The sequence below is a fragment of the Mobula birostris genome, unplaced genomic scaffold, assembly GCF_030028105.1.
Source record: "Mobula birostris isolate sMobBir1 unplaced genomic scaffold, sMobBir1.hap1 scaffold_823, whole genome shotgun sequence".
Taxonomy (NCBI): domain Eukaryota; kingdom Metazoa; phylum Chordata; class Chondrichthyes; order Myliobatiformes; family Myliobatidae; genus Mobula; species Mobula birostris.
The window spans coordinates 108033-176889 of record NW_027278540.1 but is presented as its reverse complement, the minus strand read 5'-3'; the positions used below and the strand labels follow the sequence as shown (position 1 = coordinate 176889).

The following is a 68857-nucleotide window of genomic DNA, read 5'->3' as shown; positions in this document are numbered from 1 at the left end:
CAACACTGGGAGGTCGTTCCTGCCTGTGGCCATCGAACTTGCAGCTCCTCCCGTGGAGAGTCAGACACCCTGAGCCAATAGACTGGTCCTGGACTTGTTTTCCATCTGGCATAGTTTGCATTTTGTTGTTTGATTGTTTGTGGTTTTTGTATTGCTATATTTACGCTCTATTCTTGGTTGGTGCGGCTGTAACGAAAACAAATTTCCCTCGGGATCAGTAAAGTATATCTATCTATCTATCTATCTAAATGCCCGACGCAGTCCTCTCATGGTCTGAGTTGACGTTCCCTTCCCTCTCTGATTCTGATATTAAATCTGATTCTGATATTAAACCTGATTCTGACATTAAACCTGATTCTGATTCTGATATTAAACCTGATTTTGATATTGAACCTGATTCTGATTCTGAGAGGGTCCAGAGAAGGTTCAAGAGAATAATCCCAGGAATGAGGAGCATTTCACAAGGAATTCTGCAGATGCTGGAAATTCAAGCAACACACATCAAAGTCACTTGTGAATGCAGCAGACCAGGCAGCATCTCTAGGAAGAGGTACAGTCGACGTTTTGGGCCGAGACCCTTCGTCAGAACTAACTGAAGGAAGAGATAGTAAGAGATTTGAAAGTGGGAGGGGGAGGGGGAGGGATGGAGCCAAGAGCTGGACAGGTGATTGGCAAAAGGGGTATGAGAGGATCATGGGACAGGGAGAAGGCAAAGGGGGAGGGGGGGGTTTGATGACTGTGCTTGTCCTCACTGGAGTTTACAATGATGAGGGTGAATCTCATTGAAATCTATCGAATATTGAAAGGCCGAGATAAGTGGATGTGGAGAGGATGTTGCCTATAGTGGGTGAGTGTAGGACCAGAGAGCAATGGGAAGAGGCAGGAGAATGGAGTTGAGAGAGATAATAAATCAGCCATGATGAAATGACGGGGCAGCATCGATGGGCTGAATAGCCAAACCCTGCTCCTATGCTTATGTCTCATGGACTCCCAAGTCTCTTTATACTGCTGATTTCTGAATTTTCTCCCCATTTAGAAAATAATCTATGCCTCTATTACTCCCACCAAAGTGTATGACCACACACTTCCCATCTTCCCGACACTGTCTTGCATCTGCCATTTCTTTGCCCATTCTCCCAATCTAAGTCCTTCTGCAGACTCCCTGCTTCCTCAACACTGCCTATCCCTCCGCCTAGCTTCATTTTGTCAACAAACTTGGCCACAAAGCTGTCAATTTTTCATCTAAATCATTGACATACAACGTGACAAGAAGTGGTTCCAATACCGACCCCTGCGACACACCACTAGTCACCGGTAGACAACCAAAAAGGCCTCCTTCAATCTCACTCTTTGTGAGAGTCAGCCAATCCCCTATCCATGCCCATACCTTTCCTGTAATACCATGGGCTCTTAGCTTGTTAAGTAGCCTTGTATGTGGCACTTTGTCAGAGGCTTTCTGAAAATCCAACTAAACAGCATTCACTGACTCTCCTTTGTCTATTCTGTCTATCTTTATTATTTCTTCAAAGAATTCCAACAGATTTGTCAGGCAAGATTTCCCCTAATGGAAACCATGCTGACTTTGGCATGTGCCTCCAAGTACCCTGAAACCTCATCTTTAATCATAGAGACCAATATGGTTCCAACACTGAAATCAGGCTAACTGGCCTAAAATTTCCTTTCTTCTGCCTCCCCCCCCCTTCTTAAAGATTGGAGTGACATTTATAATTTTCCACTTCTCCAGAATCTCCACGTACTTGGAAAATCATTACTAATGCCTCCACAATCTCTTCAGCTAGCTCTTTTGGAACTCTGGGGTATAGACCATCTGTCCAGATGACTTATCTAATTCAGACAATTCAGCCTTCCTAAGCATTTTCTCCTTTGTAATAGCAACTACATTCACTTCTGCCCCATGACATACTCAGATCTCTGACATACTGCTGGTGTCTTCCACAGTGAAGACTAATGCAAAATACTTATTCAGTTCATCCACCATTTCCTCGTCCCTCATTACAGCCTCTTCAATGTCATTTTCCAGTGGTCTGATATCCACTCTCATCTCTTTCACTCTCTATCTAAAAAAAAATTCCCTTGTATATTATTGTTAGCTTATCGTCATATTTAATCTTTTCTCTCTTTATCGTTTTTTGTTACCTTCTGTGGGTTTTCAAAAACTTCCCCATCCGCTACCCTCCCAAAAATTTTTGCTCTATTTTATGCCCTCTCTTTTGCTTTAGCACTAACCTTGACTTCCCCTGTTCAGCCACGGTTGTCCCATCTTCCTTTTAGAATACTTCATCTTTGGGATGTATCTATCCTGCGCCTTCCAAATTGCCCCCAGAAACACTAGTTATTGCTGTTCTGCTGTCATTCCTGATGGCGTCCCCTACCGATCAACATTGGCCAGCTCCTCTCTCATGCCTCTGTAATTTCCATGACTTTGCAATACTGATACATCTGACTTTATCTTCTCCCTCTCAAAATGCAAGGAGAATTGCATCATATTATAATCACTTGCTCCTAAGGTTTCCTTTACCTTAAGCTCCCTAATGAAATTCTGGTCATTACGCAACACCCAATCTGGAATTGCCTTTCCCCTGGTGGGCTCAACCATTAGCTGCTCTAAAAAACCACCTTGTAGGCAATCTACAAATTCCCACCCTTGGGATCCAGCATCAATGGGATTTTCCCAGTTCACACACGTATTGAAATCCCACCAGTGTCCCGGATGACACAGGAAGTCTCAAACCCCAGTGAAGTACAACCGCTGATTTTTTCCCAAACTGCATTAACGTATTTAGCCCAGAAAAGATCCTCTGGGAGCAAGATTGGATCGTTTTGTTCATTGAAAGAAGTCAGGACCCGGGTGAAGAAGTTTTGGTGAACGTTCAACTGGCCCAGGTGCGAGGTTGGATCACTCTGGGTGCTGAGCTGGTTTGAAGAGCTTGAGGGTGGCTGACAGAATCTGGGTCTGGAGTGAGTCTCTGGTCAGTGTGGTCCAGGCCCGGTACAGTACCTGGGTCCTAGTGCGAGGTACAATGTGCTGTTTGAACAATTTAAACACTGGCCCAGATCAGAGGCAAAAAACAATTTCCTCACTCTCCACAACGTCCACACATCTCTCCAGAGCACAGAGCTTTTTGCTGTTCCATCGTTGGGTCAATTTAAACAGGACGAGAATGGATTTCACTTGTTCTCCGCGATGGTTATCTTCATGGCACTGAGGCTATGAAGTCTGCCCTGGCTGCTGTGCTCTGTGCCCATTAATATGACAAACCTACTCTGGGCTGCTCCAGTAGTAAGATCTGAGAACTCAGTTTTGGTTCGGAATGGGCCAATTGCTTCAATTGTTAGCATGATTTTTATTTTTTTCTTTCTGATCTTTTATTTTTATTTTTATTCTTATTTTTCTTTAATTAGGTTCTTTCAGGTTTCTTGCTTTGTGGCTACCTGTGAGCTGACAAATCCCAAGGTTGTATAATTTCTACATTCTTTGATAATAAATGTATTTGAATCTTGAAATGTTTATCCCTGAATGGCACCCGAGATGATAGTCAGCGAGGAGGCGAGGTCACCACTGACTGTGGTCTCCTGACGGTGAAGTCCAGGACCCAGGGCAGAAGGACAAATCTGTTGAACAGCGAACTGTAATTGGTTCATGTTCTATCTAACAGCCTCTTAAAACAGCTCTGCTACCAGCACAGGCACCCACCACTGTGTGTAAAAAAAAAACATGTTCCTCACATCCCCTTTCAACCTACACCCTCCACTTAAATACTCCCTCTTCTACTAGCTATTCCAACCCCAGGGAAAAGATACCACCTGTCTACTCGAGATGTCTGCTGTAGAAACATAGAAAATAGGTGCAGGAGTAGGCCATTTATAATCTTATAAACCTCAGTCAGATCTCCCCTCAGCCTCTGCAGACCCATTTGTCCGGCCTCCTCATAGCACGAATTCTGTAAGGCCACAATATAATTCTGATCTGAGACTGTAAGGGGTCTACATTTTCTTTTTCCCTGACTTATTCTGGAAACAATTTATATTTCCTGAGCAGTCAGAAATATGTACATTACTTAGGGCACCTTGGTGGCCCAGTGGTTAGCATGGCACTGTCAAAGCTCAGTGTGTCAGTCCAGAGTTCAATTCTGGTGCTAAGGCCCCCGTGACCCCGTGATTTCTCCAGGTGCTTCGTTTTCCTCCCACAGTCCAAAGACATACCGGTTAGTAGGTTAATTGGTCATTGTAAGGTGCGGGTTGAATAGGTGGGTTGCTTCGTGGCACAGCTGGTTTGACTGGAAGGGCCTGTTCACCTCTTTGTCAAAGTAAGTAAAATAAAACTGAGATGTATTAAGTTGAAGAGTGCTGTTTGATCGAAGGATGAATTACGAGCTATGCTTTCCGTGTGTATTCTATTCATTTGACGTATAGTGAGTATCCATTTATATTCCAAATATTCAGCAAGTTGCTATCATAATCATACTGATGCTGGTTGAGACAGGTTCATGAAATTATGCAATTCCATGCCTTGTATTAGGCACCTGACAAGCTACATAACCCATGCTAGGCTTATTGAGAAAGGAAGGAGGCATGGGATCCAAGGGGACATTGCTTTGTGGATCAGAACTGGCTTGCCCACAGAAGGTTGTGGACAGGTCATATTCTGCATGGAGGTCGGTGACCAGTGGTGTGCCTCAGGGATCTGTTCTGGGACCCCTACTCTTTGTGATTTTTATAAATGACCTGGATGAGGAAGTGGAGGGATGGGTTAGTAAGTTTGCTGATGACACAAAGGTTGGAGGTGTTGTGGATAGTTTGGAGGGCTGTCAGAGGTTACAGCCGGACATTGATAGGATGCAAAACTGGGCTGAGAAGTGGCAGATAGAGTTCAACCCAGATAAGTGTGAAGTGGTTCATTTTGGTAGGTCAAATATGATGGCAGAATATAGTATTAATGGTAAGACTCTTGGCAGTGTGGAGGATCAGAGGGATCTTGGGGTCTGAGTCCTTAGGACACTCAAAGCTGCTGCGCAGGTTGACTCTGTGGTTAAAAAAAGCATACAGTGCATTGGAAGTAAGTACAGAGGAGATGTCAGGGCCAAGTTTTTTACGCAGAGAATGGTGAGTGCGTGGAATGGGCTGCCGGTGACGGTGGTGTAGGTGGATACGATAGGGTCTTTTAAGAGACTCCTGGACAGGAATATGGAGCTCAGAAAAATAGACGGCTATGGGTAATCCTTGGTAATTTCTCAGGTAAGGACATGTTAGGCCTGAAGGGCCTGTATTGTGCTGTAGGTTTTCTATGTTTCTGTGTATTGGCGGTGTGAACTCTGCCGTGTTCTCCAGCTGACCAGCAGAGAGACACTTGGAGTAGTGTGAGCTCCTTGTCTAAGAAAGAATGTGCTGCCATTGGAAGAATGACTCTGGGAATAACGTGGGAGGTGCGTTTGATGGCTCTGGGTCAGGACTTGCTGGAGTTTAGAAGACTGAGGGCCAATCTCATTAAAAGCTACCAACACTCTACCTGGGCCTTTCAATACTCTGGAGCACCAGGATTAGGTTTGATAAATCCCCAGGTGTGAGAGGTTAGCAGAGACATTACATGGTCCCTAGCAGAGAGTACAACTCACCGGAGTGCAGGTGGGCTACGTCCTCCAGGGCTCTGGCACTGTGGCTCAGGACGGAAGTGGGGAGACGAGGACTGCAATAGTGATAGGGGATTCCATAGTCAGAGGAGCAGACAGGACATTCGGTGGATGCGATAGAGACACCCGGATGGTATGTTGTCTCCCAGGTGCCAGGGTCAGGGACATCTCAGATTGGGTCCACAGCTTTTTAAAGGGGGAGGGAGAGCAACATTCTAAAGAGGGAGGGAGAACAGCCAGAAGTCTTTGGACATATTGTACCGATGTTGCTGTTTAAAGTTAAATTGGATAGATATATGGACAGGAAAGGAATGGACGGTTATGGGCCGAGTGCAGGTCAGTGGGACTAGGTGAGAATAGGAGTTCGGCACGGACTAGAAGGGCCGAGATGGCCTGTTTCCGTGCTGTAATTGTTATATGGTTATATGGTTAAAAGGGATGAGGCTTGAAGACAGAATTTAGGGATTTAGGCAGAAAGCTGAAAAGCAGGACCTCCAGGGTAGTAATCTCCGGATTGCTGCCTGTCCCACGTGCCAGGGAGAGCAAGAATAGGATGATTTAGCAGTTGAATGTGTGGCTGAGGAATCGGTGCAGATGGGCAGGGGTTCTGATTTCTGTATCATGATTATCTCTTCTAGGGAAGGGATGACCTGTACAAAAGGGAGGTGTTACACCTGGCACGGGTGGGAGAGGCAGACACATTTAACAGATTCTCAGGTAGGCACATGGATGAAAAGGAAATGGAGAATATGTGAGAAGGAAAAGGGGGATGGATGGATCCCTTTAAAAAGTTATAAAGTTGGCACCACTTTGTGGCTGAAGGCCCTGTTCTGTCCTGTGTTGTGTGAATATTGAACATTACAGCTGGGACAGGCCCTTGCACCATCTACTAACCTACTCCAAGATCAATCTAAACTTTCCTCCCACTTAGCCCTCCACTTTTCTTTCATCCAAGTGCCTATCTGAGAGTCTCTTAAATGTCTCTAATGTATCTGTCTCTACCAACCCCCACCCTCGGCAGCACGTTCCATGCACCCACCATTCCTCTTCCTCCGACTCTCCCCCTATACTGTCCTCCAATCACCTGCAACTTATGCCTCTTGTATTAGCTGTCGCTGCCCTGGCTCTGCACTCCATCACTGTCTCTTATCACTCTATCAGGACACCTCTCATTCTCCTTCAGCACTCAGTGAAAAGCCTTTCCTCGCAAGACATGCTCTCTAATCCTGGTGAATCTCCTCTGCACTCTCTCTAAAGCCTCCACATCCTTCCTGTAATGAGGCGACCGTCACTGAACACAATTCTCATGTAGTCTAACCAGAGTTTTGGAGAGCTACAACATTGCCTTGTGGCTCTTGAACTCGATTCCCCAACTAATGAAGGCCAACACACCATATGCTGTCTGAACCACCCTGTCAACTTGTATGGCAACTTTGAAGGGTGTATGGACATTGCTCCCAAGATTCCTCTGATCCTCTGCACTGCTACAAATCCTGCCGCTATCCTTGTATTCTGCCTTCAAGATCGACCTTCCAAAGCGAACCACTTCACGCTTTTCCTGGTTGCTCTCCATCTTCATTTCTCAGACCAGATCTGCATCCCATCAACATCCAGATGTAACCTACACAACCTTCGACACTACCCACAACTCCACCAACCTTCGTGTCATCTGCAGACTTACTAACCCACCTTCCGCTTTCTCATTGAAGTCATTTATAAACATCACAAAGAGCAGGCGTCCCAGAACAGGCCTCTGTAGAACACACTGGTCACCTACCTACCTCCAGGCAGAATAGGTTCGACCAACAACTGCCCTCAGCCTTCAAAGTGTACTGCTAACATTTTTAACATGCACACCCTGGGCCAGTCAGTAGTTGGGGTTAATATCTCAGATGTTTAGCTGATTTAAGCTGTTGAGCCATGTTTAAAAGATTAAGGCATCAAGGCCAGGGCAAACAATGAACCATTGTTCACTCACTGCTCTGTGAGGCTTTACTCACTTCAGAGACTCTGTGGCTCTGGCCTGCAGCCTTCACGCTCCTGGACAGGCCCCATGGCTCTGGCATGCAGGTTTCGGGCTCCTGAACAGGCCCCATGGCTCTGGCCTGCAGCCTTCACGCTCCAGAACAGGCCCCATGGCCCTGGTCTGCAGGCATTGTGACTCTGCCATTCATGATCTGTGTGCTATTTGTTTAATTTTGTGTGATTTGTTCTTTTCTCCTACATTGGTTGTTTGTCTGTTTTGGTTTTGCAGAGTTTCTACCTGGATTTTATTATGTTTATTTGTTTTGTGAGTGTCTGGCTGAAGAGGAATGTGGAGGTTGTTAATGATTTATATACTTTGATTATAAATGTACCTTGAAGTTGAGGAGGTGTCAGCTGGTATTGACCATTCTCTGCTCTCCCCATGAACCAATGCAGTAACCAGTTCCCATGTTCCCCCACCAAGGCTGACAGAGGGAGGCAATTAAGAAATGCAGAACAGGCCATTCAGCCCATCAATGCTACTATGTGGGAACAGCAGGAAGTGACATCTCCCATTCAGAGGAGGCTGCCTGCCCAAACTGTGCATCTTCCATGGGAGCCAGACCAACAGAATTTGACTCTCAGAGATCTGGCAGTCAACAAAAAGAGTTTATTTCCATGGTGGTGGTGGTGGTGGGGGGGGTTCAGAAAGGAGTTTGCTGTCACCATGCAGACTTCTGGAGCTTGAGGAACAGTCTGGGGGAGCGGACGGACTGCCTTAGAGGGTCAGGAAGGAGGGAGCTCAGGAGAAGGTTCAAGAAACAGAGAGGTGATAGGGGAAAGGGGAAGGGGGAAGAGGGAAGGGAGAGGCAGCAGAGAAGGTACAGCAGGGGGGATGAGAGGAGGATGGTCATCACTTGTTTGCTGTTCTCTGACGGCAGGGGAGGACTGCCGGCAGGAGGCTCTCAGTAGTATGTCTCACGTTCCACCCAGCCTAGAAGAGAGGTTTTGGGGGCAGGGGGTGGAGAGAGAAAGAAAATCAGTCCAAAAAATTCACACCTCGGTGGCAACACCGAACACCCTACACTGAGTGCGACGTGACGCAGCGCGCTCCCACCCTACACTGAGTGCGACGTGACGCAGCGCGCTCCCACCCTCCACCGAGTGCGCGACGTGACGCAGCGCGCTCCCACCCTCCACCGAGTGCGACGTGACGCAGCGCGCTCCCACCCTCCACCGAGTGCGCGACGTGACGCAGCGCGCTCCCACCCGACACCGAGTGCGCGACGTGACGCAGCGCGCTCCCACCCTCCACCGAGTGCGCGACGTGACGCAGCGCGCTCCCACCCTCCACCGAGTGCGCGACGTGACGCAGCGCGCTCCCACCCTCCACCGAGTGCGACGTGACGCAGCGCGCTCCCACCCGACACCGAGTGCGCGACGTGACGCAGCGCGCTCCCACCCTCCACCGAGTGCGCGACGTGACGCAGCGCGCTCCCACCCTCCACCGAGTGCGACGTGACGCAGCGCGCTCCCACCCGACACCGAGTGCGCGACGTGACGCAGCGCGCTCCCACCCTCCACCGAGTGCGCGACGTGACGCAGCGCGTTCCCACCCTCCACCGAGTGCGACGTGACACAGCGCGGTCCCACCCGACACCGAGTGCGACGTGACACAGCGCGGTCCCACCCTCCACTGAGTGCGACGTGACGCAGCGCGCTCCCACCCTCCACCGAGTGCGCGACGTGACGCAGCGCGCTCCCACCCTCCACCGAGTGCGACGTGACGCAGCGTGCTCCCACCCGACACCGAGTGCGCGACGTGACGCAGCGCGCTCCCACCCTCCACCGAGTGCGCGACGTGACGCAGCGCGCTCCCACCCTCCACCGAGTGCGCGACGTGACGCAGCGCACTCCCACCCTCCACCGAGTGCGACGTGACGCAGCGTGCTCCCACCCGACACCGAGTGCAACGTGACACAACGCTGTCCCATTCATAAGACAATAAGACAGAGGAGAAGAATCAGTCTTTTGGCCCATCGTGTCTGCTCTGCCATTCCATCATGACTGATTTATTATCCCTGTTAATGCCATTTTTCTGCCTTCTCCCTGTAACCTTTGACACCCAGACTAATCAAGAATCTATCAGCCTGCACTTTCATTACACCGAATGACAGCCTCCACAACCGTTTGTGGCAATAAATTCCATGGATTCACCACCTGTTGGCTAAAGCAATTCCTCCTCAACCCCTGATCCCACCCCGTTGGCCTCCAGGTCGATATTTGCCCACCCACCCCTTCCATTGGGGTGAGGGGTGCTGTTGGGGGCAGAGAATTTCTAAAGTAAGTACGTACAGCACAGCATTGTGGGCCAAAGGGTCTGTATTGTGTTGTAGGTTTTCTATGTTTCTAAATTCCCTCACAATTGTGGACAGTTTGACATCCATAACACTGTGTCAGACACCCTCCACCAGGCCGTGCTCTCAGCACAGACTCCCGCACTCCCACCCCCACCCCCAACACTCATTCCCCCGCATCACGGGAGCAGTCGCAGATCGTTCTGGAAGGAGTGACTCACCGCCAGGGTGTCGGCGCAGAATGAACTTCCGGACCTCATCGTAGATGAAGATGAGGAGGCTGTAGGGAAAGGCACAGAACCACCAAGGAAGCCTAGTGGGAGACAGCGAGGGGGTGGGAGGGAGAGAGGTGGGGAGAAAGAGAGGGTGGGGAGAGGGGCAGGCAGCAAGGGAGAGAGAGGGTGGGGAGAGAGGATGGGGGGACAGAGGGAGGGGGCAAGAGAGGGTGAGGGGGAAGAGAGAGTGGGGAGGAGAGGCAGAAGAGAGGGAGAGGGACAGGAAGGGGGAGAGAGATCGGGGAGGGGGACAGAGAGGTCAGACGGTGGAGAGGATGGAGAGGAGGAGGGTGAGGGCAAGGGGGACGGAATCAGAAAAATAAATTTCAAGTTCCTGGACATCAACATCTCGGAGAATTTATTTTGGCCCCAACACACGCTGGTGGCTCTACTTCATTGGAAATTTGATATGTCACCAAGACTCCAGCAACATCTCCAAACATCACCGGTGGCATCACCATGTGATTTGGACACGATAGGAAGAAGTGTCAGAGGTTTATGGACTTAGCCAGCTCTATCATGGGTCCATCCTCTCCACCATCAAGGACATAAGAGTAGAATTAAGCCATTTGGCCCATCAAGTCTGCTCGGCCTTTCCAACATGGCTGATTTATTATCCCTCTCAACTCCATTCCCTGCCTTCCCCCCATAACCTTCAACACACTGACTAACGCCGACAACAACCTGGCCCTTAACACCCAGAAGACCAAGGAGATCATTGTGGACTTCAGGCATGCTAGGAGCCACACTCACCTCCCCATCTACATCAACGGAGCTGTAGTGGAGCGTGTATCAAGCTTCAAATTCCTTGGTGTCCACATTTCTGAGGACCTCACCTGGTCCCTGAACTCCTCCATCCTGATCAGAAAGGCGCAACAACACCTTTATTTCATGTGGAGCATCAAGAAAGCTCACCTCTGTCCCAGGATACTGACAGACTCTTACTGCATCTCAGTGTGGTACGGCAATTGTCCCGTATCGGACCGCAAAGCACTCTGGCGTGTGGTGAAAACTGCCCAGCGGATTATCGGCACCCAATTGCCCACCATTGAGAACATCTACCATAAACGCTGCCTGGGCAGGGTGAAAAGCATTATCAAGGATGCATCTCACCCTAACCATAGACTTTTTACTCTCCTCCCATCCGGTAGGCACTACAGGAGCCTCCGCTCCCGCACCAGCAGGCGCAGGAAGAGCTTCTTCCCTGAGGCTGTGACCCTGCTGAACCTCACATCACAGCGCTAAGCAGTATTGCACCCATATTGTACTGTCTCAGTACTTTTATATTTGTGTGCTGTAGCACTTACTTTTTATTCACAGTTATTTTGTAAATAACACTATTCTTTGCATTTCTGGTCAAATGCTAACTGCATTTCATTGGCTTTGTATCTGTACTCGGCACAATGACAATAAAGTTGAATCTAATCTAATCTAATCTAATCTAATCAAAAACCTATGAATCTCTGCTTTAAATATACCCAATGTCTCGGCCTTCACAGTCATCTGTGACAATCATTTCCACAGATTCAGCACCCTTTGACGAAAGAACTTCCTCCTCATTTCTGTTCTAAATGGGTGTCCCTTTATTCTGAGGCTGTTCTCTCCCACTATAGGAAACACCCTCTCCACATCCATTCTTTCTAGGCCTTTCAGTAGCTGGTAGGTTTCAACGAGATCCCCCCCTTCATTCTTCTAAACTCCAGTGAGAACAGGCCCAGAGCCATCAAACACTCCTCAGAAAGTTAACCCTTTAATTTCTATTCCAATCACTCCCCATCTTTGTATAACCTCCCTGACACCCCTCCCGATGTCATCCTTCAGATAATCTCAGTGCCAACAAAGCCGGTCACACTTGCCCTCCAAACCTTTCCTGTCTATGTCCCCATCCCAGTGTCCTTTCAATGTTATCACTTCTATCTCTGCCAAGCCTTGTAACACCCTGCACTGTCCTGAATCTGTCCCTCCACTCTCCCTAGCTTTGTAGAGCACACAGTACTCCAGGACCCTCAGCTGACCAGTTAACCTACTCCAACATCAATTTAACCCTTCCCTACAATGAACCCTCCATTTTTCTTTCAGTCATGTGCCTATGTTAGAGTCTCTGAAATGTCCCTGCCACCACATCTTCCACTGTGTCAACCACTGCGCCTACCACTGTGTCAATAGTTAATAGTCCACACTATTTTCCTTTTACCAAAATGTATTATCATACATTTCCCAGCACTGTATTCCATCTGCCACTTGTTTCCCCGTTCTTCCAATTTGTCCAAGTCCTGCTGCAATCACACTGCTTCCTCAGCACTACCTACCCCTCCATCTATCTTTATATCATCAGCAAACTTTGCCACAAAGCCATTAATTCCATTATCCAAATCATTGACAAAAAATGTGAAAAGTAGCGGTCCCAATATTGACCCCTGAGGAACACCAGCAGCCAACTGGAAAAGGCCCCTTTATTTCCCACTCACTGCCTCCTGCCTGTCAGCCATTCCTCTATCCATGCCAATATCTTTCCTGTAACACCATAGGATTTTATCTTGTTAAGCAGCCTCATGTTGGCTCCTGCTCAAATTTCTTCTGAAAATCCAAATAAATGACATCCATTTCCTCTCCTTTGTCCACACTGCTTGTTACTTCCTTGAAGAACTCTAACAGATTTGTCAGGCTAGATTTCCCTTGACAGAAACCATGCTGACTTTGATTTATTTTATCATTAGTCTCCAAGTAACCTGAAACCTCATCCTTAATAATAGATTCCAACACTTTCCCAACCACTGAGGTTAGACTAACTGGCCCAAAATTTCCTTTCTTTTGCCTTCCTCCTTTCTTAAAGACTGCAGTGACATTTGCAATCTTCCTGTGCTCCAGGACCATGTCAGGGTCAAGTAATTCTTCAAAGATCATGACCAATGCATCTGTTATCTCTTCAGCATTCTCTCTCAGGATCCTGGGATGTGGTCTATCTGGTCCAGATGACTTATCCACATTAAGACAGTTGAGTTTGCCCAGCACTTCTTCCTTTGTAATAGCAATGGCATTCACTCCTGCTCCCTGACACTCACAGACCTTTGTCACACTGCTAGTGCCTTCCACAGTGAAGACAGGTGCAAAGTACCCATTACGTTCATTTGCCATTTCTATGTCCCTCATTACTACCTCACCAGCATCATTTTCCAGTGATCCAATATGAATTCTCACCTCCCTTTTACTCCTTATATGACTGAGAAAACCTTTGGTATCCTGCTTTATATTATCGGCTCGTCTGCCCTCATATTTCATCTTCTCCTTTCTTATAGGCTTTTTAGTTGCCTTTTGTTGGATTTTAAAATCTTCCAAATCATGCAACATCCCACTCACTTTTGCTACCTTACATGCCTTTCTCTTGGCTTTTATGCAGTTATTAACTTCCCTTGGCACATGGCCAAGTGGTTAAGGAGTTCGTCTAGTGATTTGAAGGTCGCTCGTTCGAACCTTGGCTGAGGCAGCGTGTGTGTCCTTGAGCAAGGCACTTAACCACACATTGCTTTGCGACAACACTGGTGCCAAGCTGTATGGGTCCTAATGCCCTTCCCTTGGACAACATCGGTGGTGTGGAGAGGGGTGACTTGCAGCATGGGCAACTGCTGGTCTTCCATACAACCTTGCCCAGGCCTGCGCCCTGGAAACTTTCCAAGGCACAAATCCATGGTCTCATGAGACTAATGGATGCCTATATATAACTTCCTTTGTCAGCCATGGTTTCCTACCCCTGCCATTTGAGAAAGTCTTCCTCTGTGGGTCATATCTATACTGCGCCTTGTGAACTATTCCCAGAAACTTCAGCCATCTCTGCTCTGCCATCATCCCCACCAGTATCCTCCTCCAATCCACCTGGGCAAGCTCCTCTCTGAGGCCTCTGTAATTCCCTTTATTCCATTGCGATACTGATACATGTGACTCATGCTTATCCCTCTCAAATTACAGTATGAATTCAATCATAATATGATCACAGCCTCCTAAGGGTTCCTTTATCTTAAGCTCCCAAATAAGATCTGGGTTATTACACGACACACAGTCTAAGATAAGCTTTCCCCAAGTAGGCTGAAGCACAAGCTGCTCTAAAAAGCTATTTCATAGGAATTCAACAAAGTCTCTCTCTTACGATCCGACACCAACCTGATTTTCTCAATACCCTTGCATATTGAAGTCCCCCATTACAATTGTGCCACTACCCTTATTACATGCCTGTTCCAGCTCCCTTTGCAACCTTAACCCCACATCTTGGCTACTATTTGGAGGCCTGTATACAATTCCCATAATGTTTTTTCGCCCTTGCAGTTTCTAACTCCACCCACAAAGGTTCAGCATTCTCTGACCCGATGTCTCCTCTTTCTGAAGATGTACTTCCATCTCTTACCAACAGAGCCACACCACTGCCTATGCCTTCCTGCCTGTCCTTTCAATACAAAGTATATCCTTTGGAGTTAAGCTCCAAAATATGGCCTTCTTTCAGTCATGATTCAGTACCTCTTACATCTCCCCCTACCCCCACCCCCATGTTTCTGGCTATCTAAACTCCTTTGTAGCCCCTTCCAAAATCCCTGCACCCTATCCAATTCTGATAGCCCCACCCTCCTTATCTCTACACCCTACACCCTCCTTATCTCTGTAACCCATAAGACCATAACATATAGGAGCAGAATTAGGCCATCTGGCCCTTCGAGTCTGCTTCGCCATTCAATCATGGCTAATCCTTTTTTCTATCTCCTCCTCAACCCCAGTTCCCGACTTTCTCCCTATAGCCTTTGACGCCATGTCCAATCACGAACCTATCAATCTCTGCCTTAAATACACCCGACCTGGCCTCCACAGTTGCACTTTTTGGCTAAAGAAATTTCTCCACATCTCTGTTTTGAAATGGCACCCCTCTATTCTGAAGTTGGCCCTCTCCCTCCATGGGAAACATCTTCTCTGCATCTACTCTGTCTAGGCCTTTCAACATTCAAAAGGTTTCAATGAGATCTTTCCTCATCCTTTTAAATTCCAGCAAGTACAGACCCAGAGCCATCAAACATTCCTTGTAAGATAACCCTTTCATTCCTGGAATCATCCTAGTGAACCTCCTCTGGACCCTCTCCAATGCCAGCACATCTTTTCTAAGATGAGGGGCCCAAAACTATTCACAATACTCAAGGTGAGGCCTCACCAGTGCCTTATAAAACCTCAGCATCACATCCTTGCTCTTGTATTCTAGACCTCTTGAAATGAATGCTAACATAACATTTGCCTTCCTTACCACCAACTCAACCAGCAAGTTAACCTTCAGGGTGTTCTGCACAAGGACTCCCAAGTCCCACTGCATCTTAGATTCCTGGATTTTCTCCTCGTTTAGAAAATAGTCTGCACATTTATTTCTACTACCGAAGTGCATGACCAACTTTCTCCACCCCTTCCGACCCTGTGACCTCTCTCCTCCCTGCACTACCCTCCCACGTGGAGCTGGACAGGTTGCTTACTTCAGAGGGTACATGCGGAGGGCGACATCCATTCCTGGGCAGTAGGAGAGGAAAGCAGCCAGCGCGGTCTCCTCGAAGAGGCCAAAGATCAGGATCTTGTTTCTGAACAAGGGTAGGGTAGGCTGACCGTGAGACATGGAGAAAATACTTTTCCTTCCCCCAACTACTCCCTCGCCCTCCTGCTCCCCTCCCTGCCTTTCTTGGATCACATCCCTCCCCTCATCTCTCTACTCCTCCTCACCTCTACTTGCCACTCCTCAGCCTCAATCCCCTCCCTCCTTCCTTCCTCTGACACACTTACTCCCTCCCCCAGCCACTCTGCTCTTTCACTCTCCTTCCCATTTATGCTCTGCCCCCAACATGGTGATGTAAGGATTAGCCTAACACTGGTACAGCACCTGCGACCCCGGTTCAATTCCTGCCACTGTCAGTACGTTCTCCCCGTCACCACGTGGGTTTCCTCAGGACGCTGTGGTTCCCACCCACTGACAGGTTAGGGTGAGTAAACTGTGGGTGTGTTAGGTTGGTGCCGGAAGTGTGCTGAGAGCTGTGGGCTGCCACCAGTATTTACTTACTTGGAGAGATGCACGGAACAGCCCTTTCTGGCAAACCGAGCCTCACTGCCCAGCAACACAGCTATCGAACCCAACTCTCAGCACAGGACAATTTACCATTAAACTACCAACCCGAAGGGGACGGAGAGACCGGAGGGGAGGGAGAGACCAGAGGGGAGGAGAGACCGGAGGGGAGGGAGAGACCAGAGGAGAGGGAGGGACCGGTGGGGAGGGAGAGACCAGAGGGGAGGGAGAGACCGGAGGGGGGACGGAGAGACAGGAGGGGAGGGAGAGACAGGAGGGGAGGGAGAGACTGGTGGGGAGGGAGAGACCAGAGGGGAGGGAGAGACCGGTGGGGAGGGAGAGACCAGAGGGGAGGGAGAGACTGGTGGGGAGGGAGAGACCGGAGAGGACGGAGAGCCGGAGGGGAGGAGAGACAGAGGGGAGGGAGAGACCGGAGTGGAGGGAGGACCAGGAGGGGAGGGAGAGACCAGAGGGTAGGGAGAGACCGGAGGGTCGGAGAGACCAGAGTGGAGGGAGAACCCGGAGGGGACCGAGTTCCCGGAGGGGAGGGAAAGACCGGAGGGGACGGAGAGACCGGAAGGGAGGGAGGTCCCAGAGGGGAGGGAGGACCTGGAGGGGAAGGAGAGACCGGAGGGGAGGGAGGACCTGGAGGGGAGGGAGAGACCAGAGGGTAGGGAGAGACCGGAGGGGAGGGAGGTCCCAGAGGGGAGGGAGAGACTGGCGGGGAGGGAGGGACTGGAGGGGAGGGAGAACCTGGAGGGGAGGGAGAGACTGGAGGGGACGGTGGGACAGGAGGGGAGGGAGAGACCAGAGAGAATGGAGAGACCGAAGGGGAGGGAGAGACAGGAGGGGATGGAGAAATCGGAGGGGACCGAGTTCCCGGAGGGGAGGGTAAGACCGGAGGGGACGGAGAGACTGGAGGGGAGGGAGGACCTGGAGGGGAAGGAGAGACCGGAGGGTAGGGAGAGATCGGAGGGTAGGGAGAGACCGGAGGGGAGGGAGAGACTGGAAGGGAGGGAGGGACTGGAGGCCACAGAGGGACCAGAGTGGAGGGAGAACCCGGAGGGGAGGGAGAGACAGATGGGGAGGGAGGGACCGGAGGGGAAGGAGAGATCGGAGGGGACAGAGAGACCGGAGGGGACGGAGAGACCGGAGGGTCGGAGAGACTGGAGTGGAGGGAGAACCCGGAGGGGACGGAGAGACCAGAGCGGAGGGAGAACCCAGAGGGGACCGAGTTACCGGAGGAGAGGGAAAGACCGGAGGGGAGGGAGAGACAAGAGGGGATGGAGAGACAGGAGGGGACAGAGAGACAGGAGGGGAGGGAGAGACCGGAGGGGACGGAGGGACCAGAGTGGAGGGAGAACCCGGAGGGGAGGGAGAGACAGGAAGGGAGGGAGGGACTGGAGGGGAGGGAGAGAGCGGAGGGGTGGGAGAGACCGGAGGGGACGGAGGGACCAGAGTGGAGAGAGAACCCAGAGGGGAGGGAGAGACAGGAAGGGAGGGAGGGACTGGAGGGGAGGGAGAGAGCGGAGGGGTGGGAGAGACCGGAGGGGACGGAGGGACCAGAGTGGAGAGAGAACCCGGAGGGGAGGGAGAGACAGGAAGGGAGGGAGGGACTGGAGGGGAGGGAGAGAGCGGAGGGGTGGGAGAGACCGGAGGGGACGGAAGGACAGGAGGGGAGGGAGAGACAGGAGGGGTCGGAGAGACTGGAGGGGAGGGAGAGATCGAAGGGGAGGGAAAGACCGGAGGGGACGGAGAGACCGGAGGGGACGGAGGGACAGGAGGGGAGGGAGAATCTGGAGGAGAGGGAGAGCCTGGAGGGGGGGGAGAGACCAGAGGAGACGGAGAACCCGGAGGGGAGGGAGAACCTGGTGGGAAGGGAGAGACCGGAGGGGAGTGAGAGACCGCAGGGGAGGAGAGACTGGAGGGGAGGGAGGGACCGGAGGGGAGGAGAGACTGGAGGGGAGGGAGAGACCGGAGGGGAGGGTGAGACCGGAGAAGGGGGAGTGGCGGGAGGGGAGGGAGGGACCGGAGGGGATGGAGAAATCGGAGTGGACGGAGAACCCGGAGAGACCGGAAGAAACCCAGATGCACATGGGAAGGAACTTACAAGCTATGTTACAGAGAATGCTGGAATTGAACTCTGAATTTTGACACTCCAAGCTGTAAGAATGTTGCACCACCCCCTACGCTACCATCACATCCTGTCAATGTTTCAATAGACACAGAATAATTCAAGGAAATCATTACCCCTCATGTTACCTCTGTGTCCATTCTGGTCCCGCCACTCAGAGGCTCCCTCCCTCGTGCCCACTGCTACCCACGTTGCCACTCCGTCTCCCTCCCTCGTGCCCACTGCTACCCACGTTGCCACTCGGTCTCCCTCCCTCGTGCTCACTGCTACCCATGTTGCCACTCGGTCTCCCTCCCTCATGCCCACTGCTACCCATGTTGCCACTCGGTCTCCCTCCCTCGTGCTCACACTGGCACTCACTTCATGCCCTGCTGGAAGATGGAATTCCTCCGTGTTTTGCAAATGAGCAGGTCGGCCCACTGCACAACCACGATGCTGGTAAAGAACGCCGTGTGGCAGGTGAACTCCACGATCTTGCGCTGCTCGTACGTCTGCGGAGGAAATGGGGAACAACAGTGAGGTGCGTCAACAGACAAGGGGTCCCGTGGTCCCAGCCTCGCTCCCTCGCTCCCTCTTTCCCTTGCCCCTCCACGCTTAGTGAAGCCTCACCCACTCCTGCCCATAACTATCCTCCAGGTCGTTGCGAGTCCGGTCGTCCCAGTCCAGCCGCAGATTGAGGAGGTGCGAAGGCAGGAAGCCGTTCTCAGCCAGGATCACAAAGTAGGTGAAGAAGCCGCCCAATGCCTGGATCATCCCTGTTGGCGAGGAGAGGGGGGGAGAGGGAGAGGGTGAGAGGCAAGGGTGAGAGACAGAGAGTGGCGGGGGAGAGAGAGAGGCAGGGGTGAGAGAGAGAGAGAGACGGGGTGAGAGAGAGAGACAAGGAGAGAGAGAGAGACGGGGTGAGAGAGAGAGACGGGGAGAGAGAGAGATGGGGAGAGAGATAGACAGGGGTAAGAAAGAGAGATGGGGGTGAGAGAGAGGCAGGGGGAGAGAGAGACAGGGGTGCAAGAGAGGTGGGCAGAGAGAGACAGGAGTGAAAGAGAGACAGGGAGAGAGAGAGGTGGGGGTGAGAGACAGACAGGGGAGAGAGAGAGATGGGGGAGAAAGAGAGGTGGGGAGAGAGAGAGAAAGAGAGAGATGGGAGTGAGAGAGAGGAGTGAGAGAGAGACGGGGTGAGAGAGAGGTGGGGGAGAGAGATAGAAAGAGAGAAAGATGGGGTGAGAGAGAGACAGGTGAGAGAGAGGCGGGGTGAGAGAGAGGCGGGGTGAGAGAGAGAGGTGGGGGGTGACAGAGAGAGAGGTGGGGGTGAGAGAGAGAGAGGTTGGGGTGAGAGAAAGAGGTGAGATAGAGAGAGAGGCGGGGTAAGAGAGAGAGAGACAGGGTGAGAGAGGCGGGGAGAGAGAGAGGCAGGGGTAAGAGAGAGAGAGACATGGTGAGAGAGAGGTGGGGAGAGAGAGAAACAGGGGAAAGAGAGGTGGGGAGAGAGAGATGGGGGTGAGAAAGGTGGGGAAGAGAGATAGAGAGAGAGATGGGGTGAGAGAGACAGACAGGGGTGAGAGAGGTGGGGGAGAGAGATGGGGGTGAGAAAGGTGGGGGAGAGAGATAGAGAGAGAGAGAGACGAGTGTGAGAGAGAGACGGGTGTGAGTGAGAGAGAGAGAATGGGGGTGAGAGAGAAGTGGGGAGGGGTAGGGGAGAGTGATAGAAAGAGAGAAAGATGGCGGTGAGAGAGAGATGGGGTGAGAGAGAGAGGTGGGGGTGAGAGAGAGAGAGGTGGGGTGAGAGCGAGAGTGAGAGAGAGGTGGGTTGAGAGGGAGAGGTGGGGGTGAGAGAGAGAGGTGGGGATGAGAGAGAGAGGGGTGGGGTGAGAGGGAGAGTGAGAGAGAGGTGGGAGTGAGAGAGATGGGGTGAGAGAGATGGGGGTGAGAAAGGCAGGGGTGAGAGAGAGACAGGGAGAAAGAGAAATGGGGGTGAGAGGCAGGAGAAAGAGTTGGGGAGAGAAAGATTGTGGAGAGAGATAGGGAGAGAGAGAGATGGGGAGAGAGAGAGATGGGGAGAGAGAGATGGGTGGAGAGAGATGGGAGAGAGAGATGGGGAGAGAGAGAGATGGAGAGAGAGATGGTGGAGAGAGATGGTGGAGAGAGAGATGGGGAGAGAGAGATAGTGGAGAGAGATGGGGAGAGAGAGATGGTGGAGAGAGATGGAGAGAGAGAGATGGAGAGAGAGAGAGATGGGTGGAGAGAGATGGGGAGAGAGAGATGGGGTGGAGAGAGGTGGAGAGAGCGAGAGATGGGTGGAGAGATGGAGAGAGAGAGATGGGTGGAGAGAGATGGGGAGAGAGAGATGGGTGGAGAGAGATGGGGAGAGAGAGAGATGGGGAGAGAGAGATGGGTGGAGAGAGAGAGATGAGGAGAGAGAGATGGGTGGAGAGAGATGGGGAGAGAGAGAGAGATGGGGAGAGAGACGGGGGTGATTCCTAATTGTAATTTATAGTAATTTTTTTCACATATTTCACTATATTGCTTGTGATTTCATGCCAGATGACAGTGATAATAAACCTGACTCTGATTTGATTTAGAGATACAGCCAGGAGATGGAGGCGGAGTTAAGATGGCCTTTGCTTGCATCTTCGGATACAGCTCTATTTCCATCTTTAATATCTCTATTTTCCCCTTTCAGGGTTCTTTTGACCTGGAGTTACACGCAGGCTTTGGTTCTTTGCGGGAATGGGATCCATTCTCGGGGTTCCACGACTGGCTGCTATTCGACATGCCAAGGGTTTGGCCTGAGAACCTCGATCGTGTTCGGAAGCCTAAGATCTCGGGGCTCTGGAGACGGGCGGATCGAGGGTCAGAGTCATGGCAGAAGACTTGTGTGTCGTCAGGGAGGCCGGAAAATCTTTCACTCAGGGCTCGAAGACCCGAGGTCTTTGCGATCTTCAGACACAGAGCTCGGAAAAAGTGACAAAATGGATTTTTAAGATCGTAAACCAGCTGGTCATTGTTATGTCTCCTACTTGCTGTGAAAATGGGGGACACCTCCTTCTCCCTTGCCAGGGAGAGAGAGAACCTGTGAGTTGTCGAATTCAGATGAAACGCGTAGCCTTTGGGGTAACTTTGGTCTATTGCTTAGCACATGGTTGGGCTCGGTGACTGTGTCGATGCGTGTTTATTTTTGCTGGTGGGGACTTTGGGGTTCTCATGTTTAACTGTCATTCATTCTTTGGGGCACTTCTCTGCTTTTGTAGATGTTTTGCGAAGTAAAAGCATTTCAGGATGAATATTGTATACATTTCTCTAATATTAAACTTGGCCTTTGGACCTTTGAACCTTTGGAACGGCTCTTCCGGCCCAACAAACCCACAACCCACCGACCAGCCACAGGGCAACTTACAATGAGCAATTAACCAAGCAGCTGGTACATCTTTGAGTTGTGGGAGCAGACCAGAACTCCCAGAGGAAGCCTATCTGCACAATGGGAGAAGGTACAAACTTTCCGAGGAAGCCGGAATTTAAATCCGAACTCCGATGCCATGAGCTCTAATGGAGCTGTGTTAATCACATTGCTACTCTGGTGTCCTAACCAAGAGTAAATTTTATGTACAGCTGCTGGAAAACAACAAACCACGCCATATGTCAGTGATATTAACTCTGAATCTGATTCTGCATCCCTTTACGCTGAGCACCCCGTCCCTCAGGTTCTCCAACACACTCACCAATCTGTCCGTACACCAAGTCAACACCCGTCCCTCAGGATCTCCAACACACTCACCAATCTGTCCGTACACCAAGTCAACACCCGTCCCTCAGGATCTCCAACACACTCACCAATCTGTCCGTACACCATGTCAACACCCGTCCCTCGGGATCTCCAACACACTCACTGATCTGTCCGTACGCCGTGTCAACACCCCGTCCCTCGGGATCTCCAACACACTCACCGATCTGTCCATACACCATGTCAACACCCCGTCCCTCGGGATCTCCAACACACTCACCGATCTGTCCATACACCATGTCAACACCCCGTCCCTCGGGATCTCCAACACACTCACCGATCTGTCCATACACCATGTCAACACCCCGTCCCTCGGGATCACCAACACACTCACCGATCTGTCCATACACCATGTCAACACCCCGTCCCTCGGGATCTCCAACACTCTCACCGATCTGTCCATACACCATGTCAACACCCCGTCCCTCGGGATCTCCAACACACTCACTGATCTGTCCGTACTCCATATCAACAACCCGTCCCTCGGGTTCTCCAACACACTCACCGATCTGTCCGTACGCCGTGTCAACACCCCGTCCCTCGGGATCTCCAACACACTCACCGATCTGTCCATACACCATGTCAACACCCATCCCTCGGGATCTCCAACACACTCACCGATCTGTCCATACACCATGTCAACACCCCGTCCCTCGGGATCTCCAACACTCTCACCGATCTGTCCATACACCATGTCAACACCCCGTCCCTCGGGATCTCCAACACACTCACCGATCTGTCCATACACCATGTCAACACCCCGTCCCGCGGGATCTCCAACACACTCACCGATCTGTCCATACACCATGTCAACACCTGCCCCTCGGGATTTCCAACACACTCACCGATCTGTCCATACACCATGTCAACACCCCGTCCCTCGGGATCTCCAACACACTCACTGATCTGTCCGTACTCCATATCAACACCCCGTCCCTCAGGTTCTCCAACACACTCACCGATCTGTCCGTACGCCGTGTCAACACCCCATCCCTCAGGTTCTCCAACACACTCACCGACCTGTCCGTATGCCGTGTCAACACCCCGTCCCTCGGGATCTCCAACACACTCACCGATCTGTCCGTACACTATGTCAACACCCCGTCCCTTGGGTTCTCCAACACACTCACCGATCTGTCCATACGCCGTGTCAACACCTGCCCCTCGGGATCTCCAACACACTCACCGATCTGTCCATACACCATGTCAACACCCCGTCCCTCGGGATCTCCAACACTCTCACCGATCTGTCCATACACCATGTCAACACCTCGTCCCTCGGGATCTCCAACACACTCACCGATCTGTCCGTACGCCGTGTCAACACCCCGTCCCTCGGGATCTCCAACACACTCACCGATCTGTCCATACACCATGTCAACACCCATCCCTCGGGATCTCCAACACACTCACCGATCTGTCCATACACCATGTCAACACCCCGTCCCTCGGGATCTCCAACACTCTCACCGATCTGTCCATACACCATGACAACACCCCGTCCCTCGGGATCTCCAACACTCTCACCGATCTGTCCATACACCATGACAACACCCCGTCCCCTCGGGATCTCCAACACACTCACTGATCTGTCCGTACTCCATATCAACACCCCGTCCCTCAGGTTCTCCAACACACTCACCGATCTGTCCGTACGCCGTGTCAACACCCCATCCCTCAGGTTCTCCAACACACTCACCGACCTGTCCGTATGCCGTGTCAACACCCCGTCCCTCGGGATCTCCAACACACTCACCGATCTGTCCGTACACTATGTCAACACCCCGTCCCTTGGGTTCTCCAACACACTCACCGATCTGTCCATACGCCGTGTCAACACCTGCCCCTCGGGATCTCCAACACACTCACCGATCTGTCCATACACCATGTCAACACCCCGTCCCTCGGGATCTCCAACACACTCACCGATCTGTCCATACACCATGTCAACACCTGCCCCTCGGGATCTCCAACACACTCACCGATCTGTCCATACACCATGTCAACACCCCCGTCCCTCGGGATCTCCAACACACTCACCGATCTGTCCATACACCATGTCAACACCCCCGTCCCGCGGGATCTCCAACACATTCACTGATCTGTCCGTACTCCATATCAACACCCCGTCCCTCGGGATCTCCAACACACTCACCGATCTGTCCGTACACCATGTCAACAGCCCGTCCCTCGGGTTCTCCAACACACTCACCGATCTGTCCGTACGCCGTGTCAACACCCCATTCCTCAGGTTCTCCAACACACTCACCGACCTGTCCGTACGCCGTGTGAACACCCCGTCCCTCGGGATCTCCAACACACTCACCGATCTGTCCGTACACTATGTCAACACCCCGTCCCTCGGGATCTCCAACACATTCACTGATCTGTCCGTACTCCATATCAACACCCCCGTCCCTCGGGATCTCCAACACACTCACCGACCTGTCCGTACGCCGTGTCAACACCCCGTCCCTCGGGATCTCCAACACACTCACCGATCTGTCCGTACACTATGTCAACACCCCGTCCCTCGGGATCTCCAACACATTCACTGATCTGTCCGTACTCCATATCAACACCCCGTCCCTCGGGATCTCCAACACACTCACCGACCTGTCCGTACGCCGTGTCAACACCCCGTCCCTCGGGATCTCCAACACACTCACCGATCTGTCCATACACCATGTCAACACCCATCCCTCGGGATCTCCAACACACTCACCGATCTGTCCATACACCATGTCAACACCCCGTCCCGCGGGATCTCCAACACACTCACCGATCTGTCCATACACCATGTCAACACCTGCCCCTCGGGATTTCCAACACACTCACCGATCTGTCCATACACCATGTCAACACCCCGTCCCTCGGGATCTCCAACACACTCACTGATCTGTCCGTACTCCATATCAACACCCCGTCCCTCAGGTTCTCCAACACACTCACCGATCTGTCCGTACGCCGTGTCAACACCCCATCCCTCAGGTTCTCCAACACACTCACCGACCTGTCCGTATGCCGTGTCAACACCCCGTCCCTCGGGATCTCCAACACACTCACCGATCTGTCCGTACACTATGTCAACACCCCGTCCCTTGGGTTCTCCAACACACTCACCGATCTGTCCATACGCCGTGTCAACACCTGCCCCTCGGGATCTCCAACACACTCACCGATCTGTCCATACACCATGTCAACACCTCGTCCCTCGGGATCTCCAACACACTCACCGATCTGTCCGTACGCCGTGTCAACACCCCGTCCCTCGGATCTCCAACACACTCACCGATCTGTCCATACACCATGTCAACACCCATCCCTCGGGATCTCCAACACACTCACCGATCTGTCCATACACCATGTCAACACCCCGTCCCTCGGGATCTCCAACACTCTCACCGATCTGTCCATACACCATGACAACACCCCGTCCCTCGGGATCTCCAACACACTCACTGATCTGTCCGTACTCCATATCAACACCCCGTCCCTCAGGTTCTCCAACACACTCACCGATCTGTCCGTACGCCGTGTCAACACCCCATCCCTCAGGTTCTCCAACACACTCACCGACCTGTCCGTTATGCCGTGTCAACACCCCGTCCCTCGGGATCTCCAACACACTCACCGATCTGTCCGTACACTATGTCAACACCCCGTCCCTTGGGTTCTCCAACACACTCACCGATCTGTCCATACGCCGTGTCAACACCTGCCCCTCGGGATCTCCAACCACACTCACCGATCTGTCCATACACCATGTCAACACCCCGTCCCTCGGGATCTCCAACACACTCACCGATCTGTCCATACACCATGTCAACACCTGCCCCTCGGGATCTCCAACACACTCACCGATCTGTCCATACACCATGTCAACACCCCGTCCCTCGGGATCTCCAACACACTCACCGATCTGTCCATACACCATGTCAACATCCCGTCCCGCGGGATCTCCAACACATTCACTGATCTGTCCGTACTCCATATCAACACCCCGTCCCTCGGGATCTCCAACACACTCACCGATCTGTCCGTACACCATGTCAACAGCCCGTCCCTCGGGTTCTCCAACACACTCACCGATCTGTCCGTACGCCGTGTCAACACCCCATTCCTCAGGTTCTCCAACACACTCACCGACCTGTCCGTACGCCGTGTGAACACCCCGTCCCTCGGGATCTCCAACACACTCACCGATCTGTCCGTACACTATGTCAACACCCCGTCCCTCGGGATCTCCAACACATTCACTGATCTGTCCGTACTCCATATCAACACCCCGTCCCTCGGGATCTCCAACACACTCACCGACCTGTCCGTACGCCGTGTCAACACCCCGTCCCTCGGGATCTCCAACACACTCACCGATCTGTCCGTACACTATGTCAACACCCCGTCCCTCGGGATCTCCAACACATTCACTGATCTGTCCGTACTCCATATCAACACCCCGTCCCTCGGGATCTCCAACACACTCACCGACCTGTCCGTACGCCGTGTCAACACCCCGTCCCTCGGGATCTCCAACACATTCACCGACCTGTCCGTACGCCGTGTCAACACCCCGTCCCTCGGGATCTCCAACACACTCACCGATCTGTCCATACACCATGTCAACACCCCGTCCCTCGGGATCTCCAACACACTCACCAATCTGTCCATACACCATGTCAACACCCCGTCCCTCGGGATCTCCAACACTCTCACCGATCTGTCCATACACCATGTCAACACCCCGTCCCTCGGGATCTCCAACACTCTCACCGATCTGTCCATACACCATGTCAACACCCCGTCCCTCGGGATCTCCAACACACTCACTGATCTGTCCGTACTCCATATCAACAACCCGTCCCTCGGGTTCTCCAACACACTCACCGATCTGTCCGTACGGCGTGTCAACACCCCGTCCCTCGGGATCTCCAACACACTCACCGATCTGTCCATACACCATGTCAACACCCATCCCTCGGGATCTCCAACACACTCACCGATCTGTCCATACACCATGTCAACACCCCGTCCCTCGGGATCTCCAACACTCTCACCGATCTGTCCATACACCATGTCAACACCCCGTCCCTCGGGATCTCCAACACTCTCACCGATCTGTCCATACACCATGTCAACACCCCGTCCCTCGGGATCTCCAACACACTCACCGATCTGTCCGTACGCCGTGTCAACACCCCGTCCCTCGGGATCTCCAACACTCTCACCGATCTGTCCATACACCATGTCAACACCTGCCCCTCGGGATCTCCAACACACTCACCGATCTGTCCATACACCATGTCAACACCTGCCCATCGGGATCTCCAACACACTCACCGATCTGTCCATACACCATGTCAACACCCATCCCTCGGGATCTCCAACACACTCACCGATCTGTCCATACACCATGTCAACACCCATCCCTCGGGATCTCCAACACACTCACCGATCTGTCCATACACCATGTCAACACCCCGTCCCTCGGGATCTCCAACACTCTCACTGATCTGTCCATACACCATGTCAACACCCCGTCCCTCGGGATCTCCAACACACTCACTGATCTGTCCGTACTCCATATCAACACCCCGTCTCTCGGGTTCTCCAACACACTCACCGATCTGTCCGTACGCCGTGTCAACACCCCATCCCTCAGGTTCTCCAACACACTCACCGATCTGTCCGTACGCCGTGTCAACACCCCATCCCTCAGGTTCTCCAACACACTCACCGACCTGTCCGTACGCCGTGTCAACACCCCGTCCCTCGGGATCTCCAACACACTCACCGATCTGTCCGTACACTATGTCAACACCCCGTCCCTTGGATTCTCCAACACACTCACCGATCTGTCCATACGCCGTGTCAACACCCCATCCCTCGGGATCTCCAACACACTCACCGATCTGTCCGTACGCCGTGTCAACACCCCGTCCCTCGGGATCTCCAACACACTCACCGATCTGTCCGTACGCCGTGTCAACACCCCGTCCCTCGGGATCTCCAACACACTCACCAATCTGTCCATACACCATGTCAACACCCCGTCCCTCGGGATCTCCAACACACTCACTGATCTGTCCGTACTCCATATCAACACCCCGTCCCTCGGGTTCTCCAACACACTCACCGATCTGTCCGTACGCCATGTCAACACCCCGTCCCTCGGGATCTCCAACACACTCACCGATCTGTCCATACACCATGTCAACACCCCGTCCCTCGGGATCTCCAACACACTCACCGATCTGTCCATACACCATGTCAACACCCATCCCTCGGGTTCTCCAACACACTCACCGATCTGTCCGTACGCCGTGTCAACACCCCATTCCTCGGGATCTCCAACACACTCACCGATCTGTCCATACACCATGTCAACACCCCGTCCCTCGGGATCTCCAACACACTCACCAATCTGTCCATACACCATGTCAACACCCCGTCTCTTGGGATCTCCAACACACTCACTGATCTGTCCGTACGCCGTGTCAACACCCCGTCCCTCGGGATCTCCAACACACTCACCGATCTGTCCGTACGCCATGTCAACACCTGCCCCTCGGGATCTCCAACACACTCACCGATCTGTCCATACACCATGTCAACACCCCGTCCCTCGGGATCTCCAACACACTCACCGATCTGTCCATACACCATGTCAACACCCCGTCCCTCGGGATCTCCAACACACTCACCAATCTGTCCATACACCATGTCAACACCCCGTCCCTCGGGATCTCCAACACACTCACTGATCTGTCCGTACGCCGTGTCAACACCCCATCCCTCGGGATCTCCAACACACTCACCGATCTGTCCGTACGCCGTGTCAACACCCCGTCCCTCGGGATCTCCAACACACTCACCGATCTGTCCGTACGCCATGTCAACACCCCGTCCCTCGGGTTCTCCAACACACTCACCGATCTGTCCATACACCATGTCAACACCTGCCCCTCGGGATCTCCAACACACTCACCGATCTGTCCATACACCATGTCAACACCTGCCCCTCGGGATTTCCAACACACTCACCGATCTGTCCATACACCATGTCAACACCCCGTCCCTCGGGATCTCCAACACACTCACTGATCTGTCCGTACTCCATATCAACACCCCGTCCCTCAGGTTCTCCAACACACTCACCGATCTGTCCGTACGCCGTGTCAACACCCCATCCCTCAGGTTCTCCAACACACTCACCGACCTGTCCGTATGCCGTGTCAACACCCCGTCCCTCGGGATCTCCAACACACTCACCGATCTGTCCGTACACTATGTCAACACCCCGTCCCTTGGGTTCTCCAACACACTCACCGATCTGTCCATATGCCGTGTCAACACCTGCCCCTCGGGATCTCCAACACACTCACCGATCTGTCCATACACCATGTCAACACCCCGTCCCTCGGGATCTCCAACACTCTCACCGATCTGTCCATACACCATGTCAACACCTCGTCCCTCGGGATCTCCAACACACTCACCGATCTGTCCGTACGCCGTGTCAACACCCCGTCCCTCGGGATCTCCAACACACTCACCGATCTGTCCATACACCATGTCAACACCCATCCCTCGGGATCTCCAACACTCTCACCGATCTGTCCATACACCATGACAACACCCCGTCCCTCGGGATCTCCAACACACTCACTGATCTGTCCATACTCCATATCAACACCCCGTCCCTCAGGTTCTCCAACACACTCACCGATCTGTCCGTACGCCGTGTCAACACCCCATCCCTCAGGTTCTCCAACACACTCACCGACCTGTCCGTATGCCGTGTCAACACCCCGTCCCTCGGGATCTCCAACACACTCACCGATCTGTCCGTACACTATGTCAACACCCCGTCCCTTGGGTTCTCCAACACACTCACCGATCTGTCCATACGCCGTGTCAACACCTGCCCCTCGGGATCTCCAACACACTCACCGATCTGTCCATACACCATGTCAACACCCCGTCCCTCGGGATCTCCAACACACTCACCGATCTGTCCATACACCATGTCAACACCTGCCCCTCGGGATCTCCAACACACTCACCGATCTGTCCATACACCATGTCAACACCCCGTCCCTCGGGATCTCCAACACACTCACCGATCTGTCCATACACCATGTCAACACCCCGTCCCGCGGGATCTCCAACACATTCACTGATCTGTCCGTACTCCATATCAACACCCCGTCCCTCGGGATCTCCAACACACTCACTGATCTGTCCGTACACCATGTCAACAGCCCGTCCCTCGGGTTCTCCAACACACTCACCGATCTGTCCGTACGCCGTGTCAACACCCCATTCCTCAGGTTCTCCAACACACTCACCGACCTGTCCGTACGCCGTGTGAACACCCCGTCCCTCGGGATCTCCAACACACTCACCGATCTGTCCGTACACTATGTCAACACCCCGTCCCTCGGGATCTCCAACACATTCACTGATCTGTCCGTACTCCATATCAACACCCCGTCCCTCGGGATCTCCAACACACTCACCGACCTGTCCGTACGCCGTGTCAACACCCCGTCCCTCGGGATCTCCAACACACTCACCGACCTGTCCGTACGCCGTGTCAACACCCCGTCCCTCGGGATCTCCAACACACTCACTGACCTGTCCGTACGCCGTGTCAACACCCCGTCCCTCGGGATCTCCAACACACTCACCAATCTGTCCATACACCATGTCAACACCCCGTCCCTCGGGATCTCCAACACACTCACCGATCTGTCCATACACCATGTCAACACCCCGTCCCTCGGGATCTCCAACACTCTCACCGATCTGTCCATACACCATGTCAACACCTCGTCCCTCGGGATCTCCAACACACTCACCGATCTGTCCGTACGCCGTGTCAACACCCCGTCCCTCGGGATCTCCAACACACTCACCGATCTGTCCATACACCATGTCAACACCCATCCCTCGGGATCTCCAACACACTCACCGATCTGTCCATACACCATGTCAACACCCCGTCCCTCGGGATCTCCAACACTCTCACCGATCTGTCCATACACCATGACAACACCCCGTCCCTCGGGATCTCCAACACACTCACTGATCTGTCCGTACTCCATATCAACACCCCGTCCCTCAGGTTCTCCAACACACTCACCGATCTGTCCGTACGCCGTGTCAACACCCCATCCCTCAGGTTCTCCAACACACTCACCGACCTGTCCGTATGCCGTGTCAACACCCCGTCCCTCGGGATCTCCAACACACTCACCGATCTGTCCGTACACTATGTCAACACCCCGTCCCTTGGGTTCTCCAACACACTCACCGATCTGTCCATACGCCGTGTCAACACCTGCCCCTCGGGATCTCCAACACACTCACCGATCTGTCCATACACCATGTCAACACCCCGTCCCTCGGGATCTCCAACACACTCACCGATCTGTCCATGCACCATGTCAACACCTGCCCCTCGGGTTCTCCAACACACTCACCGATCTGTCCGTACGCCGTGTCAACACCCCATCCCTCAGGTTCTCCAACACACTCACCGACCTGTCCGTACGCCGTGTGAACACCCCGTCCCTCGGGATCTCCAACACACTCACCGATCTGTCCGTACACTATGTCAACACCCCGTCCCTCGGGATCTCCAACACATTCACTGATCTGTCCGTACTCCATATCAACACCCCGTCCCTCGGGATCTCCAACACACTCACCGACCTGTCCGTACGCCGTGTCAACACCCCGTCCCTCGGGATCTCCAACACACTCACCGACCTGTCCGTACGCCGTGTCAACACCCCGTCCCTCGGGATCTCCAACACACTCACCGATCTGTCCATACACCATGTCAACACCCCGTCCCTCGGGATCTCCAACACACTCACCAATCTGTCCATACACCATGTCAACACCCCGTCCCTCGGGATCTCCAACACTCTCACCGATCTGTCCATACATCATGTCAACACCCCGTCCCTCGGGATCTCCAACACTCTCACCGATCTGTCCATACACCATGTCAACACCCCGTCCCTCGGGATCTCCAACACACTCACTGATCTGTCCGTACTCCATATCAACAACCCGTCCTTCGGGTTCTCCAACACACTCACCGATCTGTCCGTACGGCGTGTCAACACCCCGTCCCTCGGGATCTCCAACACACTCACCGATCTGTCCATACACCATGTCAACACCCATCCCTCGGGATCTCCAACACTCTCACCGATCTGTCCATACACCATGTCAACACCCCGTCCCTCGGGATCTCCAACACTCTCACCGATCTGTCCATACACCATGTCAACACCCCGTCCCTCGGGATCTCCAACACTCTCACCGATCTGTCCATACACCATGTCAACACCCCGTCCCTCGGGATCTCCAACACACTCACTGATCTGTCCGTACTCCATATCAACACCCCGTCCCTCGGGTTCTCCAACACACTCACCGATCTGTCCGTACGCCGTGTCAACACCCCATCCCTCAGGTTCTCCAACACACTCACCGACCTGTCCGTACGCCGTGTCAACACCCCGTCCCTCGGGATCTGCAACACACTCACCGATCTGTCCGTACACTATGTCAACACCTCATCCCTTGGGTTCTCCAACACACTCACCGATCTGTCCATACGCCGTGTCAACACCTGCCCCTCGGGATCTCCAACACACTCACTGATCTGTCCATACACCATGTCAACACCCCGTCCCTCGGGATCTCCAACACACTCACCGATCTGTCCATACAGCATGTCAACACCTGCCCCTCAGGATCTCCAACACACTCACCGATCTGTCCATACACCATGTCAACACCTGCCCCTCGGGATCTCCAACACACTCACCGATCTGTCCATACACCATGTCAACACCCCGTCCCTCGGGATCTCCAACACACTCACCGATCTGTCCATACACCATGTCAACACCCCGTCCCTCGGGATCTCCAACACATTCACTGATCTGTCCGTACTCCATATCAACACCCCGTCCCTCAGGATCTCCAACACACTCACCGATCTGTCCGTACACCATGTCAACACCCCGTCCCTCGGGTTCTCCAACACACTCACCGATCTGTCCGTACGCCGTGTCAACACCCCGTCCCTCTGGATCTCCAACACACTCACCGACCTGTCCATACACCATGTCAACAACCCGTCCCTCGGGATCTCCAACACACTCACCGATCTGTCCATACACCATGTCAACACCCCGTCCCTCGGGATCTGCAACACTCTCACCGATCTGTCCATACACCATGTCAACACCCCGTCCCTCGGGATCTCCAACACACTCACTGATCTGTCCGTACTCCATATCAACACCCCGTCCCTCGGGTTCTCCAACACACTCACCGACCTGTCCGTACGCCGTGTCAACACCCCGTCCCTCGGGATCTGCAACACACTCACCGATCTGTCCGTACACTATGTCAACACCTCATCCCTTGGGTTCTCCAACACACTCACCGATCTGTCCATACGCCGTGTCAACACCTGCCCCTCGGGATCTCCAACACACTCACTGATCTGTCCATACACCATGTCAACACCCCGTCCCTCGGGATCTCCAACACACTCACCGATCTGTCCATACACCATGTCAACACCTGCCCCTCAGGATCTCCAACACACTCACCGATCTGTCCATACACCATGTCAACACCTGCCCCTCGGGATCTCCAACACACTCACCGATCTGTCCATACACCATGTCAACACCCCGTCCCTCGGGATCTCCAACACACTCACCGATCTGTCCATACACCATGTCAACACCCCGTCCCTCGGGATCTCCAACACATTCACTGATCTGTCCGTACTCCATATCAACACCCCGTCCCTCAGGATCTCCAACACACTCACCGATCTGTCCGTACACCATGTCAACACCCCGTCCCTCGGGTTCTCCAACACACTCACCGATCTGTCCGTACGCCGTGTCAACACCCCGTCCCTCGGGATCTCCAACACACTCACCGACCTGTCCATACACCATGTCAACAACCCGTCCCTCGGGATCTCCAACACACTCACCGATCTGTCCATACACCATGTCAACACCCCGTCCCTCGGGATCTGCAACACACTCACCGATCTGTCCATACACCATGTCAACACCCCGTCCCTCGGGATCTCCAACTCACTCACCGATCTGTCCGTACGCCATGCTGATCAGTTTTTCGTTGACCAACTTGTCGGTTTTTGGGTTTCGGGGTTGCCTCTTCATGATATCGCTCTCTGCTGCCTCATAGGCCAAAGAGATTGCAGGGACCTTCAGAAAGGATAATGGTTTTCAGTGACGCTCCAACTCACAGTCAACGACTCCGTGATCCTGAAAACCAGCCCTCTAATCCCAGCGTGTTCCTCTGGCCAGATCATTTATCTCACCGCCCTCCATCTGATTGTCCAGTCCTGTCACATTCTCCTCTTTCCCACCAACCACAAGACGCATCATAGAAGGAAAATTAGGCTATTCGGTATCCAGTCTGCTCTGCCATTCCATCATGGCTGTTTTTTTATGCCCCTCAACTCCATTCTCCTGCCTTCTCTGTATAAACTCTGGCGCGTTGACTAATCAAGAAGCTATCAACCTCCGCTTCAAATAAACTCAATGTCCAACAGCTGCCTGTGGCAATGAATTCCACAGATTCACCACCCTCTGGCAAAGGAAATTCCTCCTCATCTCTTCCAATTGTATGTCTCTCTATTCTGAGGCTGTGTCCTCTGGTCCTAGACTCCCCACTATAGGAAACATCCTCTCCACATCCACTCTGTCTGTGTCCCTCTGGTCCTAGACTCCCCCACTATAGGAAACATCCTCTCCATATCCACTCTGTCTGTGTCCTCTGGTCCTAGACTTCCCACTATAGGAAACATCCTCTCCACATCCACTCTGTCTTGGAGCAGATCACACCTCCACCTTTCCCCTCCCTTCAACCCCCATTTAACAGTTCTCTTTCATCGCACTGTCCCTTGCCATCTCTCTTCATAGTCTCTGTGCCCTGACAGCCCATGGCCTCCAGGCTCAGCCCTCACCATGTCAGTCCCCAGGTCGATGCAGAGGATGGTTACGGTGCCGAGGGGTAGGGGAATGTTGGCCACGATGAACAGCAGGAAGGGAGTGATCTCAGGGATGTTGCTGGTCAGAGTGTATGCAATAGACTTCTTCAGGTTGTCAAAGATGAGTCGGCCTGCGGGGCGGGAATGAGAGGGTGAAGGTCCTGTCCCTGAACTCTCTCTCACACACGCACCACTCTGGTCCCTCCTCTACTCGCCCAACCACCAACTACCCATTCCTCACCCCCCTCCCACCCTCTTCCCTTCCTCACTCACCACACACCCTCTTCCCCCTTCCTCCCAACTCCCACACTCTTTCCCCTTCCTCCCACCTCACACCCTCTTCTCCTTCCTCCCACCACACACCCTCTTCCCCTTCCTCCTACCTCACACCCTCTTCCATTTCCTCCCACCTCCCACCCTCTTCCCTTCCTCACTCACCACCCACCCTCTTTCCCCTTCCTCCCACCTCACACCCTCTTCTCCTTCCTCCCACCACACACCCTCTACCCCTTCATCCCACCTCACACCCTCTTCCATTTCCTCCCACCTCCCACCCTCTTCCCTTCCTCACTCACCACCCACCCTCTTTCCCCTTCCTCCCAACTCCCACACTCTTTCCCCTTCCTCCCACCTCACACCCTCTTCTCCTTCCTCCCACCACACACCCTCTACCCCTTCATCCCACCTCACACCCTCTTCCCCTTCCTCACACCTCCCACCCACTTCCCCTTCCTCACTCACCTGCCACCCATTTCCCCTTCCACCCACCTCACACCCTCTTCTCCTTCCTCACCCTCCTCCCACCCCCTACCCCTTCCTCCCACCTCCCACCCTCTTCCCCTCCTCACTCACATCCCATCCTCTTCCCCTTCCTCCCTCCTCACACCCTCTTCCCCTTCCTCACCCAGCTCCCACCCTCTTCCACTTCCTCCCACCCTCTTCCCCTTCCTCCCACCTCCTAACCTCTCCCCTTCCTCACACCTCGCACCCTCTTCCCCTTCCTCCCACCTCCTAACCTCTCCCCTTCCTCACACCTCGCACCCTCTTCCCCTTCCTCCCACCAACCACCCTCCTTCCCTTCCTGCCACTTCCCACTCTCTTCCCCTTCCTCACTCACCTCCACTCTCTTCCCCTTCCTCACTCACCTCCACTCTCTTCCCCTTCCTCACTTACCTACCACCCGTTTCCCCTTCCTCACATCTCACACCCTCTTCTCCTTCCTCACTCACCTGCCACCCTCTTCCTCTTCCTCCCACCAACCACCCTCCTCCCCTTTCTCCCACCTCCCACCCTCTTCCCCTTCCTCACCCACCTCCCACCCTTATCCCCTTCCTCACACCTCCTACCCTCTTCCCCTCTTCACTCATCTCCCACCCTCTTCCCCTTCCTCACCCACCTCCCACCCTCTTCCCCTTCCTCACACCTCCCACGCTCATCCCCTTCCTCACACCTCCCACCCTCATCCCCTTCCTCACACCTCACACCCTCTTCCCCTCCTCACTCACATCCCATCCTCTTCCCCTTCCTCCCTCCTCACACCCTCTTCCCCTTCCTTACTCACCTCCCACCCTCTTCCATTTCCTCACACCTCCTACCCTCTTCCCCTCTTCACTCATCTCCCACCCTCTTCCCCTTCCTCACTCACCTCCCACCCTCTTCCCCTTCCTCACACCTCACACCCTGTTCCCCTTCCTCACACCTCACACCCTCTTCCCCTTCCTCACTCACCACCCACCCTCTTCCCCTTCCTCACTCACCTCCCACCCTCTTCCCCTTCCTCACACCTCACACCCTCTTCCCCTTCCTCACTCACCACCCACCCTCTTCCCCTTCCTCACTCACCACCCACCCTCTTCCCCTTCCTCACTCACCACCCACCCTCTTCCCCTTCCTCACCCACCTCCCACCTTCCAACCTCTCCCCTTCCTCACTCACCTCCCACCCTCTTCCCCTTCCTCACCCACCTCCCACCCTCTTCCCCTTCCTCACTCACCTCCCACCCTCTTCCACTTCCTCACCCACTGCCCACCCTCTTCCCCTTCCTCTCACCTCCCACCCTGTTCCCCTTCCTCACACCTCACACCCTCTTCCCCTTCCTCACTCACCACCCACCCTCTTCCCCTTCCTCACCCACCTCCCACCTTCCAACCTCTCCCCTTCCTCACTCACCTCCCACCCTCTTCCCCTTCCTCACTCACCACCCACCCTCTTCCCCTTCCTCACCCACCTCCCACCTTCCAACCTCTCCCCTTCCTCACTCACCTCCCACCCTCTTCCCCTTCCTCCCACCTCCCACCCTCTTCCCCTTCCTCACATCTCACACTCTCTTCCCCTTCCTCACCCACTGCCCACCCTCTTCCGCTTCTTCACACCTCACACTCTCTTCCCCTTCCTCACACCCTCTTCCCCTTTCTCCCACCTCACACCCTCTTCCCCTCCTCACTCACATCCCATCCTCTTCCCCTTCCTCCCTCCTCACACCCTCTTCCCCTTCCTCATTCACCACCCACCCTCTTCCCCTTCCTCACACCACCTACCCTCTTCCCCTTCCTCACTCACCACCCACCTTCCAACCTCTCCCCTTCCTCACTCACCTCCCACCCTCTTCCCCTTCTTCACTCACCTCCCACCCTCTTCCCTTTCCTCCCTCCTCACACCCTCTTCCCCTTCCTCATTCACCACCCACCCTCTTCCCCTTCCTCACACCACCTACCCTCTTCCCCTTCCTCACTCACCACCCACCTTCCAACCTCTCCCCTTCCTCACTCACCTCCCACCCTCTTCCCCTTCTTCACTCACCTCCCACCCTCTTCCCTTTCCTCCCACCTCACACCCTCTTCCCCTTCCTCACTCACCACCCACCCTCTTCCCCTTCCTTACCCACCTCACACCCTCTTCCCCTTCCTCACTCACCACCCACCCTCTTCCCCTTCCTCACACCACCTACCCTCTTCCCCTTCCTGACCCACCTCCCACCTTCCAACCTCTCCCCTTCCTCACCCACCTCCCACCCTCTTCCACTTGCTCACTCACCTCCCACCCTCTTCCCCTTCCTCACTCACCACCCACCCTCTTCCCCTTCCTCACCCACCTCCCACCCTCTTCCCCTTCCTCACTCACATCCCACCCTCTTCCCCTTCTCACTCCTCACACCCTCTTCCCCTTCCTTACCCACCTCCCACTCTCTTCCCCTTCTCACTCCTCCCAACCTCCTCTCTCCATCTCCCCTCCCTCTCCCTCAGATTACACTCGGATCCTCTACCATTCCTTCTGCACTTCCCCTTGTTCCCTTCCCTCCACAACCTTCTCCCTTCCTCTCTTCCCCTCCCACTCCTCGTCTATGCACCTGCTCCTCATCTCCTCTCCTCCCCTACTCTCCTACAGCTCACCTCTCCTTCCCCCTCTCCTCGGTCCTGCTCACACAGCCCTCCCTCCTCACCTCTTACCCTCATACCTCCTCCTCTTCTACCACATCCCTTCACAGCCCTTTCTCTCCCCTCTCCTGCCCCCACAGGGCCCCCCACCCACCTCTTATGTGCCCTCTCCCTCACCCTCTTCCACGCCTGTGACAATGGAAGCGAAGTTGTCGTCCAACAGGATCATGTCGGCCGCCTGCTTGGAGACATCTGAGCCCGAGATCCCCATAGCAACACCGATGTCGGCCTTCTTCAGGGCAGGTGAGTCATTGACACCGTCGCCCGTCACTGCCACAATGGCTCCCTGTAGGTGGATGGTGGGATGTAACTAGCATCCGCAGAGAAAGCACCCCTCCCGTCATGGAGCTGGGGGACTTAATTCTTAGATTAGACTGATTAATTGATATTTTCTTCACAGTTTAACAATTCAGTTAACGGCTTATATTTTATTTAATTACTCTACACAAGTAACTACCAAGTGTTTCGTAGTGGTCACAATGTTCAATGCAGCCCCATGTGGTTATGTTGGTATAACTCTGGAAAGTTCCAGAAGCTTCTCAGTACTGCATTAATTGAATCAGGGCTTTCTCATTACTTAACTCTTTCCTACAAATGTAAATTTAATTTTCCGTATCTATGGATATAAGAATAGCTGACAAGGCAGCACCGTCTTAATCTTAGTCTTTTAGCATCTCAGTCTCTTTGTCTTTAAGCCTTCTGCTATGAGCTTCTGTTCCTGAGCAACACACACAGAATGCTGGAGGAACTCAGCAGGCCAGGCAGCATCGATGGGAAAAAGTACAGTCGATGTTTCAGGCCAAAACCCTTCCGCAGGACTGGAGTTAAAAAAGCTGGGGAGTAGATTTAAAAGGTTGAGGGAGTGTAGAGAGAAGCGGCAGGTGATAGGTGAAAACTGGAGGGGGAGGGATGAAGTAAAGATTGGAAAGTTGATTGATGGAAGAGATAGAAGACGATGGAAGAAAGAAAAAGGGGGAGGAGCACCGGAGGGAGGCGATGGGGACGGACAGGCAAGGGGATCAGTTGAGAGAGGAAAAAGGGGATGGGAAATGGTGAACTTCGGGGGGCGGCATTACAGGGAGTTTGAGGAATCGATCTTCATGCATTGAGGAATTGAGAGATGGGGACAGTGTTTTTACAACTTAATAGGGTGGGAATCTTTTCCTCGATGCTGTCAGACCTGCTGAGTTCCACCAGCATATTGCTCTTGATTTCCAGCTTCAGCAGAATCGATCGTTTGTAATAATCCTAATATCTCCACGCATTTTCATCAGTCCACACAGCCACCCCACTGCTGAGCCAGAGAACCGGGTTCAATCCCAGCCTCTGCTCCTGCCTGTGTGGAGGTTGTATGTTTGCCCTGTGACGGTGTGCGTCTCGACACACAGATCACAGAATTGTACGTTGTGGCTGTATTGCCTGGTGTATTTCACCCGATTGTACATGGTGCTCCCAGTGTGGTCTGACCCAGGGATACGGAGACAGAACTATACACGGTGTTCCTGGTGTGGTCTGACCCAGGGATACGGAGACAGAACTGTACACAGTGCTCTCGGTGTGGTCTGACCCAGGGATATGGAGACAGGACTGTACAGGGTGCTCCCGGTGTGGTCTGACCCAGGGATATGGAGATGGGAACTGTACACAGTGCTCCTGGTGTGGTCTGACCCAGGGATTTGGAGATGGGAACTGTACACGGTGCTCCTGGTGTGGTCTGACCCAGGGATACGGAGACAGAACTGTACACAGTGCTCCCGGTGTGGTCTGACCCAGGGGTACGGAGACAGAACTGTACACAGTGCTCCCGGTGTGGTCTGACCCAGGGATATGGAGACAGAACTGTACAGGGTGCTCCTGGTGTGGGTCTGACCCAGGGGTACGGAGACAGAACTGTACACAGTGCTCCCGGTGTGGTCTGACCCAGGGATACGGAGACAGAACTGTACAGGGTGCTCCCGGTGCGGGTCTAACCCAGGGATATGGAGACTGGAACTGTACACTGTGCTCCCGGTGTGGTCTGACCCAGGGATTTGGAGATGGGAACTGTACACGGTGCTCCTGGTGTGGTCTGACCCAGGGATTTGGAGATGGGAACTGTACACGGTGCTCCTGGTGTGGTCTGACCCAGGGATACGGAGACAGAACTGTACACAGTGCTCCCGGTGTGGTCTGACCCAGGGATACGGAGACAGAACTGTACACGGTGTTCCTGGTGCGGGTCTAACCCAGGGATACGGAGACAGAACTGTACACTGTGCTCCCGGTGTGGTCTGACCCAGGGATGTGGAGACAGAACTGTACAAGGTGCTCCCGGTGTGGGTCTGACCCAGGGATTTGGAGATGGGAACTGTACACGGGGCTCCTGGTGTGGGTCTGACCCAGGGATATGGCGATGGGAACTGTACACGGTGCTCCTGGTGTGGTCTGACCCAGGGACTTGGAGATGGGAACTGTACACGGTGCTCTGGTGTGGTCTGACTCAGGGATTTGGAGATGGGAACTGTACACGGTGCTCCTGGTGTGGTCTGACCCAGGGATATGGAGACAGAACTGTACAGGGTGCTCCTGGTGTGGGTCTGACCCAGGGATACGGAACAGAACTGTACAGGGTGCTCCTGGTGTGGTCTGACCCAGGGATAGGGAGACAGAACTGTACACATTGCTCCCGGTGTGGTCTGACCCAGGGATATGGAGACAGAACTGTACAGGGTGCTCCTGGTGTGTGTCTGACCCAGGGATACGGAGACAGAACTGTACGGGGTGCTCTTGGTGTGGGTCTGACCCAGGGATATGGAGACAGAACTGTACACAGTGCTCCCAGTGTGGTCTGACCCAGGGATATGGAGACAGAACTGTACACGGTGTTCCTGGTGTGAGTCTGACCCAGGGATACGGAGACAGAACTGTACACAGTGTTCCCGGTGTGGGTCTGACCCAGGGATACGGAGACTGGAACTGTACACAGTGTTCCCGGTGTGGGTCTGACCCAGGGATACGGAGACAAAACTGTACACGGTGCTCCTGGTGTGGTCTGACCCAGGGACTTGGAGATGGGAACTGTACACGGTGCTCCTGGTGTGGTCTGACCCAGGGATACGGAGACAGAACTGTACATGGTGCTCCTGGTGTGGTCTGACCCAGGGATAGGGAGACAGAACTGTACACGGTGCTCCCGGTGTGGTCTGACCCAGGGATATGGAGACAGAACTGTACAGGGTGCTCCTGGTGTGGGTCTGACCCAGGGATACGGAACAGAACTGTACAGGGTGCTCCTGGTGTGGTCTGACCCAGGGATAGGGAGACAGAACTGTACACATTGCTCCCGGTGTGGTCTGACCCAGGGATATGGAGACAGAACTGTACAGGGTGCTCCTGGTGTGTGTCTGACCCAGGGATACGGAGACAGAACTGTACGGGGTGCTCTTGGTGTGGGTCTGACCCAGGGATATGGAGACAGAACTGTACACAGTGCTCCCAGTGTGGTCTGACCCAGGGATATGGAGACAGAACTGTACACGGTGTTCCTGGTGTGAGTCTGACCCAGGGATACGGAGACAGAACTGTACACAGTGTTCCCGGTGTGGGTCTGACCCAGGGATACGGAGACTGGAACTGTACACAGTGTTCCCGGTGTGGGTCTGACCCAGGGATACGGAGACAAAACTGTACACGGTGCTCCTGGTGTGGTCTGACCCAGGGACTTGGAGATGGGAACTGTACACGGTGCTCCCGGTGTGGTCTGACCCAGGGATATGGAGACAGAACTGTACAGGGTGCTCCTGGTGTGGGTCTGACCCAGGGATACGGAGATAGAACTGTACACAGTGCTCCCGGTGTGGTCTGACCCAGGGATACGGAGACAGAACTGTACAGGGTGCTCCTGGTGCGGGTCTAACCCAGGGATACGGAGACAGAACTATACACGGTGCTCCTGGTGTGGTCTGACCCAGGGATACGGAGACAGAACTGTACACAGTGCTCTCGGTGTGGTCTGACCCAGGGATACGGAGACAGAACTGTACACGGTGCTCCCGGTGTGGGTCTGACCCAGGGATACGGAGACAGAACTATACACGGTGCTCCTGGTGTGGTCTGACCCAGGGATTTGGAGATGGGAACTGTACACGGTGCTCCTGGTGTGGTCTGACCCAGGGATAGGGAGACAGAACTGTACACATTGCTCCCGGTGTGGTCTGACCCAGGGATATGGAGACAGAACTGTACAGGGTGCTCCTGGTGTGTGTCTGACCCAGGGATACGGAGACAGAACTGTACGGGGTGCTCTTGGTGTGGGTCTGACCCAGGGATATGGAGACAGAACTGTACACAGTGCTCCCAGTGTGGTCTGACCCAGGGATATGGAGACAGAACTGTACAGGGTGCTCCTGGTGTGTGTCTGACCCAGGGATTTGGAGATGGGAACTGTACACGGTGCTCCTGGTGTGGTCTGACCCAGGGATACGGAGACAGAACTGTACATGGTGCTCCTGGTGTGGTCTGACCCAGGGATAGGGAGACAGAACTGTACACGGTGCTCCCGGTGTGGTCTGACCCAGGGATATGGAGACAGAACTGTACAGGGTGCTCCTGGTGTGGTCTGACCCAGGGATAGGGAGACAGAACTGTACACATTGCTCCCGGTGTGGTCTGACCCAGGGATATGGAGACAGAACTGTACAGGGTGCTCCTGGTGTGTGTCTGACCCAGGGATACGGAGACAGAACTGTACGGGGTGCTCTTGGTGTGGGTCTGACCCAGGGATATGGAGACAGAACTGTACACAGTGCTCCCAGTGTGGTCTGACCCAGGGATATGGAGACAGAACTGTACACGGTGTTCCTGGTGTGAGTCTGACCCAGGGATACGGAGACAGAACTGTACACAGTGTTCCCGGTGTGGGTCTGACCCAGGGATACGGAGACTGGAACTGTACACAGTGTTCCCGGTGTGGGTCTGACCCAGGGATACGGAGACAAAACTGTACACGGTGCTCCTGGTGTGGTCTGACCCAGGGACTTGGAGATGGGAACTGTACACGGTGCTCCCGGTGTGGTCTGACCCAGGGATATGGAGACAGAACTGTACAGGGTGCTCCTGGTGTGGGTCTGACCCAGGGATACGGAGATAGAACTGTACACAGTGCTCCCGGTGTGGTCTGACCCAGGGATATGGAGACAGAACTGTACAGGGTGCTCCTGGTGTGTGTCTGACCCAGGGGTACGGAGACAGAACTGTACACAGTGCTCCCGGTGTGGTCTGACCCAGGGATACGGAGACAGAACTGTACAGGGTGCTCCTGGTGCGGGTCTAACCCAGGGATACGGAGACAGAACTGTACACTGTGCTCCCGGTGTGGTCTGACCCAGGGATGTGGAGACAGAACTGTACAAGGTGCTCCCGGTATGAGTCTGACCCAGGGATACGGAGACAGAACTATACACGGTGCTCCTGGTGTGGTCTGACCCAGGGATACGGAGACAGAACTGTACACAGTGCTCTCGGTGTGGTCTGACCCAGGGATACGGAGACAGAACTGTACACGGTGCTCCCGGTGTGGGTCTGACCCAGGGATTTGGAGATGGGAACTGTACACGGGGCTCCTGGTGTGGGTCTGACCCAGGGATATGGCGATGGGAACTGTACACGGTGCTCCTGGTGTGGTCTGACCCAGGGACTTGGAGATGGGAACTGTACACGGTGCTCCTGGTGTGGTCTGACCCAGGGACTTGGAGATGGGAACTGTACAGGGTGCTCCTGGTGTGGGTTTGACCCAGGGATTTGGAGATGGGAACTGTACACGGTGCTCCCGCTGTGGTCTGACCCAGGGATATGGAGACAGAACTGTACAGGGTGCTCCTGGTGTGGGTCTGACCCAGGGATACGGAACAGAACTGTACAGGGTGCTCCTGGTGTGGTCTGACCCAGGGATAGGGAGACAGAACTGTACACATTGCTCCCGGTGTGGTCTGACCCAGGGATATGGAGACAGAACTGTACAGGGTGCTCCTGGTGTGTGTCTGACCCAGGGATACGGAGACAGAACTGTACGGGGTGCTCTTGGTGTGGGTCTGACCCAGGGATATGGAGACAGAACTGTACACAGTGCTCCCAGTGTGGTCTGACCCAGGGATATGGAGACAGAACTGTACAGGGTGCTCCTGGTGTGTGTCTGACCCAGGGATTTGGAGATGGGAACTGTACACGGTGCTCCTGGTGTGGTCTGACCCAGGGATACGGAGACAGAACTGTACATGGTGCTCCTGGTGTGGTCTGACCCAGGGATAGGGAGACAGAACTGTACACGGTGCTCCCGGTGTGGTCTGACCCAGGGATATGGAGACAGAACTGTACAGGGTGCTCCTGGTGTGGGTCTGACCCAGGGATACGGAACAGAACTGTACAGGGTGCTCCTGGTGTGGTCTGACCCAGGGATAGGGAGACAGAACTGTACACATTGCTCCCGGTGTGGTCTGACCCAGGGATATGGAGACAGAACTGTACAGGGTGCTCCTGGTGTGTGTCTGACCCAGGGATACGGAGACAGAACTGTACGGGGTGCTCTTGGTGTGGGTCTGACCCAGGGATATGGAGACAGAACTGTACACAGTGCTCCCAGTGTGGTCTGACCCAGGGATATGGAGACAGAACTGTACACGGTGTTCCTGGTGTGAGTCTGACCCAGGGATACGGAGACAGAACTGTACACAGTGTTCCCGGTGTGGGTCTGACCCAGGGATACGGAGACTGGAACTGTACACAGTGTTCCCGGTGTGGGTCTGACCCAGGGATACGGAGACAAAACTGTACACGGTGCTCCTGGTGTGGTCTGACCCAGGGACTTGGAGATGGGAACTGTACACGGTGCTCCCGGTGTGGTCTGACCCAGGGATATGGAGACAGAACTGTACAGGGTGCTCCTGGTGTGGGTCTGACCCAGGGATACGGAGATAGAACTGTACACAGTGCTCCCGGTGTGGTCTGACCCAGGGATACGAAGACAGAACTGTACACGGTGCTCCCGGTGTGGTCTGACCCAGGGATATGGAGACAGAACTGTACAGGGTGCTCCTGGTGTGTGTCTGACCCAGGGGTACGGAGACAGAACTGTACACAGTGCTCCCGGTGTGGTCTGACCCAGGGATACGGAGACAGAACTGTACAGGGTGCTCCTGGTGCGGGTCTAACCCAGGGATACGGAGACAGAACTATACACGGTGCTCCTGGTGTGGTCTGACCCAGGGATACGGAGACAGAACTATACACGGTGCTCCTGGTGTGGTCTGACCCAGGGATACGGAGACAGAACTGTACACAGTGCTCTCGGTGTGGTCTGACCCAGGGATACGGAGACAGAACTGTACACGGTGCTCCCGGTGTGGGTCTGACCCAGGGATACGGAGACAGAACTATACACGGTGCTCCTGGTGTGGTCTGACCCAGGGATTTGGAGATGGGAACTGTACACGGGGCTCCTGGTGTGGGTCTGACCCAGGGATATGGCGATGGGAACTGTACACGGTGCTCCTGGTGTGGTCTGACCCAGGGACTTGGAGATGGGAACTGTACACGGTGCTCCTGGTGTGGTCTGACCCAGGGACTTGGAGATGGGAACTGTACAGGGTGCTCCTGGTGTGGGTTTGACCCAGGGATTTGGAGATGGGAACTGTACACGGTGCTCCCGCTGTGGTCTGACCCAGGGATATGGAGACAGAACTGTACAGGGTGCTCCTGGTGTGGGTCTGACCCAGGGATACGGAACAGAACTGTACAGGGTGCTCCTGGTGTGGTCTGACCCAGGGATAGGGAGACAGAACTGTACACATTGCTCCCGGTGTGGTCTGACCCAGGGATATGGAGACAGAACTGTACAGGGTGCTCCTGGTGTGTGTCTGACCCAGGGATACGGAGACAGAACTGTACGGGGTGCTCTTGGTGTGGGTCTGACCCAGGGATATGGAGACAGAACTGTACACAGTGCTCCCAGTGTGGTCTGACCCAGGGATATGGAGACAGAACTGTACACGGTGTTCCTGGTGTGGGTCTGACCCAGGGATATGGCGATGGGAACTGTACACGGTGCTCTGGTGTGGTTTGACCCAGGGATTTGGAGATGGGAACTGTACACGGTGCTCCTGGTGTGGTCTGACCCAGGGATATGGCAATGGGAACTGTACACGGTGCTCTGGTGTGGTTTGACCCAGGGATTTGGAGATGGGAACTGTACACGGTGCTCCTGGTGTGGTCTGACCCAGGGATATTGTGACAGAACTGTGCATGGAGCATAATTAGGCCATTCAGCCCATCAAGTCTGTTCCACCATTCCATCAAGTCTGATCCCAGATCCCACTCAATCCCTATATACCTGCCTTCTCGCCATATTCTTTCATGCCCTGACGATCAGGAAACTATCAACTTCTGCCTTAAATATACACACAGACCAGGCCTCCACTGCAATCTGTGGCAGAGCATTCCACAGATTCACCACACTCTGGCTAAAAAATTCGTCCTTAACTCTGCTCTAAAAGGTTCCCCTTGATTTTGAGGCTGTGCCCTCTAGTTCTGGATACCCCCCCACCATAGGAAACATCCTCTCCACATCCACCCTATGTAGTCCTTTGAACATTTTCAATGAGATACCCCCACCTTCTTCTAAGTTCCAGTGAGTATAGGCCCAAAGCTGCAAAACGCTCCTCATATGTTAACCCCTTCATTCTCAGAATCATCTGCATTTGGAGAGCGGAACTGAGGGATGGGGTATGAAGCTGAGGGGAGGGGTGTCTGGGAATGGCCCACCTGCCTCTGGCAGCCCTCCACGATGATGAGCTTCTGCTGTGGTGACGTGCGGGCGAAGACAATTTCTGTGTGGTTGGCCAGGATCTGGTCTAGCTGCTCTTCTTCCATCTCCTTGAGGTCAGAGCCATGGATCACACAGGCCTTGGCGTCTCTGTATGGAGAGGAAGAGTAGTGAACGCTTCTCGAACTGCAGCCGACAGCAACCCTGGTCCCCCCGCCAGCCAGCCTGCAGGGCGCCTCGTCAACTCATGCCCGGGGAGTGTGTAGGGGGTGCTATACGGAACATTGAACAGCTCGGCCCTTCAGCCCATCATTCAGTGCTGACTATGTTGCTGAACAAAGCAGAGGGCAGACTGGTGATCACGATGGTGGTTCAGTCCCTGCTGTTGTCTGTCAGTAGTTTGTACCTTCTCCCTGTGACCTTGTGGCTTCGTCCAGGTGCTGCCGTTCCCCCATCAGGCTAGAGCTAGGGAGTGTGGGCACATTTGCATGCTGACATCATGAATAAGGCAAGGCTAACAGGCTTAGGGAGCCTGGAATTCTGAGAACTATTGAGGCCCTTTTGAAGAAGAGGCACTTAGCAGGTAACATTGTGGTCTTTGGTTTATTCCGTTCCAATTATTAATTCCATGGATTTAGTGCGTATGCCTGTAAAACCTAAATCTTGGGGACATACAGTGGCATGCAAAAGTTTGGGCACCCCTGGTCAAAATTTCTGTTACTGTGAAGAGCTAAGCAAATAAAAGATGACCTGATTTCCAAAAGGCATAAAGTTAAAGACACATTTCTTTAATATTTTAAGCAAGAAAACTTTTTATTTCCATCTTTTACAGTTTCAAAATAACAAAAAAGGAAAAAGGCCCGAAGCAAAAGTTTGGGCACCCTGCATGGTCAGTACTTAGTAACTCCCCCTTTGGCAAGTGTCACAGCTTGTAAATGCTTTCTGTAGCCAGCTAAGAGTCTTTCAGTTCTTGTTTGGGGGATTTTTGCCAATTCTTCCTTGCAAAAGGCTTCTAGTTCTGTGAGATTCTTGGGCTGTCTTGCATGCACTGCTCTTTTGAGGTCTATCCACAAATTCTAGATGATGTTTAGGGACTGTGAGGGCCATGGCAAAACCTTCAGCTTGCACCTTGAGGTAGTCCATTGTGGATTTTGAGGTGTGTTTAGGATCATTATCCTGCTGTAGGAGCCATCCTCTTTTCATCTTTGGCTTTTTTACAGACGGTGTGATGTTTGCTTCCAGAATTTGCTGGTATCTCATGGAATTCAATCTTCCTTCTGTGAGGGGATCCTGGAGTGCCCCTATTAACTGTTTGGAGAGAGACATTTATCATTGATGGTTTGTTTGGAAAGGAGAGAGAGACAGAGTTATTTACCACTGATACGTTGCTTTTGGAAGAGGGAGAGAGACGAAGATTAACAGCTGGACTGTCACTTTAAGGCATTGGAAGTAACTTTGGATTTTTACTGAGTTTGGAGTTGGAGACAGCACCGAGCAGCTCGAAGGTTGCTGTGGTGACCAAAGGCGGTGTTATTTAATGGACACTCGATGTTATGATTTTCAGCAGATTGTTGATATTACTTCCAAGGACAGGTTGTTTGTGCACTCCTTTACAGACAAAGGAAGGAGGGGCTCTTTGAATGACAGGGATACTCAGCCTGGTGAAATAAACGAGAGGTCAGATGATACAGACCTCAGGACACATGATCTGGACACTGAATGAGCATTGCTGTACCCGCAGAGAAAGTGGGTTTGGAGGATCGATCAGGCGGATTGATCCAAATTGCTATTCAATTGGTGAAGAAGGGGTTGACTGGTGGGGAGTTGTCTCTGTGTCCACCCTCGCCTGGGTGATAGCTCCACCATAGAAGACCGGTCCCCCTGGTTTAAGTCACAGTCGGTGACTTGTAAAGGATTTCGGAGACGACGAGAAGATCGACGGCATCAGCTCACCTGAAGACTCAACTCACTCTCTCTCTCTCTCTCTCTCTCTCTCTCTCTCTCTCTCTCTCCATCACTACTCAACTAAGTACCACGAACTGAACTGAACTGAACTTTACTCAACATCATAAGACTGTATCTTTTTACTCCTAGACTTAAAGAAGCTTGGTTTTTCATACATATATATTCCACACTTACATTTATATATAATCATTGCTAACCTGTTTGATTTATCTACATTTATATTACTGTATTGCATAGTTACTAATAAATATTATTAGTTGTTAGCAGTATGAGACTCGAAAGTGTTTTCTATTTTTGCTGGTTTCTTTATCCCCGTCACGGGGTAGGTGACACCTCTACCAGTAAATGTTCCCCGTGCCACTGGCTGCAACACAAGCCCAAAATATGATTGATCCTCCCCCATGCTTAACAGTTGGAGATGGGTTCTTTTCATTAAATTCTGCACCCTTTTTTCTCTAAACATTCCTTTGCTCATTCTGGCCAAAAAGCTCTATTCAAAAGGTTCAAAGGAACATCTAAACAAGCCTGGTCACTGGTCACGGACACCGGACACTGATCCCCGTGGAACGTCACTGGTCATGGACACCCGGCACTGATCCCCGTGGAACGTCACTGGTCACGGACACCAGACACTGATCCCCGTGGAACGTCACTGGTCACGGACACCGGACACTGATCCCCGTGGAACGTCACTGGTCACGGACACCCGGCACTGATCCCCGTGGAACGTCACTGGTCACGGACACCCGGCACTGATCCCCGTGGAACGTCACTGGTCATGGACACCCGGCACTGATCCCCGTGGAACGTCACTGGTCACGGACACCGGACACTGATCCCCGTGGAACGTCACTGGTCATGGACACCTGGCACTGATCTCCGTGGAACGTCACTGGTCACGGACACACGGCACTGATCCCCGTGGAACGTCACTGGTCACGGACACCCGACACTGATCCCCGTGGAATGTCACTGGTCACGGACACATGGCACTGATCCCCGTGGAACGTCACTGGTCACGGACACCCGGCACTGATCCCTGTAGAATACCGCTAGTCACAGGTACTCAGCCAGAAGCACACCCCTCTATCACAATCCTCTAAACTCTATGGCAAAGCCATGTGATAGCGTAGAGGGAGTTCCACTCTATGTCTAACCCTTTTTTTAAACATAATTCTTTATTACAAATATCGGTGCTATACAATATGTACAAAAACAGTGACTAACACAATTACTTCACTACAAACAGACAATACATGTTAAACCAAAATATTACCATCTCCATCAATGATGGCATTTACATCCAATGGAGCCCAACAATCCCGGAATACCTCTACGGTCGCCGTGAACTGCGTGTGTTCCTTTTCAATGTTCACCCGAGCACGAACATACCCCCTAAACATTGCCAGGCAGTCCGCACGGGGGGATCCTCCTGCCACCCTTTTCCAGGAGCCACGGATGGCAGTTTTCGCTAGCCCCAGGAGCAAGTTGACAAGGACATCCTCATCCCTCTGTGCCCCCCTCCTTATAAATAGGGTGGGGCTAAAATGCAACCAGCAGGCGAAACGCAGCCCATGCAAATACGTGAAAAGGGGCTGCAGCCTCACACAGTCGATGTACATGTGGTACACGGTCTCCAGCCCACAGAAGTGACACGTGGCTGGGAGATCCGTGTACAAACTAAAGAACTTATTACAGGGCACCACTCTATGCAGCACCCTCCACCTCAGATCCCCAAGGTGCATGGGGAGAACCCCTTCGTAAAGGGACTTCCATTGGGGACCCCCCTCACCTCCAGGTGGAAAGACCGACCGCCATGGCGTGTCGGGACGGTGGATAAGGGCAAGGAAGTGGAGGGTGTGGAGCAGCAGCCCATAAAGGTACCTCCTGCTTGCATCCCTGAATGGGATTGTGGGTGTCGAGGAGAGACGGCTCAGGTCGTGTGGGCTCGGCTCTTGGATAAGATTGAAGGGCCTGGGCCCGACAATCAGCTCAGCCTGAGTCGTTCCACACACCTGAGCCGCACCGACATCCGTTGAGGCAGGGCAAGGGTCGGCCAGGACCCCGCCCTCTGCCGGAGGCAACCATGTTCCAGACTCTCAGTAGGTCCTGTTAGAAGAAGGACAGACTCCGCAAAGCAGCACGGCTGACGCCTGCCGGTTGTAGCTGCATATCTTCGTGGAGACGGCAGCCCCTCCGGAGGAAGAAAGTCGCCAACATGTGCCACCTGGGAGGGTGCTCGGCGTACAGGAATCTCTGCAGAGTCCTGAGGCGGAGAGCCGCCAGTCGTGTGCGTACACACACCAGTGACTGTCTGCACTCTCCCACTGGGAAACTCAGAACCGCTGCAGAGACCCAGTGTTTCCTGTTACCCCAGAAGAAGTCCACTAGTTTCCTCTGCATTCTCGCGACAAAAGGGGCGGTGGGGGGCCAAGGTGACCATCCGGTACCACAACATAGAGGCCACCAGCTGGTTTATGACCACCACCCTGCCTCCATAGGAAAGCACCCTGAGAAGGCCTGACCAGCACTCCAGCTGGGCCATGACCTTTGTCTCCAGGTCCTGCCAGTTCGCCAGCCAGGTCTCCCCAGAAGGACTCAGGTCGACTCCCAGATAGAGAAGACGTCTGGTGCGCCACTCAAAAGCTCTCATCTCCTCTGGCAGGGAGTCCACCTGCCACTGGCTTACTAATAGTCCGGAACATTTCACCCAGTTGATCCTCGCGGAGGATGCCGCCGAGAAAACATCTTGGCACTCGCGCATCCTCCGCAGGTCACAGGGGTCTGTCAGCATGAGGAGTACGTCGTCGCTGTAGGCTGAGAGAACGTCCTCTATGTCTGGTTCATGCAGAACCAGACCTGTCAGCCTTCGCCGAAGAAGTCTGAGGAATGGCTCGACACAGATCGCATACAGTTGACCAGACATGGGGCACCCTTGACGCACTCCTCTTCGGAAGGGAATAGGTCCTGTCAATGATCCGTTAATCTTAACTAGGCACTCTGCGGCAGAGTACAGGAGCCGAACTCAGGCCACAAAGCGTGGTCCGAGGCCAAAAGCCTGCAGGGTGCCCACCAGGAAACTGTGGTCCACCCGGTCAAACGCTTTCTCGTGGTCAAGGGAAAGAAACGCTGCCGGGGACCCAGTCTCCTGGAGCAGGTGGATCAGGTCCCGTACTAAGTGGACGTTGTCCTGGATGGAGCGGCCCGGGACTGTGTAAGATTGGTCAGGATGGACCACCTGTCCAATTACCGAACCAGACGGTTGGCCATTGCCCAGGCGAAGATCTTGTAGTCCGCGCACAAGAGGGAGACCAGCCGCCAGTTCTTTAGCAGGCAGAGATCTCTCTTCTTGGGCAGTAGGACCACAACAGCTCTCCGCCATGAGAGGGGCATTTCTCCGGTGGCTAGGCTCTCCCCTAGGACAAGGCTGTAATCATCCCCCAGGACATCCCAAAAAGCCTGATAAAACTCAACACTCAGTCCATCCAAGCCAGGGGACTTGCCCCTCCGGAGTTGCCGAAGGGCGGTGGACAGCTCCTCCCGAGTCAGGGGGGCATCCAGACGCACTGCGTCCTCTGGGCTGACCTTAGGCAAATCCTTCCAGACCTCATTACACGCCTCCGCATTTGATGGATCAGGCGAGAATAAGGACCGATAGAATGAACGGACTTCGTTGTTAATTCCATCAGGGTCCGTGATGGAGGAGCCATCGGCAGCCAGCAGCTCCACTAGCTGCTTTTGTACTCCCCACTACCTTTCCAACGAGTAGAAGAAGGGTGAGCCACGGTCCAAATCCTGCAGCATTTGGAGCCGTGACCTCACGTACGCACCTCGGGACTGCTGGAGCTGCAGGTTCCTTAGTGTGTCCTTCTTCTCCTGGTATTCCTGCCACAGCTGTTGGTCTCCAGCGGTCGGACCGAGGCGGGACTCCAGGTCAAGCAACGCTCTCTCAAGCCGCTCAACCTCAGAGCTCCACCTCTTTGTCGACCCCCTAGTGTACTCCCGACATAAAAACCGCATGTGGGCTTTGCCCACATCCCACCATAGCTGTAGGGAGCAGAACTCTCTCCGCCTCTCCTTCCAGGAGACCCAGAAAGCTCGGAACGAATCCCGGAATCGGCTGTCCTCCAGCAGCCGGTTGTTAAAATGCCAATACCCGGATCCCACCCGAGGGTGTAGTGGAATAAATTCCATCCACACAAGGTGATGATCCGAGCACGACACCGGCCGCATGGAGGACGCCGACACGTGGGAGACGTAGGCCCGAGAGATGTAAGTGCGGTCTATCCTGGAACCTCCTTCTCTAGACCTTCTCGAGAAGGCGCTAGAGTTGGGGTGAAAATTCCGCCAGCTGTCCACCAAGTCAAAGGAGCTGACTAGCTCCTTTAACTTTTTTGCCGATGCTGGGTCGCGTTGGAGGCCCGAACGGTCCTCCGCCTCGAGGGTACAATTGAAGTCTCCCCCGAGGATGACGCAGTCCCCAGGATCGATGGAGCTCAGCAGGGTGGACAGCTGGCAGAATAGGCGCGTCTGCATCACACCGCGCCTGGGAGCATACACATTGATAAAATGCAATGGTACGCCATCCAGGCGCACAACCAGGTGGAGCAGACGGCCGGGCACAACGTCCTGGACTCTTTCAATTACTGGCTGGAAGGTCGGGGCCAACAGGATCGCCACCCCGCTAGAAATGGAGCTGAGGTGGCTCATGTGGACCCCGCCCCGCCACTCCAGGAGCCAAGCAGACTCGTCCCCAGGGATGGTATGGGTTTCCTGCAGGAAACTCACCGTATACCGCCCATTCCTGAGGATTGTTATGCCTGCGAAGAGGACCCCTGCTGCCGTTTACGTTGAGACTAGCTATGGTAAGCTTCATGGCGGGAGCACACTAGGGCTCAGCAGCTGTGCCCATTTCGGTGAGAGCGGAGGCGCCCTCCACCACACTGTCCGGAAAGAAAGCAAGGATACCTTTTGCCTTCCGGGCTCGAGCGGTACCAGTGACACCCTGTGACCCACCAACCCCCGTAGGAGCGAGGCTGCTTCTCCCTCTAATGTCCCTTACTAGGTCATCTAGGAAAGATTTTAGTTGCCGTCTGTCGTTCCCCGCCACCGCATTCCTCTTTCCCTTTCCCTTTCGTCCGAGGATGACTTGCAGGGACCTCACCAGCCTCGGCATGCTGGGCCCGCGAAGCGAGGCTAGTTGAGGCTGGTGCTTGGCACCCTCAGAGGTGAGAATAAAATGCTTAATTTCCTCTACAGGTATCAATGGGGACTTCTCAGGAGGGGTGAGGATGTCCATTATTTCACTATCGAAAGAGCCCCCCTCCAACCCGTCACTGCAGGCAGAATCCCCATCGTCCTCCCCACATGTTCCAATAGATGGCTGCGCTTGTGACCCATACCGCGCAGCGGGCACCTCGCTCTTACCTGCCCGCTCCACCGTCGCATCAGCCTCATCCACGTTTGCGACAGTGGAGGGACAATCCCCAGGGACTCCCTGCAAGTCATTAATTGCTGGGGTCGACGTGCACAGAATATCGCCCTCCCCAGGGGGCAGGCATAGAGGGGAACCCGGCACCTTTGGTCCAAGGGATTCACCAGCAGCCTGGTGCTGAGAATGAGAGAGCTTTGTCTCGTCTCCTCTTACATTATTCGGTACACTGGCCTCCAGAGAGGCGCTGACTTGTAGGTCCTGGGTGGAGGCCTCCAGGGCTGCCTCATTTGTGCAAACAGGGCTATCACAAGCTTTTTGCACAACCACACCATCTTCCCCAGGACTGGTGGCTACATCTGGGGACTCAGGTTTAGAACCAACCCCTACCCGGATTCCCACCCCTTCCTGGGACTCCCTCGCATCTACATCCCCTGCCCTCTTGCGGGAACGTTCCCTTCTCCTCTTCACACCGGAGGAGCACACAGGTGCAGGCTTCACCAATGGGGCAGCGCTTTCTGTTTCCATCGCCCCGTCTGCTTGCGCACCTCCCCGAGCCCCACGCTCCACTTCAGGCGAAATGGGCGTGAGCTCTGCAGCCTCAAAGGCCCGCTTCTTACTGTGTTTGGATTTCCCCTTTGCCTTCTTACTCCGCACAGACTCCACCCCGTCCCCCACCTGAACCACAGGGAGAGGAGCAGGGACCGACCCAACCGTAGGAGTAGGGACAGGGACGGGGGTAGGGGCAGGGTAAGGGGCTGGGGCAGGATCACGGGCGGGGGCAGGGTCAGATGCAGGCGCAGACGCACGCGCAGGAGTAGGATCAGGGGCAGAGGTAGCTGGGGCACTGGTGCCCGAAGTGGGCTCCCTCGGGTTCCGGGCGGCAGGACAGTCCCTCCGAAAGTGTCCCACCCCCCTGCACGCATGGCACCGCGGGGGCTCGGAGCTCCAGTACACCTGATAATCCACTCCCTCGTGCTGGACAGTAAACCGGCCCTCAACATCGTCCTCCCTTTCCAGCTGCATGAAAACCTGACGCCGGAAAGAGATTACGGTGCGGAGGGTGCGTCTCTTAAGTTTGTGTCGGATAGCAGTGATCTCCGACCTTACTTGCCCTAAACGGGCCAGTGGGGGAAGCAAGTCCTCATTTGGAATGAAAGGCTTAACATGCCCAGGCACGATACGTTGCGTAGGGGCCGTCACCAGCTCCATAGGTAAAAAGATGTTGTCTACCGTGACTCCCCTGCTTAGGGCCCGGTGCACTAGCTCTTCATTCGCCAGATAAAACACCGCCTTTCCGAACTCCTTCTCGGTGGCCAGAATACCACCTTTCCCCACAAGGTCCTCCATTGCCTCCGTACACTTTTCTAGTGTCATTCCAGGGCGCAAAATACATTGCACCCCACGTTCCACCTTCACCGACCGAAACAGGGCGTTGTCCGAGGCCGGGGAGGCAGCCGCCCTTGCGTAACTCTCCGCAGGCCCGCAACTCCCTGGAGACCGGTCCGGCATGCTGGCGCTCTTTCCAGTCCGAGAATCCTACAGCGGTGCCGGTTAGAAGTCCTGGAACAAGTCGAATAACTGGCCGGGAAAGTTTGCAGTCGACAGTTCCTCGCTGGCTCGGCGCCAGGAAAGGCTCCATCGGACTTGCAGATACCCAGGCCGGGAGACGCCAAAACGTCCTTTCAGATGCTCCGGCTCCGACACCGAACGAAGATCAGGAAAACAATGGAGGATGAACTTTGCCCCAATGTCAATGGGGGGGAACGACAGCGCTTGCCTCCGGTTTTGGAGCGAACCGGCTTCCTCGCGTGTTGCCAGCGGCCGCAGCTGGGAGCTACGCAGTTAGCAGCCGCCAACAAACCCAGCCCAAACCGGCAGTAAAACTGCACACCGAGTTTCCACACCAGCGCCGTCACTCACTCGGTTGTCCAAGAGACTTTTAGAGCCACCTCCAAAGTATTCCACGAACTTTATCCAGTAGTTTTGCCTCGATTTCTCCCAGCTCAGTCAGCACAGCTCCTCTCTGTGTCTGACCCTGGGAGTGTGTGATGGGACAGTGTAGAGGGAGTTTCACGATGAGTCTGACCCTGGGAGAGTGTGATGGGACAGTGTAGAGGGAGTTACACTATGAGTCTGACCCTGGGAGAGTGTGATGGGACAGTGTAGAGGGAGTTACACTATGAGTCTGACCCTGGGAGAGTGTGATGGGACAGTGTAGAGGAAGTTTCACTCTGTCTAACTGCTAGGAGTGTGTGATGGGACAGTGACACGGGGGATTTTCTCTGCCTTACCTTGGGTTAACCTGACTAATTGGGATGTTCAGTCTCTGAGCAATATCTTCCATCGTCTCATTCCCCTCGGAAATTATCCCAACGCCCTTGGCAATAGCCTTGGCGGTGATGGGGTGATCCCCCGTGACCATGATGACCTGTGGAGAGAGGCAGGCAGATGGTGGGTTGGTGGGCTTGCCCTGGGCGCAGGGAAGGATACAGAGGGTGTTTTGGGGTCTCACCTTGATCCCAGCACTCCTGCATTTGCCCACGGCATCAGGGACCGCGGCTCGTGGAGGGTCAATCATTGACATCAGTCCCACAAAGCACAGGTTTTCCGTCGGAAAATTCATCTCATCTGCGTCAAAGGGAAAGCCAATAGGGAATGGTTCGGGGGAGAGGCTGAGGTGACAGAAGCCTGGAAGGAGGGAGAGGCACAGGTAAATCACTGAAGAAACTCCGCAGATGAGCTAGTGTCTATGGAGGGGAATAAATAGTCAATGTTTCTGGGCGAGACCCTTCTCCAGGATTGGAAAAGGCCAATATCGGAAGGTTGGGGAGGGGAAGGAGGACATGTTGGAAGGTGATCAGTGAATCTAGGCAGAGGGGAGGGTGAGTGTTGATCAAATAGGAAGCAGGGAGGGGATAGGTGGGAAAGCTGAAGGTCTGAAGAAGAAGGAATCTCCTAGGAGAGGAGACGGATCATGGGAGAAAGGGAAGGAGGGACACCAGTGGGAGATGATGAGGGGCAGATGAGAAGAAGGAAAGGGGTGAGGGGGAGCCAGAATAGGGAATGGAAGAAGAGAGAGGAGGAGTTAAATGGGGGGGGAACAAGGAGGGTGCAGGTCAGGAAAGAGGAAGGGAGCAGGAGAGTATGCAGGCCAGATTCCCCATCAGAGACATGCACAGCAAGATCCCAGTAATCCAACATACCTCCCCTGATGCAACACATCCCTCTCCCCACTACACACAATGCACAGGAAGATCCCAGGGATCCCTTCACTAATGGGCACAGCAAGATCCCAAACCGTATCATTCCTCCCACCCTCGTTCACAGCAACAACCCAGGTACTTTCCCCAGTTCGCCCTCGAAGTGCAGTGCAAGATCCCAGTGCCTCTTCCCTCCTCTGCCCTCATCCCTCATTTCCCTCCTGACAGTCAGCCTGATCACACACCCACAGGCAAAGCAGTGGTGGTGCAGTGGAAGGTGGTACTCACCCAGGACGCGCTCCCCGAGACCCCCCAGCTCAAGGTAGGCATTTTGGAAGGCTTCACGCATCTCCTGGTCCAGGGGCACCTCCTGGCCGTGCATCAGGATGGTGGAGCAGCGGTCAAGGATCCGTTCTGGGGCTCCCTTCATCACCAGCAGGTGATGGGGATTGGCCGAGCCCTCGCCGGCCTCCATTTTGTGGATGGAGAGCTGAAGGGTGGGTGGGGGGAAGGAGGGATGAGGAGGGAGGTGAGGATGGTAGTGACATGGACTCACAAACAGCTCCCTCCCACCCAATGGTCCGCTCAATTCCCCCGCCCACCCACATTGAATGGGTTAATGGTTGAGGAGCGTTTGACGGCTCTGGGCCTGTGCTTGCTGGAGCTTGGAAGAAATTGGAGAAATCTCATCGAAAAATATCAAATATTGAAAGGCTGAGACATAGTGGATGTGGAGAGGATGTTTCCTGTAGTTGGGGAGTCTAGGACCAGAGCACACAGACAGAGTGGATGTGGAGAGGGTGTTTCCTGTAGTGGGGGAGTCTAGGACCAGAGTACACAGACAGAGTGGATGTGGAGAGGGTGTTTCCTGTAGTGGGGGAGTCTAGGACCAGAGCACACAGACAGAGTGGATATGGAGAGGATGTTTCCTGTAGTGGGGGAGTCTAGGACCAGAAGACACAGACAGAGTGGATGTGGAGAGGATGTTTCCGATAGTGGGGGAGTCTAGGACCAGAGCACACAGACAGAGTGGATGTGGAGAGGATGTTTCCTGTAGTGGGGGAGTCTAGGACCAGAGGACACAGACAGAGTGGATGTGGAGAGGATGTTTCCGATAGTGGGGGAGTCTAGGACCAGAGCACACAGACAGAGTGGATGTGGAGAGGATGTTTCCTGTAGTGGGGGAGTCTAGGACCAGAGGACACAGACAGAGTGGATGTGGAGAGGATGTTTCCGATAGTGGGGGAGTCTAGGACCAGAGGACACAGACAGAGTGGATGTGGAGAGGGTGTTTCCTGTAGTGGGGGAGTCTAGGACCAGAGCACACAGACAGAGTGGATATGGAGAGGGTGTTTCCTGTAGTGGGGGAGTCTAGGACCAGAGGACACAGACAGAGTGGATGTGCAGAGGGTGTTTCCTGTAGTGGGGGAGTCTAGGACCAGAGGACACAGACAGAGTGGATGTGGAGAGGATGTTTCCGATAGTGGGGGAGTCTAGGACCAGAGCACACAGACAGAGTGGATATGGAGAGGGTGTTTCCTGTAGTGGGGGAGTCTAGGACCAGAGGACACAGACAGAGTGGATGTGGAGAGCATGTTTCCGATAGTGAGGGAGTCTAGGACCAGAGGACACAGACAGAGTGGATGTGCAGAGGGTGTTTCCTGTAGTGGGGGAGTCTCGGACCAGAGGACACAGACAGAGTGGATGTGGAGAGGATGTTTCCTATAGTGGGAACAACAGGAATTCTGCAGATGCTGGAAATTCAAGCAGCACACATAAAAGTTGCTGGTGAATGCAGCAGGCCAGGCAGCATCTCTAGGAAGAGGTGCAGTCGATGTTTCAGGCCGAGACCCTTCTTTTATGTGTGTTCCTATAGTGGGGGAGTCTGGGACCAGAGGACACAGACAGAGTGGATGTGGAGAGGATGTTTCCTATAGTGGGGGAGTCTAGGACCAGAGGTCACAGATAGAGTGGATGTGGAGAAGATGTTTCCTGTAGTCGGGGAGTCTAGGACCAGAGGACACAGATAGAGTGGATATGGAGAGGATGTTTCCTATAGTGGGGGAGTCTGGGACCAGAGGACAAAGATAGAGTGGATGTGGAGAGCAACACATATCAAGTTGCTGATGTATTGCTTGAACCAGCAACTTGTGTGTTGCTTGAATTTCCAGCATCTGCAGAATTCCTCGTGTTTGTGTGGATATGGAGATGATGTTTCCTGCTGTGGAGGAGTCTAAGACCAGACGACACAATCTCAGACTGGAGGGATATCCATTTAGAACAGAGATGAAAAGAAATTTCTTTAGCCAGAGGGCAGTGAATCTATGAAATTCATTCACACGCAGTTGTGGAGGCCAAGTCATTGGATACATTTGAAGCAGAGGTTGACAGGTTATTGATTAGACAGGGGTGTTAAGGGTTACGGGGAAAAGGTACCAGGTTAGAGTTGAGAAGGATAGTAAATCAGCCATGATGGAATGGTGGAGCAGACTCGATCGGCTGAGCAGCCTCATGCTGCTCCTGTGCCTTATGGTCACTTTGTCCCCAGCCCAGCTGTCCACTCTACTCCTCCCCCCTCTACCACACTCCCCTCACCCCACGCCAAGAGCCAAGGTTCTGGCTCTCCCTGCAGGAGGGGAGCAGGTCCTATTTCCGCGATGACAGGCAGCGGCTCCTACCTGGTACTTGTTGGTGGAGTTGAAGGGGATCTCGGTCACCTTCGGGCTCCGCTTACGCATCTCCCGCACGGAGCCGCAGGACAGCTCGATGCATTTCAGCAGTGCTGACTCCGATGCATCCCCGGCCGTCTCACGCTGCAGGGAAGAGGGGCAATAGGAGCTTACCAGCCTGCAGAGCCTCTCCTCCATTGTCTACAGTACATCCACAGTAATGATTATCTTCACCAGAGTCAGGGTTAATATCACTGGCTATGTTGTCATATTTGTAGTTGTACAGCAGCAGTACATTGTAATACAGAATAATAAAAATTGTAAATTAGAGAGAGAGAAGGAATGGGGCGAGGGAGAGGGAGAGAGAATGGGGAGAGGGAGAGAAGGGGAGGGAAGGGGAAAGGGGGAGAGAAGGAGAAAGGGGGAGAGAAGAGTGAGTGGGGAACGGGGAGGGGTCTGGGACGTGGGGGAGGTGAGAGAGGACGTGGGAGTGGTGTGAGAGGTAGGTCCGGGTAGGAGGGAGGTGGAGAAAGAGATGTTGAGGGGTGGTGGTGAACCTGACCCAGAGTAACTCACCTTGGAAATGGACAGGTGCTCCTGGCCAGGTTTGAAGACAGCACGGTTACAGAGAGCCGCGATGCGAGAGAGTGCACCCCATGTGGGTGAAGTCTTATCAAAGGCCGAACCTGGGGTGTCAACAAGAGGAAGGTCACACAGGGTACACATGCACTCTGCTACAAGGCTGCACAGGGAGATCCCATCAAATGCCAGCAGCTTGGGCATCGACATTGTGAAAACTTAGATATAATACAGATTGTCCAAATCCTCCCCCGATCCCTGTCCCCCCTCCGATCCCCGTCCCTCCCCCGGTCCCCGTTCCCCCCCGATCCCCGTCCCCCGATCCCCGTCCCCCCGATCCCCGTCCCCCGATCCCCGTCCCCTGGTCCCCGTCCCCCCGATCCCCGCCCCTCCCGATCCCCATCCCTCCCCCAGTCCCCGTTCCTCCCGATCCCCATCCCTCCCCCAGTCCCCGTCCCTCCCGATCCCCCCGATCCCTGTCTCCCCTGATCCCCATCCCCCCGGTCCCCATTCTCCCCCCAATCCCCATCCCTTCCCCAGTCCCCGTCCCTCCCCCGATCTCCATTCCTCCCCTGATCTAAACCCCTCCTCATTCCTTTAACTGCATCCCCGCCCCACGAAAATCACCCATCACACTAAAACTACTCCCCATTCTTCTAAACCCCTCCTCATCACATACATCCCTCCCCAACCCTCTAATCATCCCAGACATTCTCTCTCTCTGTAACTCTCCCTTTTCCTTGCATCCTCCCTCTCCTTGTAACTCTCCCCAGCCTGGACTCCTCTGCTCTCCCCGTAACTCTCCCCAGGCTGGACACTCTCACTCTCCCTCTCAACTACTCCATACGAGGACGGGAGGCACTGCTCCCTGTGAGGTCTCTCAGGCAGAGAGGCATCTAACGGCCGTACCACTCTGATCCTCTGTTGTGTCCGCCTCGTGTATTTGATTGTCGAACCACATATGTGCGACTGTCATGCGGTTCTGTGTCAGGGTCCCCGTCTTGTCCGAGCAGATGGTTGAGGTGGACCCCAGGGTCTCGACCGCTTCTAGGTTCTTCACCAGGCAGTTTTTGCGAGCCATTCTCTTGGCTGTGAGGGTCAGGCAGACCTAGGCAGAGTGAGGAGAGTGAGTGGGGGAGTGGGAAGTGTTGGGGGAAGGGGGTGCGGGCAGAGGATGAATGCAGCTGGGTGGGGGAGAGAGGGCTGCTGGGGTAGGGCGCAGGGAGCCGGGGAGGGAGGGGGAAGATGGGGGGGAAGGAAGGGGAGAGGAAGTGGGAGTGGAGAAATGGGGTTAGGAGGGAGGGGGAGGAGGGGGAGAGGTGGAGGAGTGGGAAGAGGGGTGCAGAGTGTGCCGAGAGAGAAGAGGAAAAGGAGGCAGACAGAGAGAAGGGAAAGAAAAGTAGGGAAAGAGGCAGAACAAATGATTGGGAGGGAAACGTGGGGAGACGGGAGGCATGGGGTAGAGCGAGAGATGGATGGCACATACAACAGAACAGTGAGCCCCACTACCTTCCATCCCTTCAAGACCCCATAAATGACCTTCTCCTGCCCTCCTGCCCCACGCCACTGACCTTGACCGCACTGACCCCCGAGCCCTGAATCCAGCTTACAGTGACAGTGGCCAGCAGTCCCTCGGGAACATTGGCCACGATGATGCCGATGAGGAAGATGACAGCCTCCAGCCAGGTGTAGCCCAGGATGAGAGACAGCACAAAGAAGCTGACGCCCAGGAAGACGGCCACGCCTGTGATGATGTGGATGAAGTGCTCAATCTCCATGGAGATGGGAGTCTGACCCACCTCCAACCCCGAAGCCAAAGTGGCGATGCGGCCCATAACAGTCCGGTCTCCAGTGAAGATCACCACCCCTCGGGCTGTTCCTGCACGGGGGTGGGGCGGGGGGGCGCCAGGTTAGAGAATATCAGAGCGTCAACAAAGCATACTCCACCGACACAAAGAGCTTGGGTTAGACACAGAGTGAAACTCCCTCCACACTGTCCCATCACACACTCCCAGGGACAGACACAGAGTGAAACTCCCTCTACACCGTCCCATCACACACTCCCAGGGGTTAGACACAGAGTGAAACTCCCTCTACACCGTCCCATCACACACTCCCAGGGGTTAGACACAGAGTGAAACCCCCTCTACATTGTCTCATCACACACTCCCAGGGTTAGACACAGAATGAAACTCCCTCCACACTGTCCCATCACACACTCCCAGGGACAGACACAGAGTGAAACTCCCTCTACACTGTCCCATCACACACTCCCAGGGATTAGACACAAAGTGAAACTCCCTCCACACTGTCCCATCACACACTCCCAGGGACAGACACAGAGTGAAACTCCCTCTACACTGTCCCATCACACACTCCCAGGGGTCAGACACAGAGTGAAACTCCCTCTACACTGTCCCATCACACACTCCCAGGGTTAGACACAGAGTGAAACTCCCTCCACACTGTCCCATCACACACTCCCAGGGTTAGACACAGAGTGAAACTCCCTCCACACTGTCCCATCACACACTCCCAGGGATTAGACACAGAGTGAAACCCCCTCTACGCTGTCCCATCACACACTCCCAGGGGTCAGACACAGAAGGTTCTCAAACCACCTCGTCTGGCACTAATAATCATTCCAAGGTCAAGGCCACTCAGATGGCACTTCTTCCCTATTCGGAAGACTCTGAACTACTTGATCATGTCTACATGTTTTCATGCACTGAGTTGCTGTCACATGATTGGCTGATTAGATATTTGCATTAACAAGTAGGTGTGGCCACTGAGTGTATTTTCCTGAAAAGACGACAAGGTTACAAGTCAGACACTGAATTACCTTCCACACAATTGGTACTGAAGAAGGCAATATTCCTGGTCTCGAGTGGATTGTCGTTGGTAAACTCTGGAGATCGGGTCTGAGGTTCAGACTCTCCTGTAAGTGATGAGTTATCAACCTACCAAAGTGGAAGAGAGAGATGCCTCAGTATTGGCAGTGTCCATATTATCAGTGATGGAGCTTTCCCTGAGAGGGTGCCACTCATCTCAGGGCACAGGTTCCTGTGGCTGCAAACAAAGCAGGAGAAACATAATATGGAGAGGACAGGTCAGATGTCCTCCACAGTAGAATAACGAGAAAAGGTGAAATCAGATACAGAGTGAAACTACCTCCACACTGTCCCATCACACACTCCCACGGTCAGACACAGAGTGAAACTCCCACTGCACTGTCCCATCACACAGTCCCAGGGTTAGACACAGAGTGAAACTCCCTCTATACTGGGGACCAGAGCAGGGTTTCAGATTTTTTTGTCATTGGGATTTTGTTTGGGAAAGGTATGACTTGTACAAAAGGGAAAGGTTTTGCCTGAACCTGAGGGACCAATATCCTTTTGGGCAGATTTGCTAGAGCTGTTCTGGGAAGTTTTAAACTAACTTGACAGGGGATGTGAACTGGAGTGATAGGGCTGAGGGTGGGCCTGCTCAGTTACAAACAGGGACAGTGTGTAGTGAGGCTTCTTGCAAGGACAGGCTGGTGATAGGGCAACTTTGCAGTCAATGGGCTGAGTTGCAATGTAAAATCAGAGTAAGATTGAAAAGGTTGATGAATAAAAGAGTGAATCCATGCCGTATATGGAATAAAGTAGACGAACTTGTAGTGCAGTTACAGATTGGCAAATGTGATGTTGGGGGGCATCACTGAATTGTGGCTGAAAGAAGACTATACTGTAGCTGGGAGCTTAACATCCAAGGACACACGATCGATCAAAAGGGCAGACAGTTAGAGGAGGAGGACTGGCTCTGTTAGTAAAAGATGAAATCAAATTCTTAGAAAGAGGTGACAGAGGATCGGAAGGTACGGAGTCCTTGTGGGTAGAGCTCAGAAACTACAAGAGTAAAAGACCCTGATGGGAGGTAAATCCAGGCCTCTGAACAGTAGGAAAGATACAACTCACAACTCACAACAGAATATAAAATGTTCACTCAAAGGGCAATGTTGTGATAGTCATGGAGGATTTCAATATGCAGGTAGCTTGTGTTAATTACCTTGGTGCTGGAACTCAAGAGGAAACTTTTAGAATGCCTCAAGATGTTTTTTTAGAGCAGTTGGTGTTTGAGCGCACTCGGGGATCAGCTATTCTGGATTGGGTATTGTGCAATGAAATGGAATTGATTAAAGAGCTTAAAGTAAAGGAACTCTTAGGGGTAAGTGATCATAATATGATAGAATAATTCACCCTGCAATTGAGAAGAAGCTAAAGTTACATATTACATTGGAGTAAAGGGAATTCTAGAGGCACGAGAGAGGAGCTGGCTAAAATTCATTGGAAGGGGACCCTAGTAAAGATGACGGCAGAGCTGCAATGGCTGGAATACCTGGGAGCAATTTGGAAGGCAAAGGATAGATACAACTCAAAGATGACGAAGTAGTCCAAAAGCAGGATGATGCAACCATGGCTGACAAGAGAAGTCAAAGCCAAAGAGGGGGCATATAATAGAGCAAAAATTAGTGGGAAGTTAGAGGAGTGGGAAGCTTTTAAAAAACAACCAGAAGGCTACTAAAAAAGTCATAAATAAGGAAAAGATGTAATATGAAGGAAAGCTAGCTAATAATATTAAAGAGGTTACCAAAAGTTTCTTCAGATACTTAAAGAGTACATGGAGAGGGTGCAGAGGAGGTTCACAAGATTTTCCAGGAGTATCAGGAGCAATTGATGACTCTGTGCCTGTATTTGATGGAATTTAAAAGGATGAGGGGGTATCCCATTGAAACCTATCGAATGCTGAAAGATGTAGATAGAGTGGATGATTCCTATGGTGGGGAAGCCAGGGTCCAGAAGGCACAGCCTCAGAGGGATGTCCATTTATAATGGAGATGAAGAGAAATTTCTTTCGGCAGAGGGTGGTGGATCTGTGGAACTTGCTGCCACAGACAGCTGTGGAGACAAGGTCGTTGGATGTATTTAAGGTGGAGGTTAATCAGGGTGTGGATGGCAGCAGATAGCTCAGTGATGATGTAATGGCGTAGCAGACTTGATGGGCCAAATGTTCTAATTCTGCTCCTATGCACTATGGTCTTATAGACACAGAGTGAAACTCCCTCCACACTGTCCTATCACACACTTCCAGGGTTAGACACAGAGTGAAACTTCCTCTACACTGTCCCATCACACACTCTCAGGGGTTAGACACAGAGTGAAACTCTCTCTACACTGTCCCATCACACACTCCCAGGGGTCAGACACAGAGTGAAACTCTTTCCACACTGTCCCATCACACACTCCCAGAGATAGACTCAGAGTGAAACTCCCTCTACACCGTCCCATCACACTCTCCCAGGGGTCAGACACAGAATGAAACTCCCTCTACACTGTCCCATCACAGTCCCAGGGATAGACACAGAGTGAAACTCCCTCTACACTGTCCCATCACACTCTCCCAGGGTTAGGCACAGAGTGAAACTCCCTCTACACTGTCCCATCACACACTCCCAGGGTTAGACATAGAGTGAAACTCACTCTAAACACAAAATACTCTGCAGATGCTGGGGTCAAAGCAACACTCAAAGCATGCTAGAGGAACTCAGCAGGTCGGGCAGCATCTGTGGAAACGATCAGTCAACGTTTTGGGCCGGAACCGGGTTCCTCCAGCATGTTGTGAGTGAAACTACCTCTACGCTGTCACATCACACACTCCCAGGGGTGTGACACAGAGTGAAACTCTCTCTACACTGTCCCATCACACACTCCAACTGGGAGTCTACCTGAGCCCTACTGGGGAGACCTGGCTGGCGAACTGCCAGGACCTGGAGACGAAAGTATTGGCCCGGCTGGGGTGCTGGTCAGGCCTTCTCAGGGTGCTTTCCTATCGAGGCAGGGTGGTGGTCATAAACCAGCTGGTGGCCTCCATGTTGTGGTACCGGATGGTCACCTTGACCCTCCTGCCCCTTTGTTGCGAGAATGCAGAGGAAGTTCGTGGACTTCTTCTGGGGTAACAGGAAACACTGGGTCTCTGCAGCGGTTCTGAGTTTCCCAGTGGGAGAGTGCAGACAGTCACTGGTGTGTGTACGTATGCGACTGGCGGCTCTCTGCCTCAGGACTCTGCAGAGATTCCTGTACGCCGAGCACCCTCCCGGATGGCACGTGTTGGCGACATTCTTCCTCCAGAGGGGCTGCTGTCTTCACGAAGATATGCAGCTACCACCGGTGGGCGTCAGCCGTGCTGCTTTGTGGAGCCTGTCCGGCTTCTACCAGGACCTACTGAGAGTCTGGAAGCCTCCGGCAGAGGGCGGGGTCCTGGCCGACCCTTGCCCTGCCTCAACGGATGTCGGTGCGGCTCAGGTGTGTGGAACGACTCAGGCTGAGCTGGTTGTCGGGCCCAGGCCCCTCAATCTTATCCAAGAACTGAGCCCACACAACCTGAGCCGTCTCTCCTCGACACCCACAATCCCATTCAGGGATGCAAGTAGGAGGTACCTCCATGGGCTGCTGCTCCACACCCTCCACTTCCTTTCCTTTATCCACCGTCCCAAACCGCCATGGCGGTCCGTCCTTCCACCTGGAGGTGAGGGGGGTCCCCAATGGAAGTCCCTTTACGAGGGGTTCTTCCCATGCACCTTGGGGATCTGGGGTGGAGGCTGCTGCATAGAGTGGTGCCTTGTAATAAATTCATTAGCTTATACACGGATCTCCCAGCCGCATGTCACTTCTGCGGGCTGGAGACCATGTACCACATGTACATCGACTGTGTGAGGCTGCAGCCCCTTTTCGCGTATTTGCGTGGGCTGCTTCTCGCCTGCTGGTTGCATTTTAGCCCCACCCTATTTATATATGGTCATCCAGTAAGGAGGAGGGCACAGAGGGATGAGGATTGTTTTGTCAACTTGCTCTGGGGGCTGGCGAAAACAGCCACCTGTCTTGGAAACAGCTGGCGGGAGGATCTCCCCGGGTAGACTGCCTGGCAATGTTTAGGGCGTATGTTCGTACCCGGGTAAATATTGAAAAGGAAGACGCGCAGTCCACGGCGACCGTAGAGGCGTTCCGGGATTGTTGGACTCGACGAGGAGTTAGTGCCATCATTGACAGGAAATGAAACATTATAGTTTAATGTTGTTTGTCTAGTAGTTGTGGGGTAATTGTGTTAGTCACTGATTTGTATAAGTTGTAGCAATGAATTTGCAATAAAGAGATTTTGCAAAAAAAGTGTCAGACACAGAATGAAGTTCCTTCTACACTGTCCCATCACACACTCCCAGGGGTCAGACACAGAGTGAAACTCCCTCTACACTGTCCCATCACACACTCCCAGGGTTAGACACAGAGTGAAACTCCCTCTACACTGTCCCATCACACACTCCCAGGGACAGTTTAGACACAGAGTGAAACTCCCTCCACACTGTCCCATCACACACTCCCAGGGATAGGTTAGACACAGAGTGAAACTTCCTCTACACTGTCCCATCACACACTCCCAGGGACAG

At 53.5% G+C, this 68857-nt stretch overlaps 1 protein-coding gene across 3 annotated transcripts; it reads right to left on the bottom strand.

The window, feature by feature from the left end:
- Window positions 1–8263: 8263 nt before the first annotated feature.
- On the bottom strand, window positions 8264–64405 carry LOC140193758 (sodium/potassium-transporting ATPase subunit alpha-2). Of its 3 annotated transcripts, none has more exons than XM_072250924.1 (17): window positions 64217–64399; window positions 62985–63253; window positions 62284–62482; window positions 61372–61481; window positions 60805–60996; window positions 58415–58616; window positions 57439–57614; window positions 57218–57354; window positions 47527–47677; window positions 38851–39019; window positions 35276–35430; window positions 34388–34511; window positions 19062–19207; window positions 18813–18943; window positions 15741–15842; window positions 10192–10283; window positions 8264–8607 (listed from the first exon to the last, which is right to left on the bottom strand). In XM_072250924.1, exons 2-17 carry the CDS (start codon window positions 63207–63209, stop codon window positions 8579–8581), a joined length of 2340 nt encoding a protein of 779 aa, XP_072107025.1. In that variant the 5' UTR covers window positions 63210–63253; window positions 64217–64399; the 3' UTR covers window positions 8264–8578. The 3 variants fall into 3 exon arrangements, with proteins under 3 accessions (XP_072107025.1, XP_072107027.1, XP_072107028.1); XM_072250926.1 differs by having other exon boundaries at window positions 60805–60939; window positions 64217–64395; XM_072250927.1 differs by lacking the exons at window positions 35276–35430; window positions 38851–39019 and having other exon boundaries at window positions 64217–64405.
- Window positions 64406–68857: the final 4452 nt, after the last annotated feature.

Excerpts from the sequence above, each read along its gene's own strand:
- LOC140193758 (XM_072250924.1), bottom strand. The coding sequence starts at position 63,209 with ATGGGCCGCATCGCCACTTTGGCTTCGGGGTTGGAGGTGGGTCAGACT. Across the intron at positions 61,482-62,283 it reads CACAACAGAGGATCAGAGTG|GTTCGGCCTTTGATAAGACT; the intron begins GTACGGCCGTTA and ends TTGACACCCCAG. Across the intron at positions 39,020-47,526 it reads TGGAGGGCTGCCAGAGGCAG|GGAGCCATTGTGGCAGTGAC; the intron begins GTGGGCCATTCC and ends ATCCACCTACAG.